This window comes from Sciurus carolinensis, chromosome 12 (assembly GCF_902686445.1).
Source record: "Sciurus carolinensis chromosome 12, mSciCar1.2, whole genome shotgun sequence".
In the NCBI taxonomy this organism is placed as follows: Eukaryota; Metazoa; Chordata; class Mammalia; order Rodentia; family Sciuridae; genus Sciurus; species Sciurus carolinensis.
Window position 1 is genome coordinate 73,614,715 of NC_062224.1, and position 72,089 is coordinate 73,686,803.

General features: G+C 34.5%; 1 protein-coding gene across 2 annotated transcripts; it reads right to left on the bottom strand.

The window, feature by feature from the left end:
- Positions 1-882: 882 nt before the first annotated feature.
- Positions 883-50,330, bottom strand: Kctd3 (potassium channel tetramerization domain containing 3). Of its 2 annotated transcripts, none has more exons than XM_047521118.1 (18): positions 49,852-50,330; positions 44,448-44,501; positions 44,166-44,211; positions 43,495-43,568; positions 41,909-41,967; positions 41,551-41,631; positions 40,527-40,667; positions 39,825-39,915; positions 35,222-35,412; positions 26,697-26,812; positions 18,241-18,328; positions 17,999-18,115; positions 16,084-16,254; positions 12,190-12,345; positions 7,904-8,000; positions 4,049-4,233; positions 3,623-3,755; positions 883-2,603 (listed from the first exon to the last, which is right to left on the bottom strand). In XM_047521118.1, exons 1-18 carry the CDS (start codon positions 49,932-49,934, stop codon positions 2,042-2,044), a joined length of 2,445 nt encoding a protein of 814 aa, XP_047377074.1. In that variant the 5' UTR covers positions 49,935-50,330; the 3' UTR covers positions 883-2,041. The 2 variants fall into 2 exon arrangements, with proteins under 2 accessions (XP_047377074.1, XP_047377073.1); XM_047521117.1 differs by having other exon boundaries at positions 3,623-3,761; positions 49,852-50,328.
- Between the last annotated feature and the right edge of the window lie 21,759 nt (positions 50,331-72,089).

The following is a 72,089-nucleotide window of genomic DNA, read 5'->3' on the forward strand; positions in this document are numbered from 1 at the left end:
CTACAGTACTTTTTCAAAATATGAATTCCAACCACCAGATATTCACATTTAAAAGACTGGAGTAAGGCTTGGGCAACCTTAAGTGTCTAATCTCAGGTAATTATGATATAAGACTGAATGAGAAAAACAGGAATAAAACCATTGCCTTTTCAAACAGGAAGACGTGGATTCAAAAGTTGGCTCAATAGCTAAGTTATTTATCTTTTGTGGGTCACAGTGATCTCATCTGTGAAATGAGAATACTTAACAACTGGTATAATACTTGAAAATAACTACTTGAAAATAAGACAAAATTAACTGAAAAACTTTTAATCATGAGAATTCTAATTCTGTTCTCATTTTTCATCAATCACATAAAGTACATAGAGGCATTTCTTTTAGTTACAACAACCCAAATGATATTGGTATAATGAAAAATTCAGGCAAGTGGGAACACTTTTCTTAGGTTACAAAGGTGTCAGAGTAGACTCAAATCCATGCTCTGTAACCCTAAGGTTCAATCTCCTGTAAATACATGAGAAAAATAAAATGGACCTGTAATACAACACAATCCATGATATAGTCAGCTACCTTTTCATAGTATTTTGCTGTATAATAGCCCTCTTTATCTATTTTTTAAATTTTCTCTTAGTGGTAAATATTCCAATTCCCCACCCCCTTAATTTCCTTACTTGTCCATCCAACTTCCACACCACTGTGATTATCATGAAAAAGGCACAAGATGAATCCTTAGTGACTTTGAAATTATGCTTTGCCTAACATTTTTCCTTACTGACAATATGACTTAGTTTTTGTACATATTCTCACTCTCCATTTTCTTTTTATAGAAAGAAGTCAAAAAAAAAAAAAAAGATCCACTTCAAACATCTTAAACAACTGAAATCATTATGTCTAAATCTTTCTTATTTGATTCAATTGATAAATAAATACAAGAGAATTTTGTGAAGCCATTGGTAATATAGTAAAATTTAAAGAATTTTATTTGAACTTTACTCATTATATTTCTTGGAATGGGAATATATACATTATTCACCAATAAATGCTTAATGGTTTAAATTTACACTTACCCCATTTGCAGAAACTTGAAAATCATTCCAATTAAATGAAAAAAATTTTACAAAATTTTTTCCTCTAACAATTGAAAATATATTCAAAATAACATTTTTACAACAACCAAAAACCCAAATCTACAATCTCAGAAGTTTAACAAAATGGTCTACATTTAAGTTATTTTGATTATTAATACTAAAAGGTGGCTCCTAAAACAAGGTTAGATGAGCAACTGAGTTTTCCCTTCTGGGCACTCAAAACTTTGCCTAATTTATTATTTTTATCTCATCTTTTCCAAAACAGACAATTGCTCCAACTTGAAAGACAATTCACATGGACTTTTTGCATTGAATATTGGTGATGCATGCTAAGATTTAAGAACTCCCAACAGTGAGAATCAGAAAATGACCCACAATTAAAAAAAAAAAAAAAAAAATCCTAGAAGTCTTACTATACAGTGGAATCTTGTACTCAACATTAATAGTGTTTTTTAATTACATGATATTTTCTCACAAACGTAGCACCTCATCAAATATCTGGTAAACACACTGAAAACACAATTAAGTTTGGGAGACCAACTTTCAAAAAGAATTGTCATTCACTTAAGGTAACATTGCAAGACAAGTCTCAGGCACAATCAAGATTAGGAATGCAGTCTGTTGGTTCCCATGCTCCAGGGGATATTCATCCATATGGACACCATCCTATTAAGATGTGGTACTATGATAACAAAACCAATGGAGTAGCTAAACATTAAAACAAATACTGTTTTACAAATAATCTGTTAAATGTGTTTGTAAAACTAAAAAAACTTCCAAAATGTCAAGAGATATGATTACTTTATCTCCTTATTCCAGGTAATTCTGTTAAAAAGATAATAAATGATGTTCAATTTTATCTTGTAAAGTCTCACTGTAAAAACTAACTGAAATCCAGGAAAATTTAATTTTCATCTTAATTTAACAAAACTACCATTCATTTTGGTGAGTTTTCACAAGCTGTATTCTTGACCTGAAGAATCACTTTTTTTATGCCGAGGAGATGGAGTGGTCTTTGTAGGAGAAGGAGATGCAGTACCAGGCGAGTCAGTTCCTCCATCAGAAGTACTTGGTGATGATGCCAGATAGGGAACTTTCTTTCTTCCAAGGAATCCTCCCCCTTCAAATCCTCCTTTCTTCCGTAACTCCACTTTATTTTCATTTTCATCTTCTGATGCCCTCTTCTTGGATTCAGAAAAAACTTCAGCTGTTTTGTGCATTTCTAATCCACTATCCAATTCTTTCAAACTTTTTATTTCTGCTCCAGGAGACTTTCTCTCTAATATATTACATTCCCCTGTTGCCCCCTTCACTTCAGCTTGTATTGGACCCAAGTTACCATTTTCAGGAACAGCTCTTTCTACATTTCTGTTTAAATTAATAGTCTGGAAGTCTCTGTAACTATGAAAGCTCTCAGTCCTTCTTGCCCTTGCTAACAAAGGACTCTCTCTGTAAGGGCTCATGGAACCATAAGTAGCTGCTTCATGAATGGTTTCATGGTGCTGAAGCTGAAGGCTGAAAAAATTTTTTGAAATTATAGTTCAGATTTCACTTTGCAATTTCTCAGGAGCATATCTCATTAATTGAACTACTAGTAAAAATACATGTACAGTATATTATATCCACATTTTTCCCTGTAAACCTGTATTTATCAATAGGTACACGCCTGTAATCCCAGCAACTGGGGAGGCAAAGGCAGGAGGATCACAAGTTCAAGTGTAGCCTGGGCAACTTAGACCCTCTCTCAAAATAAAATGTAGTTCAGTGGTACAGTGCCCCCAGTACCACATTAAAATTTTTTTCTTTTACCAAATATATATATATGTAAATTACCAATGCAAATAATACCACACGTATATAGTTAAGTTAGACTTCTGAGTAGCTGGAGAAAACAAAAACAAAATAAAAACCTTCAAAATCACCAATCAATAAAATTCAGCACTTGGCCTTTGGTTCTTCAGATTTCAAAACATTTTGTCAATATGGGAAGAAAAAAGAAGGCATACTATATGGTTGTATTGAAATACATAATGTCTAAAATATAAGATTAACAAGATAGTATAATCACTTTTGATTAATATAGTCCCTGAAACAACAGGAACCAAACCTCTGTATACTAAGCAAAGTGACATAGGATTTCCCTATTTTCTCTGAGTGAAATCTTAATCACATAATGGGCCTTCAAATTGGCAGTAATTCACAAAGTAAGTTAAAAGGCAAAAAATGGTGGCTTGGGTTACAGCTCAATGGGAGAATGCATGCTTAATACTACGCATGAAGCCCTGGGTTCAATCCCCAGTCATAAAACAAACAAAACCCCCAAAAATAAAAGGAAAAAGAAAAAACTGGTTTCCTATGAAAAGAACTAGATATGCACAGTACATATAGATAAGAAATTTGCTAAATAAAAAAATAAATATTAACAAAATCTGCATTACTTTTAAAAATAAGGCTTTTAGAACAACTGTGATTATGTCAGTTCATTTTCCCAAAAGCTATCAATTCAACTTATAATACCCAGCTTTTTAACCTACCTAGAATTTGATTCTCGAAGGCGGCTATGCTGAACTACAGAAGTTACTGGACTAATGTTGGGTGTAGCACAGCGAGATGTGCTGAGATCACATTGATCTAGTAATTTGAGTAGCTCTTCTTCAGTTGGACCACCTACATCTTAGGAAAACAAACACTCATTATAATCATTGATGTCAAAAGCTTGCCTTGTGGGTGGGAGGGGCTAGCATTAGGTTTAGGGTTAGGTTTAGAGTTAGGCTAAGGACAGCAGCAAGAATGAAGGAAAGAAGGACTGTGTAGAGAGAAAAGAGGGGTGGGAGGGGTGGGGGGAGGGGAGAAATAAAATAAACATCATTACCCTATGTAAATGTAAAAAAAAAAAAAAAAAAAAAAAAAAAAAAAAAAAGCTTGCCTTGTGACAAACATCTTTCCATGTGGGAACCTACCCTTATCTTCACTTTTATTAACCATATCCATAGCAGTGGTCAGATCCCACATTTGAATGCTGCCATTTGTATGGCCTGTGAACAAGTAACGCCTTGGCCTTGAGCCCATCCTACTGGATCCCTCACATTCTCTCACTGTAAATGAGGATATTGTAGTACAGTCAACAGCTTGGATCTCACAGATTCTGCAAAAGATATTATACAGTTGTAAAGCATGGGAAGAAATAACATCTTAATCATTAAGATGTTCTGTTCATATTTGCAAAGATACAGTTGAGTACATCTAAAACAAATTTAAAGGGGTCAAGGCAAGTCAATAGGAAGAAAATTCAAGTCTTGTTTATTTGAGGTTAGAGAAAACAATATATAAGCTAACCAAAATAAGGCAATACCTTAAATAAAAAAAAAAAGAGCCTTGATGAGAATGAACAATTATTTAAAAAGAAACTGAAAAAAAGAAAGAAATCATGATAGAAAATATTTTTAAAAAGTCATTAAAATTTATGTGCAAATTTTTAAAAATCTGAAACCAGGAAAAATATATCACTCTACAGAGATGGCCAACATTGTATTCTACATTAGGATACTCTTTACTCTATCAAAGCAATGTTATAGCTACTTACTAATTTTCAAAAAGAATAAAAGTGAAACGAAACAATTATCATCTATCCTGACGAATGAGGAAACCAAAGACTAAAGTGAGCAGATGATTTTTCCCAAAGTCATAGGGTTAGCTGAATTGTACTTCAGTGAATTATTTATTTTGGCCTACTTCAAAATAGTGTTTGAGGAACTTATTTAAAAAAAAAAAATGAAAGAAAAAAAAGGAAAAATTAGTACCAAGCAAATGTTAAGGTCAAAAAATTAAGAAGGAAGAGAAAGTACCACCCAAATAAATATGAGAAACATAGTAGAAAATAGTAGGAACAGAATATGAAGCTTAGCTCGATTTCCTAGCAGGCAAGGCAAATGGGAGGAAAATGCTAATTCCTACATGCCCACATACAGTGTGAAAGGGGCTATGCTAGTCTCACTCCTGATCTCAAGGAAAATGCTTCCTTCATCACTGAGTCTGAGATTTGCAACAATTATTTCCTAGACATTATCAGATTAAGGAATTTCTTCTTTGTTTTAGTTACTAGAACTTTTTAAAATCATAAATGAGTGTATAATTGTCAAATTTTTTCTATTTATCAAGATGATAACTTTTCATAATATTGCTAACAGTGAATAACATTTATTTTTTAATATTTGTAAATTGATTTAAAATATATTTTTTAAAAAGCTAGATGTCTTATGTTTAAAATAAACATCAATATTTATATGTGCATGAAAACACAAATGATTTTGCTCTTTTTTTCCTATGAGATAGATTCCTTAGGATTACTTCTTCAAATTTTTCTACAAGTATTTTTTTTCCATGCAAACTTCAACAAATCCTTTCATTTCACTTTTTCCTATTTAGAATCTGAATTGTCTTTAAACAGCATGCTTTGGTTATAATAGCTTCATAAAGGGTTGGTCATCTATTTGATTCTACAAAAAAAAACTTCTGCTTGTTACTTTATAACTAGGATTTCCTCTGGAATGATACATTTAAAGTAATAAAATTCGTTTTATCATGCAGAAATTGTAGTTGATTACATACTGTCTGAAATAACAGAAGAGGGTTATGTGAAAAATTAATATAGATGAGATACTACACTGTTAAAGGGGAACAGTTTTTAACAAATATTTGGCAGCTTCTTCACTAAATATGCACTGAACAAACACTAAATCACAGTGATTTATACATGCTGAAGAAAGGCAACCAAGAAATTTTAAAAACATCAATAGTATCAGTAACATTAAAATGAAAACCAATAACGTGTGTAAGGACTCTGAATATGAATTTTAAACTTTTTTCACTTGACATGAAAAAAAATTTTTTAAGAGAAGAAATGCCAATCTGAGACTACAAATAATAATTTTAAAGGAACTGAAATTTCAGTCAATGCAAAAGTAAGAGAAAAACTAACTTCAATTAAACAACTATTATAGTCAGGGACTACGTGAGATATTTTACATTTTTTGACTCATTTTACCTTGTTATGTTATACCATCAAAATAGTTGAACCTTATTTTGTAAAGAAACCAAGGCTTACTTTTTCTTTTTTTTTTTTTTGTTTTGGGGATTGAACCCAGGGTCTTGCTGATCTTGGATAAGTGCTCCACCACTGAGCCACATCCCCACCCCAATTAGTATGTCTATTATCGGGCTGGGGAGATAGCTCAGCTGGTAGAGTGCTTGCCTTGCAAGCACAAGTCCCTGAGTTCGATCCCCAGTACTGCAAAAAAAAGAAAAGAAAAGAAAAACAATGTCTATTATCAAGAATACAAGCAACAATAGGTGTTAGCGAGGATGTGGGGAAAAAGGTACACTCATACATTGCGGGTGGAGCTGAAAATTGGTGCATCCACACTGGAAAGCAGTATGGAGATTCCTTAGAAAACCTGGAATGGAACCACCATTTGACCCAGCTACCCCACTCCTTGGCCTATATCCAAAGGACATAAAATCAGCATACTACAGTGACACAGCTACATCAATGTTTAGAGCAGCTCAATTCACAATAGCTAGATTGTGGAACCAACCTATATGCCCTTCAATAGATAAAGTAACCGTGGTATATATACACAATGGAATACGATTCAGCCATAAAGAAGGATAAAATTACGGCATCTGCAGGTAAATGGATGGAGTTGGAGAATCGTGCTAAGTGAAATAAGCTAATCCCAAAAAACCAAAGGCCAAATGATTTCTCTGTAGGTGGATGATGGTACATAATGGGGGCAGGGTGGGGGCGGGGGGAGCCAAGAATGGAGGAAGGATGGATTGTATACAGGAAAATGAGGGGTAGGGAGAAGGAAAGATAACAGAATGGGACAAACATCATTACCCTATGTACAAATATGATTATACAAACGATGTGACTTTACTTCCGCATACAACCAGAGAAATAAAGTTGTACCCCGTTTATGTACAATGAATCAAAAAAAAAAAAAAGAACGAAAGAAACCAAGGCTAAGAAAAACAAAGTAACTTAAGCTGAATTTACATAGCTAATGAAGAGTGCCAGAATTGGAATTTTGTTCATCTGTCTGCCATCAAATTCATTGTTCTTCACTTAATGTTTGAATAGAAATCATTTCTGAAGATGAAATCAGAAGAATACTGCCAGTGTCATATAATGGGAAGGGCAGCATTCTCACTGTGCAAGTCAGGAGGTAAATACATAAAGACAGCATTCTTGTTCTCACAGAGACAATTTCTTTCTATACTCAAGTAGACAGAAGGAGAAAAATGTGATAAAATATGAAAATGAAATATGGGTGCTAAATGGTAAGCTGTGCCAAGATTATGCAAATTGTAGTTATTATTAATCAAGGTTTAACTGCTTCATCATTTTTATTGTACAAAGGAACACTATCAGAAAATCTGTAATATATTTTATGAAATATAACACATACAATTTGTATGTGATAGGCTAGGAAATATTTACATTCTAAAGTGTTTTATTTTCTAAAGGAAGAAACAATATTTTTAAGAAAAAAGTTATGTTTGAACATGAAAGAAGTTCACTGTTTTTTATTATATCACTAGTTCTTCCTACTTGTCCACAACTATCTGTAAAAACCTTAAATGAATCTTAGAAAATAAGTGCTAAGTAAACTGTTTTAATGTTAATTTATAATAATAATAATGAGATAATGAATAGACAACTTTTTAAGTTGCAGTCTTCATCAATATAACAAATTATGCCACGTATTCTGTAAGATAGTAATTTCTGCATAGAAATATCGTTAAAGTGTTACCTTTTCCCAGTAGATGAGAGTCTTACAAATAGTTTGTTAGTGATGGGAACAACTTTCTGGATAAACACCTGTTGATCATCTCGCTCTCCAAAAGGCCCTTGGTCAGACAACAGAAAATGTCAAAAGAAGTTAATTAAAATTTAATTTGTTTAATTTTACAATAGGAACATTAATATTAATACCTCTCTACTAAAAAGAATTTCTCACGCCTATTAGTATAGCATTGAGTTTCAAGTCAAAATCAGACACAAAATGCAATGATTCAAGCACTTCAACTTGAATTAAAAATTTTAAAAGAAATACACAATAATTCAAACTTTTATTTTATGCAGTAAGGTTACAAAAGTTGAAGGCAACAGTCTGATTAAAGTACCACATTAACAGTACTAGAGGAGAGCTGTTAAAATATTTACTCTCTTTGGGGATGTGCTTAGATTCTCATAATTTAAAAAGGAGGCACAGAGGTATAAATCAGCAGTAGAATGAACACACTTTCAGCATGTGCAAGGCCCTGGGTTTGAGTCCTAACACTAAAACAACCACAATAAAAACCACCCCACCACCAAAAAAAGGGGGAGAGAATGTACAAATTAAGTTGCTTCAAGCATTTACTTCACTTTTCTGAAAAGACAACATGTAAAATCTTAAAATATAATTCTGTTTAACTTCATTAAACAGAAGAAGTTTCCATTAACCTTGATCTTTTTCCTTTTTTTTAAAGGAAATGACTTCATATAGAGTAACTGGTAAGCTAAAACAGACACACAGCAGCACGAAAGTGTAATATGAAATCTAATGCAGGTTGAGTATCCCTTATTCAAAATGCTTGGGACTACAAGTGTTGCAAATTTTGGACTTTTTCAGATTTTGGAAATTTGCAAATACACAATGAGATATTTTGGGGATCAAACCCAAGTCTAAACATGAAATTTATGCTCCACATACACTTTATACACTGACTAAAGGGAATGCTATACAATATTTTTAATAATTCTGTACAAGAAATAAAAGTTCATAGTGTAGGATTTTCTACTTTTCATGTTGGAAACATGAAAAAAACTCAAAAAGTTTAGGATACTGAAGCATTTGGGATTCAGATTTTTGGATTAAAAAGAAAGATTCAATTATTTTCACTTTAGTGTACTGGACAAGGCAAAAAGATTCTGAACAACAACATAAAGAAAAACTTACTATGCAAAACTTACAGATAAAATTTTAAGAACTCTTTTCCTATTATATTCATTAGCTAAAATATCAATTTATTCTCATATAAAGTGTATGATAGACAAAAAAATTTTAAAGACAATATATCCCAAGCTATCTCATGAATCATGCCTATTTAATAAATGAAACATCTTTATGAGTAGTACTTTATTTTGCTTACTATGTGCCATATAAATACTAATTCATCCTAATAATCATAACTACCATGTAAAGGAGGTCATATTATTATCATCATTTTACAGATGAGAAAACTAAAGCACTAAGAGACTAGTTAACCAGAGGTCTCAGAGATCCTCTGGGATGGAGTTGGAACTCCAAGGAGCCCAAATAGTTTGGTTCCAGACTGGCTCTTCACTACACTATGCAGTTGCTCAATTACTGGAGAACTTTCTAAAGTTTAATTCTACTGGGAATGACAGTCCTCATTCAATAACCTATACACAAAGTCAAAATATTGATGATGAATAAAATACCTAGGGCTGAGCAGAACTATGGAACTGTTCTTCACTCCCCTTAAACTCTAATAATTCACATGAAATGCTCCCATAACCTAACTCTGATGACCTCGCCCAATTTATAGATTCTCCAAACTCTCCCAAATTCACATCTTTCCTTGGAACACAAAATATACTCAGATCCTTTCTGTTTTTGGGTGGGGAGATGGGAGGAGGAATCAAAATAAGCTCTGAACTCCCTTCCTTGCTTTTTAACTTTTTTGGTCACTGCCAGTACCTACTACTCCATTACCCACTGCAATCTAGATTTCACCCACAGCATTCTTGATGGTGTTTCACTGCTCTGTATGTCTATTTACTTATTTTTAAGTATAAAGAAGAAAGAAAAATCTCTCTGTTTCCTTTATTTTAGTGGGTTTTAAAGTTAATTCACGGGATTGTCTCTTACTATTTATTCACATTACACATGCTCTCCCTGAACAACTCCTACCAGGGCTTTCACTACTTTTTAAATGCTACTGATTCATAAACAAAATTTCCAGTTAAGGTCTTTGTTACCAGAGCCTAACCCTCATCCCTTCATACCATGGAATATCCACAGACAATACTACTCAAATATATATATTCGACTTCACATTCTTTTCCAAAATAAGCCCCTCTTTTCTATGTTTCTTTATTTCAGTTAATGGCACTCAGTTACTTCATTTCCCAAGTAAGACTCCTGAGTCAGCCTATGCCTTTACTGTTCTCTAAGCCTTCTTGGACATGCATATGAAGAATGAACTGTAAACACTGATCAGGTATCATTGTCAAAATTCTTAAAAAGCTCCCCGTTACTTACAATATAAAATCTAAACTCATCAGTTTATTGTAGAGAAAGGTTTTCAATTATGTGGTCCTTGCTTATCAACCCAGTCTTATCCCTAAATCCCTATAATCCAGCACTCAATGACCTTTTTGACATTTTCCAAACTTGCCAGGTTCTCTGGGTTTCTGTTCTTTTAGCATGCTCTTTTTGTTCTAGCAGTAAAGTCCCAACTCTAGAACATTTCAAATTGAACAAAAACATACTCATGCTTCCTATGTCAGTTCAAACACTATGACCTTGCTAAAGTGTTCTCTTTCTGAATGTTAGTTTCCATCAATATTAAGTAGGGCAAATATCTACTTCATATAATTGTTAAGAAGATTAAATGTAAGGGTATGATACCTAGCCTAGATACTGGTGCTATCTCCACTGAGTGCTTTTAGCTCTATGCCCTTAAGCACAGTGTACAAAATACAATTGTTTTCTTTTTATTCCCACTGCAAGTACTGTAAGTTAATGTTCACCACCCTGTATTTTTTTTAGATTCCTAATGTATGGAGCAAAACTACTAAATAACCATTTGTTGAAGAAATAAAAATACAAACTTCCAGTTCCTAGCAACATGTAGGAAACCATCATCACAAGTAATTATTAAAACTGATGGCAATGAACATTTCTTTTACTAAATATACTAAGTAGTGCAATTGTTTTAAAGTATTTTGAAACTTTTACTAAGTGAGCATATTCTAGATGGATGCAAATTTCCAGTATATTTAAAATTCATAGAAAATCAATTCTATTAGATTCTTTCAAATGAGTCCTAGGGAGAAATAATCTGTCTCCATGATGAACTCTGTATATGTATTTCTGTGTGTATATGAGTTCTCATTCATACATGTATGTATGGCATACAGAGACAAATTAATTTAACTTCACATGCCTTTTACTGAATTCAGAGCATCAATGAAGATATCACACATTATTTCCTAATGAATATTATGCCATCAAAATAATTTGATTTTTCAAAAACACCAGTCTTTTTCTAGCTTCAAATTTATTTTCAGATTACTAATCAAATAAAAATATTAAATTTTTTTAAAATACCCAGAATGGAACCTCAAAGAAAAATATTGTTTCAAATGTGCAGATATTATAGTTTTAGTTATAAACAAAAGTTGCTAGCATTTGCAGATGACATTAAATGAAGAAACATTAATAAGGTAAAAAATATCTTCTTACAACTTTTTTTTTTTTAATTTTAGTTATAGATGGACATAATAACTTTATTTTTTTTATGTGGTGCTGAGAATCAAACCCAATGCTTCACATGTGCCAGGCAAGCTACTCTACCACTGAGCCATAACCCCAACCCATCTTGTAACTTGTTTCTTTTGGTACTAAGGATTGAGCCCAGGGGTGCTTAACCACCTAGCCACATCCTCAGCCCTTTATTTATGTTTTATTTACAGACAGGGTCACAATGAGTTGCTAAGTGCCTCACTAAGTTGCTGAGGCTGGTCTGAACTCACTGTTCCTCCTGTCTCAGCCCCCCAAGCCTCTGGGATTACAGGCATGTGCCAGGCCCATCTTGTAACTTTTTAAACAATGAAAAATACTTCAATAATATAACTGAATTTATAGAATCTAATGAGAAAAATGCACTCAAATTGTTTTGAGTTTCAACTTTGAAATAAAAAATTAATATTTAAAACTCATTTTTAGACTTCTACTCTAGTTGATACATTTCTTTTGAACTATCCACATAATATCTGAAAATTACCCCAAATAATCTAGCTTACCTATGTCATTTCCAGAGGAATAGCTACCATGACTTTCTGTCTCCTCCAGAGATAGTATCTTGAATGATGCTAAAGGAGTGGAACCTGGCTGAGTAGAGATCATTCCTCTGAACCGTGTTACTGTCCATGTGCGCACATGATTATTATCTGCACAGACTAGAAGAGAAAGAGAACACAAAAGGTTACTAAATACAGATTATAAGGACAGTACCAAAATCCCTTTAAACACATTTGAACTTTTTCACTATAATCTACATTAAACAGATCATGGTACATTTAAGTAGCAAATGATGTATTTATCTAAAAGTTATACTCAAGTTATACCTACCTAAAAAAGAGGGGGGCTAAATATGTTTTATCTTGCTACAAATATGAGGTACACCACTAAATTCATGGATTCTTGTAAAAATAGACTGTAAGGTTTAAATATAGAAAAGGTTAAAAATGTGTATGTAAGAGAAGATACTGATTAACCTAGTCTTTGGCCAAACTACATAGTTAACAGTTGCTTAGTTTATTTTTTTTAAACTGAGAAACTGTTTCTGCTAATATTACTCAAATGTTAAACAGTCTAGATCAACAGTCATACAAAAATGATTATTACAAATGACATTTGTCAAATATCTTATAGGAATAAGAGCTATTTATTGTCTACTCATAATTAGTTATATTAAGGAACATTAGCGTCTGTACTAGAACTGAGCATTATTTTTAAGAGAATCTGCTTTAAGAAATCTGTTCCAATTAATTTGTTTTTTGAATTGAAATACTATTCAATGGATATGTAATGAGAAATCTCCTATCTCCTTATTTTTGTCTGAATAGGTACTTTATTAAAAAATAAACATCAAAAATGATATCACTATTGCATACATTTTTGACACGTCTTTGTAAAAAAAATACAATAATGTTCCATTTATAATGATTTTGGAAAATTTATTAGTATTACCAATGAATTACAAACTCATCAGTAAACACTAATAAAGAATCCCAAATTTCTTCCATGCACATATACCATTTCCTACTGGATTCTTATAAATAACATTTCTTATGAAGTATCAGTTTTGTATTTAAACCACACTTTAGAAAACAATATATTTTTGGCAAACAGCAACAAGTAACTTCTGGTTACTTTTTATTCTGATGTAACAAAATTCTCAATTCTCAGAATAACAGTTTTCTGATTTAAAAAAAAAGGAACATTTAGTTTTGGACTGTTTAATTAGTTACATGGAAAAATTCTGATTTTCACTATTAAGTTTAGAGGGATTCAGAAAAATAAATATCTTTAGGTGACTCAATTGAGTAATAAGGACAATTTTTTTTAATATTAATTATGCAAAAATTTTATTTCAGAAACAAAGTGATTACATTATGCTGATATTCATCAGGTGGCACAAAAACATAAATAGAATACATAAGAACTCAAGATTTTTGGGCTGGGGCTGTAGATCAGTGGCAGAGGGCTTGCCTAGCACATATGAGGCACTGGGTTTGATCCTTAGCATTGTGTAAAAATAAAAATAAAAAAAATAAGATGAAGGCAGTCTGTCTATCTATGACTACAAAAAAATAAAAAAAAAAAACTCGAGATTTTTTATTAAACAAGGTATTTTTCTTGACTAATTTTTCTTTATTTAAATTCCAAACCTACATGAAATGTTTCATGTTAAAATACAAATTTATGAAGTAGTTCTTTGACATCACATCCTACAATAACATTATAACCACCAAAATAACAGCCATTATTACTATCTTAAGCACTGTCATTTAAATATCACAACTACTGGCAAAATAGTCTATATTCTTATATAGGATTAAACTGCCTTATTTCATGCATATGTTTTGTGCAAAGGACTATGATGAGAACAGGATGGAGAACAAAATGACCTGCAGTAGGAACTCCCTCTCTAGAAAAGGGAGACAGATGTTAAATGAACAAATAAATCACCAAATGATTAGTTTACAAAGAAAACAAACTGAGATACTATTAAAGAAAGTTACTGTTGGATAGAGGTATACCTAATTTGTACTTGTGGCCAAGGAGGCCTCGCCAAGGAGGTATTTGAAATGAGACCGGAATAACAAGAAGGCAGCCAAACTATTATCCAGAAGCAAAACCTTTCAAATAAAGCAGACAAGAGCAAAAGTTCTAAAGCATCTTTAGAAACAGAAAAGTCAACAGTTAGAGGGTCTTGAACAAGAGAAACATGGGTAGGGAATAAGGAAGCAATCTGAAAGGTAAATAGGATCTAGAATAGGAAAAGCTACATAAGCCATGGTAGAAACTTTTATTTATTTTTAAATACAATAGGAAGCCATTGGGAATCAGATCTGGATTACATTTCTAAGAGATATTTCTATCTGCTGTGTGGAATATGTACCACAGAAAGGCGGCAAGATAAAAACATTTTAAGAGTTGAGAAGCTACTGTAGTAATCTAAGGAGAAATGATGATGGTGTGAATCACTAGGCTGGCAGCAACAAAAAACAATCAGACTGGTGACACATGATGCAGCAAAAACAATAAAATTTACTGGTGAATTGCATGTACACAGTGGAAAGCATGAAAGAAAAATCAAGAGCAGTTTCTAGATTTTTAAAATAAATGGTGACAATGTGTACTAAGATGGTTTTTGAATGATCAATTAATCAATTATTAAAATGTTGTTTTGTCTAATTTCAATTTGAGATAACTATTCAACATCCTATTAAATGTAATCCAGAAATAGACACTGGGTATATAAGTTTCCAATTCCCTGGATGATCACAAGTGAAAGAAGTCTGGGGTAACTGTTATATAGATAATAATTAGTACTCAAATCACCAAGGAAAATAAAGAAAACAGAAATCCTCCAGGGTAATCCAACATTTAGCAATTGGACCATAGAGGAACCAATCACAGAGAGTGAGAAAGGCTGATCCTCAGTGAGGCAGGTGAGTATCAGGTAAGTACTACTTTAAGAAAGCCTAAAGTAGAGAATGTTTCAGGAAGGCCCAGTGAAACCCCAAGCAATCAGATACTTAATAAAAAGCATGTTCATTTATTCACCCAAGGACAAGATTTTTGCTCCACTTGGTGTTTAATTAGAGAAGAGTGAAAAATGTATTATCTTTTAGGCATTCTTATATAAACAAACACATTATGTGAAAATGTTTATAAAAATTTCAAGTTGGACAGGAATTGCTGTACAAAAGAGGTAAATGTTAAGACTCTTCTAAAAGAGCAAACTCCATTGATACACCTAACTTACATTTTTCACAAAATCTTTTAGAAAAAATCTATTGTATACAATGAATTTCTTAATGGAATTTTACTTTGTGATCAAAAAGTAGTACTTATTAGACCACAAAATTAGTATTCGATTTTTATATATCTAGTTAGGATCCAAATTTATGACTATATAAAATAATTTAAAAATTTTACAGTTATAAGGAACTGCAAACCTCCCAAAATATTATTTTCTTTAAATAATATTTTTATACAGAACTAATTCTCAATATTTTTATGATGATCAAACATCAAAATACACATCTAAATCTACTTTAGCATTACACTGGTTGCTAAGATAAGCAAATTTATAATAAAAATGAAACAAAATTTCTAGGAAAAAAATCAACAGGGTTATAAGTGTTTTGAAATAAAATGTCAGAAGAACAAAATATTAGAATGGAGAATAAATAAGAGATCAGACAGCTCCTAAATCTGTATATACTACAACCAGGCAAAGTGAAAGAAATCTTTAAAAAACAATCATAACATTTCTCATTATTAAACTTTTCTATCATTTCTTTTACTATATTTTCCTTACATAAAACTGTATAGAAAATAATGCACAGGGCAAAGTTTCACAAGGGGGGAACTGCTTATCAGTATTAACAGTATCACTATACCTGATACAAGATGCTTCTCTGACAGCATGATTTTTGTAACAGGGCTTCGGTGAACTGTGAAAGTTTGAAAAAGCTGAGGGCCTGATCCAACTGTCTCTGGGTGCTGTACAATCACACGTACTGCTCCAGAACTTGTACCATAGGCAATCTCAATCCAGTTACCACTGACACCTACACAAAATCAAAAGTCAAAAGGTGGAATATTATGCAAAAATAAAAAGAAAGCTGCCCTTGCAAAGCTTCTTGATGATAACAGAAACAGAACAGGATTCGGAACTTATATCCAAAATTCACTCAGCAAAGAAATCTTAAGACTTCTCTGCCATCTTAAAATCAGTATTTCCTTTATAAATCTTTTCCTAACCCTTGCTACAAGATAAAATTGCTCACCTCCTCCCTAGTACTATGTATAAGGTTCTATCATGGTAACAACACACTAATCTTGAACTTGTTTCCTTATATACCTGCCTCTATTCCTTATTGTTAGAGACTAAATCATAATCATAGCTTTCTCTGTCACCTTAAAGAGTGCATGAAACACAGAAGATACTCAATACATGTTTAAAGAATTAGCAAGTCTGCCATGGAACAATATTCCATATAACTTCTCACCTAGAATAACTATCACTTTTACTTGCCACAATACTGAATCATTCTTTAATAATAAAGTATTAAATATACTACTTAACATTTTTAAAACACTGGACTATGGAATAAATACACTCATTAAATTGCTTACATCATACCTACACTGCGTTTTCTATTCATGTAAGGTTCAGCTGTGGTCTTTTTTTTTAAACAAGTGCCAAATCCCATCACAAATTTAAAGACAGGATGGAGCTTGGTGACCTATATTTTTAAAAAGCAACAGAGAGAGACAACCAACTAGCTATACCAGCAATTCTTTCTGCATTATCTGAAAATACATGGGAAATACTTCACTTGATCCGAAAGATGACTCCATCTTCATGTGTTAAAAATACTCCTGCTACCACAAAAAAAGTGCTTTGATTTGTAAAAATTTCCTAGTTTTATCTCCACTTCTAAATTAGATTGAAAAAAAAAAAATACCTAAAACCCCTCCCCATTCTATTCCTTCTAGAGCAAGGGAAGGCAAACTTTTCTACAAAGGGACAAATAGCAAATGTTTTAAACTCTGCATGCATACTGATTCTGTCACAACCTCTCAACTTCCATCGTGGCATAAAAGCAACCAAAGAATACATAAAACTTTTAACAAAAACATCTGGCTTGGGCAGCATTCCATATGCTGACCTCCCTATCATCTGTATACATTAGACTATTTCTTTTACAATAAAGGTTATTCCTTTAACAATAAAAGGATGATAATGTATAAGTAACATACTCAAGTATACTACTATTTGACATGTTAATATTTCCAGAATTCCTTTCATTACATGTTTTAAATTTCCCATTGATGTTTATCTTTCATTCTAGGATAAAAAAATTCTTAGTACTTACCCAAAGCAGTCTGCTCTACTAATTTTTATTACAATGGTCTTTGGAAGGCAATGGAAGTTATACACATTGAAAAAATGTCTTTTTCATAACTTAAATTTAAAAATTGCCAAGGTGGGCTGGGAGTGTAGCTCAATGGTAGAGTGCCCACTTAGAAGGCACAAATCCCTAGGTTAAAATAAAAATAAAAATAAAATCCCAAGGAAATAAGCTTAGATTCATACTCTTAAAAGGTTGCTTTGCTACTACTGATGTTAAAAAAATAAATAAAACCTCCAATTTCAAAGCAAAATCAGTTATTTTAATAAGAACATAAATGCAAAAGAATAATAGGAAAGCACCAAGATAGTTTTACCCAGTTTCATAGTAAACTAAGGTAGAAACACACATTCTCAAAAGAACTTTACAAATTTACAATAAATGGTCATGTACTAACTTGTTTTGGGTGTGAGGTAAACACTCAGAGCAGTAATAGCATCATTTGAAGGATCATGATAGAGTTCAGTAACAAGAAGATCATTATCCTTCATTCGCAAAGGGAACTTCTGCATATCTAAAATATAAAAATTATAAATAGCAATAAATAATACATATATTTAAAACTAAAAAAGTAATGTTTTCCTGTTTTCACTTAAATAATAACTGAAATAGGAGCATTTTAAGTGTCGGTATACTTACCTATGTAATATATTGATCCATTGTTACATCCCAATAGAAGGAATGACCCAGCAGTGTCATAACTGGTTATAGGAACAACATCTTGAACCTGATGCAGTGAGATTATTAGATGTTAGAAAGTAATTATAATTTCTATTTTCTGTTCAATTTCCTAAAAACTTTGATTCTTTTGATAAAAAGCAATATAATTTTTGTAAGGCTCAGAAAATCAACCTTCTATACGCACACATGCATACACATAAGCCACAGGGACCTCTGGAAGTCATCAATTAGTTTCTTTTAAATTTTTCTAAAAGTTATTTTTCCAACACCAGCATTTTGCTTTCTGAAGTTTGATGTATTATCTCCTTTTGCTGCATGTGGTTGCTAGATCACAGCCCTTTGGAAATGGAAGGCCAAGTCTCACAAGAACCTCTCCCTTCTCTTTCTGAGATTAAATGATCTGCCAAAAGTCATACAGTAAGGATAGAATTTGAACAGTAAACAAAGGAAGTGATTGCTAGATGGTATTAGATCCCTCAACAATTGATTCTAATTTCTTTGAAAAGGTAGCATTCACTATTTTTATTCTCTTTACGAAAGCTTTTCATCCATTTTCTAGGAAATGACAGGGCATACAAAATCTATATATGTTTTTATAAGTACTGGAGTAAAAATATAGTTCTTTCAAACAAATCAACCTAGTTTGCAAACTAACTGCCTATATACGCTATAAGAGAAAAAGCAAATGAGTTTTATTACAAATAAAAATAAAAATCAAACAGAACATAAAAAAGTGGCAACAAATGAGATTAAAATGAATCTTTCCTTATAGTCCAGCGAAGAATATGAACTTCATACTTGACATTTAAAGAAATATTAGATACCAAAGTTTTATACAAAAGTCAAAATGAGATTTTTAAAAATTGTTTAATATTCAAAAAGGTTAAAGAACTTTTATTTGTCACATTTGGTTTTCAGTTGAAAGGGTAATGCCTAACATTATCTGTTTAATGAGTGTACTTTTATGTACCAAATATTATCCAAGAAAACAAATGAAGTACTGAAGTAGAGGTAAGGGATGTGAGATATCATTTCTGTTCTCTAGGACCCTGTAACTTGTGAGAGAGAGAAAGAAACAATCATAATGAAAGAGGCCCTAAAATATAATGTGTAATACAGTCACAGAGGAAAGAAGGACTGTCATCTCAATATTGATGAGAAAAGGCCAACAGAGTGCTCACAGAGCAAGTGAGGTTGGAAAATTGAAGTCAACCAAGAGTGAGGTAGAGAAAAGGGAAGGGAATGTTTGACAGGACAAGTAAAAAAGCACAGAATCTATTTTAATTAAAAAAAAATAAACAAAAAAAGAGAGAAAACTTGAAAATAATGATTCCTGTAAGCCATTCAAATACAGAACCTACTTTATGTATGTACCTTCTCAGTGTCATGCAGTTATGAGTTGTTACAGTAGCATTATCTCTGCAAAGTACCCCGTCACCATACCCTAACTCCAGGTCAGAATTCTCAAACGGCCAATGCCAGCATGTTCTGTAGCAGGTGAACACTGTAAATCTTTCAATGATGGGACTAAATGATAGGCTTTTATGCCACTGAACAATTTTCTCACCCCATACAGCTGGAATTCTTTTAGCTCCAGCAGCACTACAGGAAGAATTTCAACTCCTACCCTAAAAGTGGAAGACAGGGGCAGACAGGGCCATGAGATTCCTCTCCCATTACATCCATATTTCAATGAAAAGACTGGAAGCAGCCTGGAGCTTGCCAAGGCTCATCCAAGAAAAATATTTTTATCGTGTGTTCTTGGAAGAATGGGCTCTAGGATTAGCATATTTCTACCTCCTTTACTGCAATCCTTAATCACATCCTGCTTTTTCCCCCACGTCTACACCTTAGTACAGGTAGAAGAGAGAAAGAGGATGAATAGGATTACAGAGGAGTTGGTACTGCTGAATACACAAGTAAGGAGGCAGCTATTATGGGGTCTCCTCTTCCTTATTCTGCCAAGTCAGGTGGGGAACCAGAAAAATCGCACAGAGTACTTTGGGTTCAGTCATAGTCAAGGATATAAGGTGGGAGTGGATTTTTCTCTGCTCAAGTAACACAGAGATCACCATTAATTTATCTGTATAAATTTAAGTGATTTAAAAATTTTAAATAATCAATCTATCTTTCCAAACAATATAAGGCCCCCTACAACCTTTTTGCCCACAATCTCTATACCTATAAAATCATTTTTATAGTACGTTTTTACCTTCATTTATTACTTTTTAAATAATCATTTATCTAAATTTATCAACACACTAACTTCTTTCCTAACCATTGCTTAATGAGTCCCACTTCTTCCCCTTCAAATATAAATAATAATTTTTATCAAAAAGTATTTCTTTAGCCCTTTTGTTGAGGATTATGCATGATAAAATTCATAGGTATTATGTGCAAACATCTTTGTCATTCACACTTGAATCAAAGTTTTGCTGTGTTTAAATTCCTAGACTCACACCTACTTTTCCTACCATCTTGAGGATGGCCCAGTCTTCTGCTTTCTACTGCTGCTGGGAAGATCTAATCACAAGGAGTCTGTGAGTTACACCCTGGATGCTTTCATCATATTCTGATCTTTCATTACAACACAATGCTTATAAACATTTAACTTATCAATATTTTGAACATTTCTTTAATCAACAGATTCATACCTTTTTTCTTTTCTCCAAAACTGTTTGTAGTTATCTTTTCCAAAATTGCCACTCTCATTGAGATAAAAATTTATCATTTTTTCTTTTTCTATTTTCCATCTCGTTCTCTTGATCCATTGTGAATAATTTTCTCAGATGTATCTTTCAATTCACTGTAATCTTTTACTGCTCTATTTAACTCACTACAGTTTTGTTTGTTTTTGTTAAATTTTTGATGGCCTTTTAATTTTTAGGATTCCATTTTCTTCCATTTCCTTTATTATAGTCTGTTTCTTCTTCACTTTAAAAACTTAGAAAATCGATAGCAATTCTCTTAACAGTTTGAATTTTTTTTCCAGTTTGAGGGTACAAATACAACTTTTGTTACATTTGATAACTTCCCTCTTTTGCTTCTAAGTCCATAAAAACTGAGCTCGATTTCAGTAGGAATCAGTTCTATGGATGTCCTATGTGCTCTCTCTTGTGGAAGTGTCCCATTGGTTTCATGTTTTCATCTAGGAATATAACTAGTCCTAGGTGAGTTTCTCAAATTGGAGTTTTCATACCACAAAGGCAGAGTTTTGTGCTTTAATTCACATACTTGTACTCCTAATTTGAATATTTTGGTTTTGCTTTCTCATGGAAGGTCTTCCCAATCCAACCAAACACATGTAAAACTTTCTTCTTCTAAAATACTGAATAACATTTTCTCAGTCTTCTTTTCAGGAATTGAACTTTAAAACAATTCATATTTTTGCAAGATGCTCAATTTCTACTTTCCCATAAAGTGATGCCTGTTTTCGCTAAAATCCCACACCCTAGAGCTTTTATCTTGATACATGGTATGCAAGTGTGCATAAACAAAAACAACTTAAAATTTAGTATAAATACTATAGTTTTAATATTTGTATCCAGTATTTTTATATGCAGGAAGGGGAAAAACAAGCTTGTGTCAGCTAATTCAATTATCTTACTGTTAATTATAAGTAAATATAACATACTTAGGACAGTAGTCAGTATATAATAATAGATGCCTAAAAGTCAATCCTCTCCCCCACTGAATTGTGGGCTCAGAATTCCAATGTTCACCTTATTCCTATTCCTAACATGCAAGGGTTTGTAAACCTATTATCAACATTTAACAACACAACACTTCTTACATCAGTGCTGCAGATGCCTCATATTATGAGAGAAGCTAATCAAATGAGCCTTCCCAATTTTTGTCCAGTCTAACCCATCAGACTACAGAAATTCAATTCTTCAGACCCAATATTTCCTCCACAAACTCAGTCTCTACTGTTTGTTTAAAGGGTAGTCTATCAGCGAAATGACAAATTTAACTGAAGATCTCTAGTTCTCAAAATGGACACAGAGAGAGTTCTAATCCTTTATACTGGTTTTCTAGGATTAACTTCCCAAACTGTTTCGATATGAGAAAAAATATGCATAATTGATGTTTCTAAAACATGTCTAAACTCAAATGACTTGGTACATGATATCTAAAAGTTACTAAACTGCCATGTAATTTAGCATAGACTTAGATCTGACATCACTAGTGACTTTATTATTAATCTTTAGGTTAATTGTGTGAGTTCCTGTGTGTATATCATGTGAGTGAAGGGGGAATTAAAAAGGGAACAAGAAGATGAAATTTTTAATGTTTTTTCTTACCTAAATTAGATATAATGCTCAAAGTTTCATTAATAGTCTATTGAAATTATCTTCATAAGACATTGTTATAAAAACAAAAGTTTCACAACAGCTTTCAAGCTTAAGTACACAAACACACACACACACCCAGTTAAGTGGTTTATCTGACTCATATACTTCAAATCAATCTGGATTATACATCTAGAATAAAGAATGCAAGGCTTGTCTTGAGTACTCTCTGTGTTACTCACAGGCAGAATTACTGCTAAAGGTCAAATCAGAACCTATTCAGCTAGTGTTACAGCAGGCATGGGAGTCAGCCTGTGGTCACAATTGTCTGTTGAGATCTGTGTATCAGAAGCTGATATTTTATTACATTCCATCTCTGCAACGCACTATAAAGAAATTCAGTTAACTGGGTCATAAGGCTTGTTTGCTGCATGAATGCTCAACTTTCCCAAGGTCTTCCTGAAATATGTTAACAAATCTCCTTTGTCATATACAGTTTTTAATTCATGCATACACCAAGTAAGAAGCATCAGGTTATACATGGGATCAAAAAGTTTAAGGCTACATATTCACTTTGAGGACACTAGAACAGTTTTTTGGATTTCAGATACTAAAACCCTAATATGTAGCTTCAAAATGTTAGTAAAAAATAAAAAAGGCAATAAAGACGCATGCTCCTTCAGGAACCAAAAATATACTTTAACACTTTCATGGCAGATAATGTAATTTTTTTACCCAAGCCACTACAAACTCAAACTTGGCATAATTAGCAAACTAACCCACCTGAGAGAACTTCCATAAATCAGTAAAACTCACATTCCACTATAAAGAAATACCACCAGCTAAAGAATCCTTTTGATTAACTTCTCTCTACCATCTAGATTAGTCCCTTGGCTCATTATTTTTATGCTGACAACCATTATAATGCTGTGTCAATATGGAAGGTTCATTCTAGCTAATATTTTTTTTCCACAAATATGACTTCTATATCTTCACTGAAAATGAAACCTAATTTCCCCAGACTGTAATTCCTTTAATTGGAAATCAGTCATTCTCTCACCATCTCTCCAGTATCTCAGAGTTGTAAGTTCTCAAGAATGTTCCTTCATACCCTCAACTTTGATGGCACAACCCTGTTCAAAATGTGCCTTTCAGATCCACCTATTATCTTTACTAAGAATCTTGGTGCCTGTATTTGTTTACTTTTCTCCCATTCTCTAGTACTGTATATCCTGGCACTTAAATGTCCATACTTAAGCCCCTTATAGCTCCTTGACCCCAAATGCAATTATGGACATTCATCAGCATCCAGAGGGAACTGTTCCAAGACTCTAAGAATACCAACATTCTTGGATGCTCAAATATAAAATGTCTCAGTATTTACATATAGCTTACAAATATGCTCCCATATACTTTAATTCATCTCTAGGTTATATATTAAATAGCTGTTAAACTGTATCTTTTAGGAAAATGACAAGGAGAATCTCTGTACGTGTTTAATGCAGATGCAATTTTTCTTTTTTCAAAACTTTTAATCCATAGATGGTTGAATTTGTAGATGAAAAATCCATGGATGTTGAGGGTTGACTGTACTTCCATCTCTAATTCAGTTCAACAAGTTATTTAAATGGGCTCTATCACTGAGAACTACACCAACTCTAAAACTGTAAATTATTTCATTGACAATAACTTATCTCTCCAACCATTCTCATTTCTTTAAGAAAGTTATCAATCTGCTTATCTTTCCTTTAGTTCTTTACATCCCTGCATCCTTTTCTGCCTACCAAGCACTTCCTTATTACCATTTTTGATCTTACAATTTTAGTTACCTTGACATTTTCACATTTTGTCATTCCCTGGTGTGTGGAATTCATATTATTACAACTGTTATGATTTAGATATGAGGTGTTCCCCAAAACTTTGCATGTGAGACAAGACAAAAATCTTCAGAGGTGAAATAAGAGTTATAACTTAATCAGTTGATTAATCCACTTCAATGGATTAACTGGGTGGCAACTACAGGCAGGCAGAGTGTGGCTGAAGGAGACAGATCAATGGGGGCGAGCCTTTGGAATTTCTATTTTGTACCTGGTGAGCTTCCATGTTGTCTCTACTTCTGTGTTGCAATGCCCTTTCACCATTATGTTCTGCCTCATCTTAGGCCCAGAGCCATGGACTCAGCCATCTATGGACTGAGACCTCTAAAACCATGGCCCAGATTAATTTTCCCTCCTCTGTTGCTCATCAGGTATTTTGCTCACAGAAATGCAAAAGCCAACTAAGACAAACTCCAATCCTGAATCAAGTAAATACTGTTATTGTTGTTTTTTTCTCTTGCTTCTGTTCTCAGTTCTGAACACTAATGGAGAAAGTCTTATCACCCAAATCCACTGCAGATATACAATTTATTATCTATGTTCTCCTTGATAAATACATTTCTAACATGTTTCTTTTTATTCTTTTCTCATAAACTGTCACAGAGAAAGATGTGTCTCTACTCTCTACTGGGACAATCTCTCTGGCTACATTCCACACATTCCTGACTTTTGTGGAACCAGAAATCATCTCCATTCTTTCAATCTTCAGGAGTTTTCTCTGCAACTTCCCTCTCTGGCTATAAGCATGTGTAAGCTTCTCCAAGCCAAGAGAAAAAAATAAAATATAGCACTGAGCTGTTGCTGCTGCTTTTTTTCAATCTAGCCTTAATTATTGTCATTTTTGTTTTCTGTTTTTCTTTATCACGAAACTTCTTAAAAGATAATTCTGAATTTTCTGTCTCTAATCTTTTAGTTTTTCAGTTTTTGCAATCTGGCTCTTTCTCACCAAAACCTAATTAGCACATATTTTCAAATGATATCCTACTGCCCAAATGAATTTCCTTTCTCAACTGTTCCATGTGTTCCCCTTTGGGCCTTGGTCTTCTGTCCCTTTAAATACTAATGTTCCTCTAGAGTTTTAATTTTGACTTTTCTGCCCTTTTATATACCTTTCTCAGTGGAAAATGTTACCAATTCTTATCTTTTAAATTATCAAGGAGGTACTATGGATTTGACATATTTATTTCTAGCCCTTTCTTCTTTCTAAATTCCAAAGGAATATTCCCCACTATCCCCTGAACACCTGCACTTGGATGCCCCTAAGAATCACAAAGCAAACATATTTAATCCCTTTTTTTTATTTCTCACATTACTCACCAGCATGTTTCTCTTCCTATGTTCTCTATCAATTTAAAATATTACTAGCTACTCAATTGTCAAAACTGAAAAAACCAAACTAGAAATAACACCTTTCTTTTTCCACATGAACCATATTTTGGTCCTGTCATTTTGGGAAGGTCTATGAAATGTTTTTCAAACAGACTCATCTTTGCATCTCTGTGACCACTGTCATTAGCTGGGGCTCTGAATCTTTTGCAGTATTCCTGTAGTAGATTCCCCCTGGTTTCCAGTTCATCTTCCATTTTAGCTACGAGTGTTGTCTTTCTAAAACATGGATTCCTCTGGAGAACCCATAAGTTTTTCTTTTTTCTTCAGAGTTATGTAGAAACCATTTTTTTAGTCTTATCTCCTAACTCCTCTAAGTACTTCAGAATATTTAGCCTACTATTTTCTCTGAACAGGTCATATATTTTCTTTCTTTTTTTTTGGTACTGGGAACTGAACCTAGAGGTGCTCCACCACTGAGCTACATCCCTAGTCATTTTTATTTTTTGTTTTGAGACAGGGTGTCACTAAATTGCTGAGGCTGGCCTCAAACTTGCCACTCTTCTGCCTCAGTCATGAACCTCTGGGATTATAGGCATGCATCACCATGCCTGGCAGATCATGTGCTTTCATGTAGATCTGTGCTTCCACACAAAAAATGATGTTTGTCTGGACTACCATGTCTACAGCACAAAATGTAAAAAGATTTCAAGGAAAAGAAGAAATGCCAAGCTACAGTTAAAAACTATTCATTTTACAAATTAACATATTCCTTAAAAAAGTTAAATTGGTATCTAGAAACATCTAAATATGTTCAATATTACGTATAATAAAAAACAGTATTTATTCTAAAAGGAAAAACCAGATGCATGACTCAGAAATATTTTCATTTCTGTAATGAGCTTCAATTAAAACTAACCTGCCAGTGCTGAGTGACAGCATTCCACACTCCTACTTTCCCTGTGTGACTTGTGGCCACCAACTGGTTACCAATAAAGAAGAGGGCATCTACAGGAACACCAAGGCTGAACACTCCTTAAATGACAGAATAAATAAAAGAGGTTAACCAGTGACCATGTTGACAATTAGCCAAAACCTAGATTTAAAACATCTTAAATGAGACTAATTTAAACCTATTCTCCTTTATATAAATTATGTGCTAGAATCAGAGATCAGAAACATAAACCTGATAAGCTCTTAAGAAGTTTACAGAACTCCTAAAGCAAAGTATGTTCCAAGGCATCTCACACTGATACAACGTCTTGTTATGTGAATCTGTGGTTCTAGTTTCTAGCTGATCATCAAAATATTTTGGCACAGTTAAAGTGAACAAAATAAAAAGGATCTTGAGATCCATGCTGGACCCAATAAATCAGAAACCCCACAGCATTTTTATATCTACAGGAAATTTAAATACAGCTTGCTCATGGATCTGATATTTGGGAACCAATGATCTGAACAAAATCCTGGCAATCTCAATATCCAGAATTTATCCGAAAATCTGGAAATAATAAAAAGAAAAAAAAAAAAAAAAAAACTCTCATAAGTCACACTATACTCAAACATTCAGGCCTTTCACACTCAACACTTATTTTAAACCCTATTTCCCAGCATTTCAATCTCAATTTAATTAGTTTTAAGGACATTATATTAGGCCTTGGGATTAAAAAAATACAAGACTAGATATTATTAGGAACTTAGAGTGTAGTGGAGAGAAAACTGCAAATAACCAATTACAATTCAAAAATAATAGACAGATACAGAGGGTGCAGTAAAATCCAGAAGATTAAAAGAGGGTAGGTAAAGGGTTTGAGAATATATCTTAGAAAAGAAGCCATGAGGTTGGTTTGTAAAAAGGTTTATAGAAGTTCAACAAATGAGGTGACTGGGAATGGATGTAAGTCCAAGAAATATGAGGGAAGGGAAGAGGGAGTATAGGTGAGGGAAGCTGTAAGGAGTAAATATTCCACATTAATATCAAAAGAGAAGAGAATGCCTAAGCAAAGAATTCTAAGCTCACTTTGGAATTGCATTTATGGCCCTATACAGTGTCTGTGTTTAGTAAAGCACTACACTAGTGTCAGGAGAATCTGGGTTAGAATCCTGGCTCTGAAAGTACCTATGTGAGCCACCTTTCTGATTCGTTCTTACTTCACCTACAAAACAGAGTCTAAGCTAAATGTCTCAATACCATTTCACCTTGAAAATGCTCCTAATCCAATTCTAGTGCTTAAAAATTATTACCTTATCTGAAAGGCAGTTATGAGAAATATCTTTTTATTTAATAATGCTTGAAAACAAGTCTCACCTACAAAATATTATTTTATGTCTTTAAGCTATTTTAAATAGTATCAGTTTATTTTAAAAAGTGTGTCAATATGAATAATTTTCTTAGCATTTAGCTGAGGAAAACAAAGATACAGAAGGCCCTCCAATGGTCAGGCCAGCAGATCAGTGGTAGCATGCAAAAGGCCCTCAGGTGCTGTTACCAGTACTGCAAAAATTAATTTTTAAAAAAGGTCTTAAAGAAATCACTAGAAAAAAATTTAAATACGACTGCAATGCACTTTAAAAGACTAAGCTAGAAAAGATTACTGCCTTCTTTCAAATCTTACTTCAGTGCTAGGTAGTCTCTTTTTTGTTCAAGACTGCACTATATACAAGTGGCAATCAAAATCTTGAAAATTCTTAATTTTTGAAAAAGCAATCTAGCAGGAAGAAAGATAACATACTAGACAAAAAGGAAAACAAAACAATAGACTGGAAAGTACTAGGAATATTTTCTACATATTTTTAAATTGTATGTATAAAGACATATTTACATAAACATACACACGAATATATCACCTCAGTCCAACCAGACAACCTAAAGACAGAACAAAATAAAACTCACACACAAAAAAAACTAATTGGCCCTCTGATCAGAATTGGTTAAAAAATAAACAAAGGCTAATTGGCCCTCTGATCAGAATTGGTTAAAAAATAAACCTCCAAAGCAGAAAGTAATTATCTTACATTATATACAGTTTTAGGGATTATCACATAATGGGACTTTAATTTTGATGCCAAACAATTTTTCAAAACAAGTGAAGCTAACTATATTCAGTCCTATGATCTATGTAAAAGGCAAAAAAAAAAAAAACCAAAAAAAAAAAAAAAAACCACCAACTAACACTACTTTAGAGACGGATGAGGTTCTGGGAAATCAAGGAAGATATTCTTAATGGTCTCATGAAATTTAAAGTGTCACTCCTACTTAGACTCAACAATCCTGATCACTTCCATAGGTAAGAGACAGAAGCATAAATAATGACAAGTTCCTGTCTTAAGGGGTCTGCTCAGTAAAACATTGCTTACAGCAGCAATCCAGAAGTGCTGTTATAATGAAGGGAGTTCAGCCTCTGGGAGAGCTCTATTGTGGATCCACCAGCCCTGCTTTTTTTTTTTTTTTTTTTTTGAGTGGTGTTGTCAAGTAACAACAAATGGCTTCTTTTATAAGGCATGAACAAATTACTATTATACTATCTCACAACATTGTTACCTATCACAATATCCTTTGAAAATAAAGCTGAAATAAAATCTCCTCACTATTGCTATGTTAGAAATTACAATTTGAAAAATAAAAAATAAAATTATAACTGTTCTCCTCTCTGTATAATTACAAGGGCATTATAATTTCAAAAGTTTAATATTAAAATTTATTTTCTGAGGTTGACAGGTAGGATTTATGCCATCAATCATGATAGAATAAATTGTACCCAATCATTCCCCACTTGGAAGCACACAATCAAAACTGGACAATATACATTAGCCACTGTTTTTAGGCACTGGACAACAGGTACTTGAGAGATGGGAAACCCAAGAAAAGCACAGGAAACTGTGCCAGGAAAGAAGGCTGCATAGGGGTTTCCCTAAGGTCCTGGCTCCCTATTACCACCAAACTGCAACAGGTCAGGGTGAGAATGCCAACAACAAAAGAAAAGGGCTGCTACAGAAAGGACTGAGAACTACAGGAGATCTCAGAGGTCATATGTGAGTATATGAAGTAGTTACAGCTCAATGAAAGTGGTTAACCTTTGCTGAACACCTCACTCAGTTAACACTGCAGAAAGGTAACTTTTTTAAAAATTAAGAATAAAGATTAAAGAATCTACCTACCCCAAAGCACCAAAAAACAAAAACAAAACAAGCAAATAAACAAAGTCTAACAGGATCAAGACAATCCTACCACAATGTAACTGCTTGCCAGAACAAAACCCACATCTCTTAAAGGCAGCATAATCCATAACCCCTACATAATATATCAGGCACATGTCCAACACATATTCAAAATATCCTAAACATGTGAAGAGTCAAGAAAACGTGACCCCCCCAAAAAAAAACCACAAGATGACTTGGATATTGGAATTAGCAGACAAAAGCTTTAATCAAGTCAGTATATGAGTGTTAGATTTAACAAAGATCGAACATAATGAGCAAAAAAGATGAATCTTAGCAGAAAAACAAACTATAAAATGGAATTTAAGGAGTAATTCTACAACTAAAAAGTCTACTCTTTCAAATATATACTCACTAGAAGGGATTAATTACAAATTGATTACTGCAGAAAAGGGGCAAAAGACACTAAAAGCAGATAAATACAGTGTATCTAGACTGAGAATGGAGAAAGATGACACTAGCGGTGGGGCTGGGAGCTTCACTGACCTGTAGGCCAATATGAAATGTTCTAACATCAGTTTCCAAAGGAGGAGGCTGGAAGAAGGAAGATAAATGGGGAAGAATACAGAACTCCTTCAGTTTTGTCAACCAAAAATGTCTCCAGATATTTCAAAATGTCCTCTTGTGGACACCATTATCACTAGTTGAGAACCACTAATCTAGAATATATAAATAATGCTTGGAAATCAATAGTAGGATAACAACTTCACAGAAAAGGAGGTCAATATTTTATAAGACATTTCTCAGAAAACACAAATGGTCATAAGTACATGAAAAGGTGCTGAGTATCATTGGTTATCAGGAAAATGTAATTAAAACTACCATTAAAATCAGAATTAGAGCATGACTGTATGCTGATGAAAATGATTCAACCAAGTTGGAAGTTTTTATGTGATAGAAGAGACAGTGGGGATAACTACTAGAACAATGTCCTTGAGTAGATGAGAGGAGTTAGAACCTAGTGTGCAGTGGGAGAAGCTGGTCTTAGATAAGAGCAAAGACAATTTAACCACAGTAACAAATGGCACAATGGAGACTGTAAGCACAAATACACATAGATGAGCAGACATAATACTAAGAACTTATAAGCAAAATCTTTTTTGATTTTCTCAGTATGAAAAGAGAAGCTGTTGACAAAGGAAGAAAGCGAACAGTATAAAATTGTTATCTACGAGAGTAACAGAGAATTGACAAGAATAATACAAGATTCCTGGGTAGTTTTAAAGGCCCACTGACACTACTGCTTTGTGTGTCCCACATGCCCCTTTCTTTTTCCCAGTTATATTTAGCCATGGAGATGGAAAGGTACATCTGGCCAGGGTTGGGTTTTTTGGGTTAAGTAAAGTAAAAAGAAAGAGGCAAGAAATCTGAGGCTCTATGCTAGACAGTAACTATAATGACAGATTGCAGACTAATTAAAAGGGAAGTGATGATTGAAGAGATCCCACTGGAGTTAAAGGATTTTTACAATGGAGAACCAGAGCTAATAACTTTAGTATTTTGTGTGTGTGTGTGGTACTGGGGATTGAACCCAAGCACTCTGCCAACTGAGCTATATCCCCAAAGAGCTAATAACTTCAAAGGAGGGAAGGACAGTGAAGCAAAGGGCAGGTGGAGACTACACTAAGCGTAGCTACAGATAGTATGAAACTCAAAACCAGGAAACCGGGAAAGAAAGTTAGAGAGAATGGTCTAGAACAGTGATTTTCAAAATGTGGTCTGAGAAATATTGTTCCCTGAAACCCTTTCCAGAAATGTGAGAAGTCAAGACTTTTTTTCATGGTAATATTAAATAATTATTTGTCTTGTCTTACTCTTATTTTCTAAGAATGTATGGAATTTCCCAGAGGCCACATGACATGTGACAAGGTCACCATTACAACATCTAACAGAATCTATACATGTATTTTTATTTTTTCTAGAATTATCTATGAAAGCACATTTAGAATGTAACTTTGTTCTAAATACTTCTCCTGTGCTTTTACTATCTATCTTTAGTTTTACCTGTCAATCTCTGCAACCTCATTATCATCTAATGCATTGTTATTTTGAAATCCAAGTTTCCTTGCACCCACAAAGAAACGCAAGAAATAAGCACAGTCGTAGCTGCATAATTTGATACATTTCTCAGAATAAATCCTCACTGTTCAGTGATTCATGAGGTATATAATGATATTGTGATCTTTAATATTAGTATAAAAATGTTCTGAAACTTTTCTAAATTTTTACCTAAAACTGTTTAAAATATTTTGTCTTTTAAAACCTAGTTTTAATATATATTCTTAAATTATTGCTTAAAATAGGAAAATCAGAATATTCACCTGCTTGACCCATAGCTGCACAATTTTAATCTAAAGACTTAACAAAGAAATAAACATGACATATCAGAATAGATTCAGAGAAGGAAGGACTCTAAAAAACTGGGCAAGCTGGGCGTGGTGTCACACTCCTGTAATCTCAGTAGCTTGAGAGGTTGAGGCAGGAAGACTGCAAGTTCCAAGTCAGCCTCAGCAATTTAGTGAGACACTGTCTCAAAATAAAAAATGAAAATAAAAAGGGCTGAGGATATGGTTCAGTGGTTAAGCACCCCTGTGGTCAATCCCTGGTACAAATAAAACAAAAACTGAGCAAAATTATATATAAAAGTTTTAAATATAAAAACTATCTTTCTTTCAACTTTACAGATAGTAATACCTTAGTCTTATTGTATCTTATGCAACGGAACACCTGAATAGCTTGTGTAAGTTATAGGTTCACTGAGGCCACACATTTAGAGTTTAGGGAAAGAAACTAAGCATTTTAAGTGAACACATCAAAAACTTTAAAATCCAGAAAATTATTTGCTATAGACTTTCAAATTAGAATTGGAAAAGCCAGTGAAATATCTTACAGTGTAAGTTATGGCATGACCCTGGCTGGAGAAACGTCACCCACCTATTACTGGGAGACTAGTAAAATCTTGAACAAATGACAATGTTCCATGACAAAGCTCAAGACGAAAAGTCAGTCTAAGAAATCACAGCACTGCCACTTTTCAATGATACCAAATACCTCAAAAAAAATCCTGGAAGAGGCAATATCTCATCTGCAGAATTTTATCTGTGTCTTACAAACAGAAGCATATAGACCTTATGTTTTGTTTGTATTCACCTGGTATCAGTGTCAACTAATCATTAAAGATCTTTTATATGAACACAAAATACAAGCGGTGCTGAAATATTCAAAGTGTTGAAAACTTATGAATCTCATGGTTTATTCTAAAACATCTGTTTAAAATTTAATATTTTGTCTTTAAAAACCTAGTTGATGTTTTCACTGATGATGCAAAGTAATGCTGGGTTAAAAACAACAGGCACCCTAGAATAAATGAAGGCAGTGGCACTGAACTGTACTAGCGGTCATTAAAATCTCTGCCACAAACTTTCATGGAAAGAAAAAAAGTCCAGTTTAACTCATGAATGTCCTTTCTAAAGCAGTGAAAACTTGTACTGATTAAATCTCAATTTTAAATATATGACTTTTCAACATTCTGTAGAACTAAGAACTATATCTGCATCAAGGAAAAACTTCATAATTATGGAACTGAGAGTGATACTACCTGCTTTTTTACACTGAATACAATTTTTATTTGAAATAATTAATAACTATAGCTATTCAGATATGGGTATTAGCACATTCCTCAAAAATAAACAAAGTAAGCCTATTATTTCAAGGAAAAGAAATGACATTTGTTAGCAATGATAAAAATTCCAAAGTATCAAGTAAATGTTAGTACTTCTCTGAACTTTACCATACAATGTGTGACAACTTCCCAGAGTTCAGGTATGTGATCATTGATGACCTTAAGGACTGCATATTTTTGACACTGTACAGTGACAGATATCAACATATGGAAGGTCTACATAAATCAAACATTTTCCAAGTGACCAAGAAACAATGTATAAAATCAGGTATGATTAAAAGATTCAAAGTATGAAACAGACTGATGGGCTTTAATTTAATAGAATATGGAAAGTGAGGTGATTATGATTTCAGAATTTTGGAATAGGATCTAAGAATATTCAAAATTGTCTGAAAAGATAATAAAAATGTGTTTTTTCTAACTATATGTATGTAAGGCCTATCTTTATACACTTCAATCAAAACAATGTATTGGCAGGTGCAGTGGTATACTCCTGTAATGCCAGCAACTCAGAAAGCTGAGGCAGGAGGAGTACAGGTATGAAGCCAGCAAGTAACTTAGCAAGAAATTAGCAACTTAGTGAAATTCTGTCTCAAAATTAATAATTTAAAAAATGGACTGGGGATATAAACTCAGTGGTAAAACACCCCTTCATTCCATATCCAGTGCCAAAAAAAAAAAAAAAAAAAAAAAAGTTAACATGGCATATTCAATGCAGAAATATGTATCAAAATTTAAAGACATTACAGAGGTTGATAAGGTTATAAACCAAGCTAGACACAGTGGTACACAACTAAAATCCCAGCACTCAAGAAGCCAAGGCAAGTCTAAAGACAAGCAAGGTAGCTAAACAATATCCTCTCAAAATAAAGGGGATAGGGAATGTAATTCAGTGATAGAACATACCTGAAATCCATCCCCAATATACCAAAATAAACACACAAACCAAAGCCATTCTCCTCACAAAATTTTGTTTTTGGAAAAGTTATTTTTCATTAAAAATGTTACATATATTATCACACTGGGATATACTACTGTTATTTTAATATTTATAAATTCTTAGTTTTAATTTCTAATATATTAAATATTGATAAATGATATTCTATACAAAGACTTTTTGTGGTCCTGAACAACTTTCTAAGAGCTTGATAGGATTCTGAGAACATAAAAATTCAGAATTTCTGGTCTACAAGTAGCAATGATGAGTAAGAAAGTAATTTACTTCATCTTCAAGACCAGTGGCATGACAAGGTAGGAAAAAAACAGCTACAATGGAGTGGAACTCAGGAAAAACAACATTCTCATAATGCAGCCAGGTTTCAGTTAGAGCAAAAAGATGCTCCCCTCTTTTCTAAAACATCAAATTTTTCTCCCTCTTTACCAGATCACACTGAGTAGTCCTTTTACTACTGGACCCTGGAAAAATGGTGAAGCAGTTCTAGCTAACAAAGAGTATAGATAAGTTTTCATATCTAGGGTCAATACCTCCTCTAATTCAAAATATTACATACATCAGTAAAATGCAACATGAACAAGTCTCCTACCAATTTCACTTCCACTTCCCCCATCCTGAACACTCCACAGGATGATGCTGCTCTCCGAGGCAACAGCAACCATTTTGTCTTTGTCTCCATGTGGACCTCCAACTACTTTTGCATTTAGAGCCACTCGTTCAATAGTCCAGTCTAAATACGGGCTTGTAAACACTTGTTGCCATCCTGAAGATTCTTTGATTCTGTTACGAGACAACAGACTCATAAGGTAGAATCAATAGCAGTGAAACAAACAAATGGACCAATCAATGTACCAAAAAAGGAGATATTAACCACAGCCACAATCCCATCTTTATATTTGTAAAATAAAAAAATGTTTCTGAAATACCAGACTATTATCCCTAATGGATCTCATATCTATATATTTAGGACATATAACCACTTAAAAAGAGATTAGAGGTCTATATTTCACTAAAGAAAAATTTAAGGAAGTCCTCCAAATCACTCTGAAAACATTTTTTTTAAAAGTTGTTTTATCTTTTCTTTTTTCCCCACAAAAAAGAACTATTATCATTTTCTATGAGTAGAAATGGTCAACAAAAATCAAAACTTTAAAACTACTATCATCCCTTTGAGTTAATCAGGCTTTTTTTTTTTTTTGCTGCCATTACTAACTGAAATGTCATGAACTGAAGCTATATTGTTCTTTCTACTTCAGATGACAGTCTGATAAAGCAAACTAAGACAAGAAAGTGTACCACACACATTCTAATACCCCAAGATTTAAATGAACCAAGAGGGAGGCTTTGAAAACACCTGCTAACTGGTTCTTGATGGTCTACTTTTATAGGACTATTGATTCCCCCAGATGTAAACTAATGTATTCTTTAACATTTAATTTCTCCCTGATAAACACCTAGTAACTTTTAATATTTTTTCCCTGTCCTATCTGAATTTGTCTTTCCAACATATATTCTATGTGATTATATAGCAAGCCTTCACACATTTAGAGCCTAAAATTAGTTACGTGATCATGATAATGACTTGAATAATTAAATACCTATTTTTAAATTAAATACCTATTTTTTAAAGTAACACTAAAAAATAATGCAAACACAACTGCCATCTTCTTTTTGTCCTACTTAAAGAAACTAAACAGAAGATGGAGGGGAAAAAAGTTCCCTTACATACCACCTGACATATTTGTGAAAATCAAAAAGGAGTTTGGGGACACAGCTTAATGCCAGAGTACTTAGTACGCACAAAGCCCATGGGTTGAATCCTTAGCTAAAAACAACAAATAAATAAAACTTAGATATTCATAAACAATGGTCACTGAAGGACCTAAATAAAAACACCTGTTCTACTGTCATTTAAATTTGTATACTAAAGTAATACCATTATAATTCATAAAGGTACATATTCAGTCTTAATTTGAAAAGTAATCTCCTTCCTTAAACTTCAAAGCAATATTGAAAAGAATTCATCAAATTTTCCTAAGCATTTTAAAGACTGTAATTACCCTCTTCAGCCACCAGATGGGAATCATGCTCAGACAAACAAATGAAAATAATTACCTAATATTTTTTAGAAATTGACAAAACATTGAGGAATAAAATACAGATGCTATTAGAGACTGTTAGAATGGGCACAAAACAGGAATTGCTAGCACTTCAAGAAGAAAGACAACATGCTGTATTGTGGATGTGGATACTGTATGCTACATTCCTACGAGTGTTTGGTAGAAACACTGAATTGATTTAATGAGGTGAATAATGTGATTCTGAGAACATTAATTTAGGAATATAAATAATAAAAGTTATATGCAATTTTATCTTTTACAGAGAACATATATCTAAGCTGTTTTACTCTATAACAAGGTATTACAAAATAAAGACATGACAAAAAAGGGTAAAGGAATCAAGATAACACTTAAAAGTGACTAAAAGAACTACAGAATTTAACTTAGATATGTACCTCTACTTTTATTTTCAAACTAAAATTAAGTACAAAGAAGAAATGCATTCACTACGTAATTTTGCATATTAGAATTTGAGGTTTAAAATACATAAAATAAGAAAGAATGAGCTCTGCTATTTCAGTATTCTAACTCCTTACTGGTGACTTCGGAGTCAGGACATTTATACAAAAAATATGGTTAAGCTCTCTCGTTAAACACTCAAGGAAATTTAAAATCCTGTAAGATTTTAAAACTTAACTGTAAATATACTTTACCTCAAATGGTATGGGAACAGACAAAGATGTCATAAGAATATAAGAGTCCAAAACACCTAAAGTACTGTGTGTATGTGCAAACATAAAGTAAATAAAGGGAGCTTTCAAATTCAGTGAAAGGATAATTTATTTAATAAATGATCGGAAACTAATTAACAACCTACTTGTAAGAAAAAAATTTCTTAAATCTCACAGCAAATACAAAAATGTAAATTTAAATTCCTCATGGATTTAGGATTTAAAACAGGATATAAATGGCAAGAGAGGAGTAATTTACACAATTACTCTTCATTAACACAAGTAACACTGTCAAAGACTCAACAAGAAAAAGGGATAAAAAAATAAAGCCTGGGGCTGGGGTTGTAGCTCAGTGGTAGAACACTTGCCTATTGCGTGTGAGGCACTGGGTTAGATTCTCAGCACCACATAAAAATAAATAAAATAAAGGTATTATGCCTATCTACAACTAAAAAAAAGTATTAAAAAAAGAGAAAACCTAATTGGAAAAAATTAGTGAATCTATGAGAAAAACATAGGTAGGTATTTACTGTACTCGTCTTTAAAGTTTTTAACTTATTAGAATAAAAACTTGAGGAAAAACAATTCAAAGAAGAGATTACACTCTTAAAATAGACTAAGACTGCTTTCATTTTAAATCTTCTTATTGCCATTGTGTGGGATGATTTAACTATACATTAAGAAATTTAGTATGCCCTGAACTATTTCTCTTCCTCACTTTGTATGGGCGCACTGCTGTTAACACTGACGGTCAGTGAAAGCAAAGAAAAATCCTAGTCAAAAGCGTAAGGAATGGAAAATGCAATGGCATCATTTTTTATGCACTTGTGTTAAACTTTGTGCAATACTGTGAGTCTCCGGAAAGTAGCAGTATTCAGCATTGCTGTGCAATAATAAAAGCTATGATAGTTGTTATACATGGTAAGTAATCATAATCATCTCACAACTTTCTGGAATTTTTTATCAATAAAAATATGTACATAATATTTAAACAATGAAAAAAAAAAAACTGTCTAAGTCTTCTCAACTTAGAGGTAAGTTCAAAATGACTCTTAAAACAGCTTCACCAAATTAGGCTTACTTCATAAAAAAACTGTCTCTCAGGGCTGGGGATCTAGCTCAGGTGGTAGACTGCCTGCACTGCATGCACAAGGCACTGGGTTCAATCTCCAGCACCAGAAAAAAAAAAAAAATCCAAATATTATTATTTTTATACTATTCAATAATTTAATTTAAAAATCCACAAAACACTATCAAAATGAAAAGTTTGCATCTGATTACTGCTACAATAAAAATATGAACCTGAGATAACAAATACAAAGGACCTTTACCAAATGTGACAAACCTTTCATAAACTGAGCGTTTTTTAATATATCTGAGATTCTTTAAAACAGATCTATAAACTTTAGAGGACATTTGTAACTTTTTAAACCTACTGTGGCTATTTTTTCTTAAACTCAATAGTGACAAAAATTTATATATTCCTTAATTTTTAAGCAATTAAATTATATGGGATCATAATCTAAGCTAGTATATTCCAACCATTTTTGTGCTTCTATTCCATTTTTTATCATTGGCACTTCTCAATGCAGTAGTGGTTAGTGATTTGAACTGAGTGCTGCCCTTTTCCCACTTAAAAAAAAAAATCAATAGTCTATACTATTTTTCATTCTCTTTTAGTGTTTAAGAATGCAAAAATTAGTAAAATCAAAATACTGTGTAAATCTCTCACATAATAGATAGCAAACCCCACTACTGCCCACAACTGTCCTGTTTCACTACCTCACCCCCAACAACATAGTAATTATGACCAGTAGAGTCTTAGTCTTCTATAAAATACAAATGACTAAAATATTATAATTTTTGAATCTACAATGGCTACTTTTTCTCAACCCAAAGTCAATAATCATCATCTAATGACTGAAACATTAAAGTTAAAAAGTTATGGTATGTACATTAATAATTCTAACTAAAAATTATTTAAGTTGCATGACTCAGAAGCTAGACAACCAAGAAATAATAACATCAAGACATCTCAGTTACATTACAGTTGACACTGCCTGGAAATACAATAAAACTATCAGCAATATTTACAAATTTACTATCAAAATAAAAGCAAACTAAATCTTAAACGGGATAAAGCAGAAGTGGGTGAAATATCAAAAAAAAAAAAATTGTTTTTTACACATTCCACCCTCAGTCGTTTTAATTGGCAATACTGGGGACTGAACTCAGGACTTTGCACATCTAGACAAGTGCTCTACCCCATACATCCCCAGCCCTGCAGAGGAAAATTTTGATGGATAAAAGAAAGAGAGCTCTTCGATATAACAATATAAAATCACACATATTAGAAACTACCATCTAAAATAAAATGCAAATCATTATTATTACATAATACCTGTAACACACAGCAAAATGAGCATATGCAGCTACAATCCAGTTGTGATGGCCAGCAACAATTAGCACCTTTCGTGGATCCACAGGAAATCCTGTTGATTTTGAAAAAAGAAATATATTCTAAAATGAGCTGACAAATTATGGCCCACAGTCCAATTCCAATCTTCTGCCTGTTTTGGTTAATAGCTTGGTTGGAACACAGTCATATGCCCTTGTTTACCTATTGTCCATTGTGCCCTTAAGCCACAAAGGCAAAGTTGAGTAACCCTGACAAACACTGTATAGCCCACAAAGCCTAAAGCTTTAATTTACTATCTGGTCCTTAACAGATAGTTTATAAATTCTTGTTCTAAAGATTTAGAGAAAACAGATCACACAAACAGATCTGTGATCTGTGAAAACAGATCACAGAACATTTATGTTAAATGAGGCATTTTAATATTGTAAATGATAAATCTGGATTTAAAAAAGAAATGAGGTAAAAATTGCGTATTTAAAAATAATTACTCAAGGAGCTGGGGATATAGCTCAGTTGGTAGAGGGCTTGCCTTGCAAGCACAAGGCCCTGGGTTCAGTTCCCAGCACCAACAAAAAAACAAAACAAATGACAAAAAAAAAAAAAAAAAAAAAAAAAGTTACTCAAGTATTTTCAAGAACTGAAATAAATGCATTTTATTTTTTTATTCACATAATCTTTGCTTACCCAGTCTAACAGTCTCTTCTCCAGTTCCAGAAAGAACAGGCTGAGTACCATTTCCTCGGGCTTCACCTTCTGCAGAATTTAGTCCATTCCGAGAATCAACAGAAGATCTAGCTGTGTTGTTTATTTTACGACTAGGAATGCCTATAAAAGGGAAAGGCAAATTTATATGGGTTAACCTTCCAAAAATTAAAAATATCATATTGTAACAGAAAAACATAAAAATGTCAACTTTACTGTACCTGAAATAGATATTTTAAAATTAGCGATTTATTTGCTAATTACAATTTTAAAAAGAATATTAAAAAATTTTCACAGATCTCTGGTATTTGCCGTATTATTTGTAATAAACAAGATTACTACTTATCATTATGTTCTACTTTCACCTAGCTCCAGGTTACTGAATCAATGGTTCATTCAGTCAATCTTTCTACCAGTCTTTACATTTATGTTACAGTTACTACATGTCAGGTACTTTGTACTAATTTAAGTGCTTTGGAACTGAATTTCCCCATATCATTTATTTGGCAGGGAAGTTTTTTTACAACGTAAGTCTTTTTACCTTGCTCACATAGGTAAAGGCTGAACTCTTCTAATTACCTGAAGTGGGACAGAGGTAATACTGATGTACCTCTGAAAAGCTCCTGGGTTAAACAAAAAGAAGACTGACAACCTGAGCTATGACTAAGATGTTAGCAAACTATGGCCTAAGGGAAATTAAAAGAACTCTAAATAAAGTTGTAAAGGACATAGTAACATCCAATCCCTCATGTAATATGTGCAGCAGAGTCCAGTAGTTGCCACAGAAACCTTCTGGCTCATAAAGCCTAAATGGCCTTTACAGAAAAAGATCACCAAAGTCTTGCTCTGTAACACGTAGTATGACTTAGCTTCTAAAAATATTAATGTTCTAATTCTAGATTTATATAAAAGAAACTCACTAATCAACGAGTATTTTTTCCTATTTATAATTATTTAATGACAAGAAGAACTTTTTAAAAGAGAAATTAAAATAAAGCAGAAATACCTGGTGGAGGCAAGTAACCATGAAAAAGGACACTGCCACAAGATGAACGCTCCAATTCTTCACATAGGAGAAGCCTTCTTACTAAAAATATTTCAAAGCAAACTCTTGTCAAGACTACATGCACACAGAAAAACAGTACTCCATTTTTATTTTCTCCAGTTAAAGAGGATAAGGAAAGAAAAGAAAATGTTCAAGTTAAATCAGAGTTGACAACCTCTTTTTACTATGAAAATCCACAAAAACTAAGTGCTGAACTATTTTATCAAAAATTAGGACCTAAATATAAAACAATGTTATTTGGACAAATTTAATGCATAAAAGTCAAATGATAAACACAAAATACTGAAAGAATACATACCTAATGGAGTGATTCCATAAAATTCTGCTTCATGCCTAAGAACATTAATACTTACTCCCCTATAAAGAAACAAATGAATTAAGTGAATTCTTTAACATTGGTAACTCTGATTACACCAAAGCAAAAGGAGAAAGTATTGAGTTCTTAATGTGAAAAAGTCATAAGGCTTTAAACTTACTCTTTTCCTAATATTCTTTCTTTTTAATATCCTTAATCATTTCAAAATGAGACGGGTGAAAATAATCTTTCTCAAGAAGTAGTATTCCACTTCTCACATCCAACCAACCACAGGCCAAAAAACAGATAAACAAGAAGGCCCAACAAACTTTTTTATAAATACCTATTTTTTGTATATTACATGTGCTATTTTAATAATGGGAATATGGCAAGAAACACACCAGACCAGAAAAGATCTATATCCTTGAGGAGTTTACATTCTAGTGAATATAAGCCAAAAATAAAATATTATAAATAAGTAGTTAAAATGAACAACTAAATTTCTAAAGACTGTATCTAAAAAAATATTAAGGAATCCTTATTGAAAGCTTATTAGGAATATGTGAAATAAAAACAATAAATGCAAATTTTCATTCCCTGATAGGAAATTAAACTGTACTTGAAGATGGCAATGTCAAAGAAATAGTTCAAACAATCATTTATTCATAAAGAAAATAATGTAATGAGCTCTTATCATGCTTCAATCACAGAGTTAGATTCTAGGAATATATAACAAACTGTGGCTGCTCTTTGGAATTTAAATCTAATGAAAGATAAGATTACTAAAAAGAATGAAATATAACAAGTGCTATGACAATGACAGAATAGGAAACTATGAACACTTATATTAGGTAGACAAAAGCAAAGATCACCAAAGTAGTCAGGTTTAGACAAGACAGGAAGGGGTGAAAGTGCTGCAAGAGAATTAACTTGGGGCCAGACTATGGACAAAGATCATCAAGCCCCAAATCCTAAGCCAATATATCAATAGTTTTAAGCAGAGTAGCAACCTGATCAGAAGACACAAAGCAGGTAAACTGCTCAGGATGCTATTGGAAGTATTTTAAAGGGAAGAGATGACGGTGGCCTGTATCCATGAGAGTTTAAGCCTGAGGAAACTTTTAATCAAAAATAGTCTTGGCAAATACTGCATATTCTCACTTAAAAAGTTGATCACACAGAAGAAGAGATAGAAAAGAGGTCTTCAGAGGAAAGGAAGTGAATTGGGAAAGAACAGTGAAAAGGTAAGATAATAGATATCCAAGACACAGAGGGGGCAAGTAGTTCTAATGTTCTATAGCATGATAGGGTAACTATAGTTTACAGCAATTAATCACACATCTCAAAATAGAAGGGATTGAACATAGGTTCCCAACACATAAAAATGATAATATACAAGGAGAGATAAATGCAAATTACCCTGATTTGATCATTATACATTGCATGTATCATCAAGCTACACACCATAAATAAGTATAAATATTATAGGTCAAGTGAAAAAAAAAAAAATCAAAGAAGTAAACAATGTTTACTTCATAAAATATCAAAAACAGCCATCAGCAAGAATTTATAAAGGATGCATTTCTTACCTTAAGTCTAGTTCTTTTGTCCGAAGAAAATTTAAAATGGGTGCAAATGCTGCTGGATCTCTATCAATAAATATCTATAAATGAAGAATTGTTTTATTTTCAAACTTAAAATATTGTATTTTCTTAATTTCATTCTTAATTTTAATGTTTAAAAAATAAAAATGCTGTTATAACTATGAATTTGTATGATTGTGCCTTTTTTTCCCTCAAAAAGCTATTAAGTTGATGAGATTTTACTGTGTATTGTGCTTATTATTTAATAAACCAGTTTTCTCATTTTATTTATTGATATTTTGGGCAATAAAAATTGAGGGACTCTTATCTGCAACCTCTTACCATTCTAATATTAAAATATTTGATATTTACATCTACTTACTTAATAAGTTTCATTTAATAAAGAACTATTTCCTCTATTGCCTATGTAACCTCATATCCTACAATCTTTCTAATAATGAACACAAAAATTGCTACATGGAGTATTTCCTGTTTAGAAATACTCTATATGACAAGAAATTAAAAAAAAAAAAAAAAAAAAAAAAAAACCTAAGTCACTTTCATTTAGTGGTTATTAAAAGATTAGTTTTCCTACCTCTGAGTCACCAAATACTAAGGACCAAAAATTATAAACATTAATTTAATTTAGAAATATATGTTAACATTATTTTACTCACAGCACCAGTTTCATCTCGAAGTGTTGAAATTCTTCCACTCAATAAACTAGAAGCCATTAACAATAAGCTAGAGTTAGTTTTTAAAATCTGAGTATGAAAAAATGACCTAATCATCAAATTTCAAAGGCCAACAAGGTAAGTCGCTGTCTCTAACTTAAAAAGTTCTATTTTAAGAATAAGCACTTTTTTTACTTTAAAAATAACCTCTTACATTAACTGACAAGGAAATTATTATTTTGGCAAATAATCAAATGTATAATAACAAAGAATTATATGAATTACCTGGAAAAAAAAGAATCTGGAATCCACATAAGAGTTTGTCTTGAGGTACTAAATCTGCAATTGAAAATTATCAGCTATTATAAATGAGAAAGTGATTTGAAATCTCAATATTAGATAACTTACTTTAATGGGCTTACTGATAATTTATAAGCTGTTACATAATTATAGCTATATCAATTATATTTATTACACATATTTTAAAATTGTACTACTTTCAATTCAGATTTAATATTATTCAAAGAGTTCTCAACAAAGTCAAACAATTAATTCTCTACCATACAATGGTTCCTAAAACACTATTTTCCAGCATGTCAATGTGCTAAAGAATCAATAATGCTATTGCGCCAGACTGCCACTTCTCGGCATAACGTTAAAGTTATCTTCAGCTTCCATTTCATTTCTCCAAACTTTTTGTTCTCCTCCTCTAATAAGATAGTACTTCTGAAAAATCCTAAACAATTCATGTTCACTATCATTTTAGTATCTCTGTTGGCTAGATCACCCCCTTTATGTCCCATAATCCAAATCCCATCAATCTTTTCTTGACATCACTGAAAGTTACCATCTCTGTAATAATTTTTCCAAATATTCTATCCTATACTGCCTCTTTTTGAGATCAAAGTAATTTTAGTGTAAATTATGCATTCAACATTGTTATTTATGTAATAGTTGTATGTTATTTGTAGATGATACATTCATTCATTTAAAAAATTAGCAGAGATATCACTTTTTGAAATTAACTGCCATTTGATCAAGCCTGCTTATTATCATCAGTTTGTAAGAGGATCTTAACCAAAGACTTGGACCATAAATCAAAAAGTATGTAAACCAACAAGACAAAGAAAGGAATATGGTGGGCATTCAGTCCAGTTCTTGTCTGAATATTTTCACTTTTACGTCATCATAAGTTACCTCACATGGAAGAGCAAGACCTCTACTTTCACTCCACATTCACTTTCTGGTATTACATGAAATCTGTAAACTTAGTTTATCTTTCAGACTTAAACTAAATAAGGTGATTAGATAGTGGCACTGGTTGCATATGATATCACCAGGCAACACAGGCAACTCACCTAAATCAGCAACCTGGAATTAACCAGAAAAATGGATACTGTTTACTCTGCTCATCTCAGTCTATCAAACCTCAAAATTCATTCCATTTCTCTTTTGTCTTCTTTTCCACGTAGCATAGCAAACAACAGTGGATTGAAAGCTAGGTCTCAGTAGCAAACACCAAGTCCACTTATCTCTCAACTTGGCAAGTCTACCTCCACCTGAGGCAACAGTGACTCATATTTTGTATCAACTGGATGAATGGACTGTTTTTTAAACAAGTATATATTTATGTCTTTCAACCTTATGTTGAGAAATTCATTTAGTATACAATAGTATATATTTTTAATAAGGAGGGTAGGTGGAGAACAACCTGTAACTCCATAAGGCTTGGCAGGTAGCACATAATAAATATTTGTTGAAATTGAGTCGTGCTAACCAAAACCACACTCTATATCCAGTTACATGTTTTATACAAAACCAAGACAGTGATTTGTTTCTATAATCTGTGAACCTTTCATGGTTGCAACAAAGCGCTTCCAAAGTGTTGACAAACAGATGTCACTAGACTGCCCACTTGAGAATCCATTTAGCACCATCAATCTTAGTGTCAGGAACAACATACACAGTGCATGTACTGTTCCATAAAAAGTGTCTGTTACAGTTTTATTCTCAGCCTCCGTGATTTTCTATTATTATCAAAACATGCTTTCCAATCACAAAAAAAATATCGCCTCTTCCTACCACCCACAACCTTACACCCTGTGAGGAAAAGGATTCTCTCATTGACTGACTAAAGAAAATACAGTAAAATAATTCATTTATTAAAGATAATTATATGTAAACCACAGTAAAATACTTTAGAGAACATGAGAAATTAACTACCAACTATTTCAAAAGTATTTTTAAGTAGTTACTATAACCACTAATCTGATTATGAAATATTTATTCAACAAAACATGGTAAAATATATTTCTTCCTAGCAAACTCTTAAATGAAAACTAGAGTACCACTAGTTACAGAAAACTGATTCAGTCAATTAAATAAAAGCAAATCAGTCAGTGGTAAACTGAAGGATCAAAGGATTCATAGCAAGAAAGATTCACTGTTTTGGAAGCCATCAAATTAATTCCAAATAAGGATAACTTACAACTTTTGACTTTGCATATTCATGGCTTATTCAGCAAACTGTTTTCCAAATAATTCAAATTATATATCACTTAGGAAATTACACAGATTTGCTTAAAGTCACATTATCAGTTTCAGTCAGTATTTTGGGGTGAGTTTAATAGTCTGGAATTTTGGAACAAAGGGATCAGGATCCTCAACACCACCAATTTTTTTTCCCCACAAGAGAAAATGAAAACAGCAGCAAAAAATAACAAAAGAGCCCCCAAAGGGGTTCCAAATATAAACTGTAAAAGCCAAAACATTTAAAATTACATATGATAAGCATATTTCTTACAATGTATATGAAAGTTTTTTCTGGTTTTTGTCTCAGCGTGCCAAGAAAAGGGTCATGAATAATCTGATCTCAGCTAAAGGATGACTAAGACTGGAAAATCCATAGTTATACTCCTTGCTTCTTGCCTCCTTCTAAATTAGCTTGAAAGAAATATAATTAAATTACTTATTCTTCAACAGATTGTTGATGCCACTCACCTGTGCATTTCATATTTATGAATTCAATTTCTATATTAATTCTGTAAGATCAATACTATTAATGTCATTTTACATTTTAGAAAACTCAAAAAATAATTTGCCCATAGTTGCTAAACTAGCTAAAGATAAAGCTTGAGAAATATACCATGTTCCTGACTCCCACAGTTCCCACTGGCTGGTCCTGGCCCTCTCTCAGGAAGCCTAAAATTATACTCATTTGTAACAGAATTCATCACAAACTGAATACTGGATTTATTTCATTTCACTATCTTCATTTTGTAAATAATATTTTTAAAATTATTTATATATATACTTTTAGTTGTTGATGGACTTTTATTTTATTCATTTATATGCAGTGCTGAGAATTGAATCCAGTGCCTCACACAATCTAAGGCAAGTGCTCCACAACTGAGCCACAACGCCAGCCCCAATAATACTTACAATTCTAAATGAAACCTCATATTCTCTAATTTCTGAATCACCCACAAAGTTATAAAAATTGATCATTTCTACAATTTCTCTAAGGATGTCCATTTCACATCTCTTGTCTCAGAGGAACGAAATATTACCTACAGCAGGTGCTTTGCTGATTCTAATAAACTCATCCTTTGAGTTTTACTGTACAATCTCAGAGCTTTAGTTCTACGCCACAGGTGGTTCTCCAAGGGACAATTCCTCAGGATTTTTTTCTCTAACAATGACTTAAATGATTTTGTGTTAATCTGGTGTTTTGTACAAGAATAGATGGCTTCTACATCTCTTCTATCTCTGAAATGCTGCAATATGAATCAAAGCAAAGCTAGAAAATATTCTTGGAATACACTTGGAATCACACATTCTGTTTTATACAGTCCATGTCATTATTTATTTTATGAAGAATTTATCCTAACAATTCTAGTTTTAAATTTTTATTTTTCATTCCTAACAACTTTTAACTTTCTTCTAAACTGTTTAATCCTGTAAATTATCTCATCTTGTATTCCTATCAATTAGAAAAATTCAGAATGTGATAAAAATCAAAATCCACAATTAATGTAAACAAAAAGTAAAAATGTTACAGTAACTCACAATTAAAATTTTTAATCTGATTTCCATACTTTTTTTTAAACTTTTTTTTTAATTTGTTCTTTTTAGTTATCCATGACAGTAGAGTCTATTTTGACAAATTTATACAAATACGGAATAGATCTTATTCTAATTAGGATCCCAGTCTGGTGGATGTCCACGATGTTAAGATTCCCTGTAGTGTATTCATATATGTACGCAGAAAAGATGTCAGATTCATTGATTTCTGCATTCTTGAAGAAATATACACTTTAATATACAATAAATAATAATCTTTGTTAAATACTGTTAAGTCCTTTTGAGAACCTGAAAACAAATACTATCCACAATTGACAGCAATTACAAACCAATGTAGAGATTTTAAATAATTACAATGCTACTCTGGTCTTCACACATACTGAAGGACTACTCTTGCCATATGTTTCATTTTTGCATCCACGGTTACCTTCAATATTTTCTTATGATTTTAGAGAAATTTGTTACCATAGGAGATATATATTTTCTCCATACAATTGGTATCTCTATAACAGCAATAAAGTTGTAACTTCTTACTTATTAAAGCTTTGCTTTGGAGGAAGGAAAAAAATGAAATAAGAATGAAGTATTATTGTTTTTTGTGCTGAATTCTATAGCACACTCAAAAAGCTCTTAAATGCTGAGGATTAAAGCACTACCCATTTTTTATTACTGTGGTTCACACTTGTCATTTTGTATTTAAAAAATTATTAAGCCTTAGATATTGAAAACCTGTCATATTTCAAGCAAAGCAAAATACACAGTACTTCACTGTTTATACCTAAAACTCAACTACCCCTTCTTTCAAAAAGAGCTGGCAAACTCCCTTTTCTAAGAAGAGTGACTCATAAGTCATGGCAAATTCACAAAAACTCGTTTTTTCCCCCCCAACAAGCTTAATAAAAGGCAGAGAAAGGGAGTGGAAGGCCACAGAGGCACAGAAGAGCTTTCAGTCTGTTTATTCAGTGCCAATATCCAAAGCTTCCTAGAACCAACTGTTCCAGCGGCAGTCTGGACACAGTGCTCTACGAATTGAATAGAGCCTTCAAACTCATGCACCCAGAAACTCTGAAAACAACCATGTACTGAAAACCTCCTGCACATCTTGCACCGAAATTCTCCTAATTACAAACAGCCCCTAATTACGCGTGGAGAAGAACGCTGTACTTTTCTGGACATGGCTAACCCAAGCCCATGTTAATCCCGAGGGGGTGGGGGGAGGCAGGAAGGCAGGTTCATCTGCAGCAGTCCAACCCCAAGGTCAGGCTTCCACAAATTAAATTCCTCAAATACACTCCAAGGTGAGGGAAGGCAGTTGTACAATGCCCCTTAGCCTGATACCTTAGAACCAGGGAGAAACAAAGGCTTGCATTCTAAGAAGGCATCCACTCGGCCACATGGCTCAGGCTCCGGGTGATTGCAGGAGGCCCTTCTGCCCCACCCTGCCAGGTGCGGAGGCTCCAGCAGCTCCAGATCCGCCCACCGTTCTCAACTACGGACCCCGGCGACCCCCACGCGGATAGGCTCCCCCTAGCCCGCGAACCCCTGGCAGCCTCTCTGGGGGCCGCCCAAGGCATACCGGGTCCCAACCCCCTCCCCGGCGACTCACCTGGTCCCCCCCACGTTCAGCTGGACGATCTCGCCGCTGCCAGCCGCCGCCGCAGCAAAGCTGCCGCAGTGTCCTCCCGCCATCTCCGGCGACTCCTGGCGCGCACGCCGCCCCGCCTCCCCGGCCGGGACCGCTGGACCCGGGGCTGGACCCGGGGCTGGAGCCCGAGGCGGCGGCAGCGGCGGCGGCTGCAGGGCCAGCAGGGCTGCCGGAGGGCGGGAGGTAAGCGGAGCCTCCCCCACCTTCCAAGCGGCCGGGCGGGGCTCGCTCGCGTCCGCCTCTTCCCCTCCGCTGGTGCGGCGCGCGAAGGCAGCCCGGCCTCCGCCTCTCGCGGCCTCCAGGCCGCCGGGCCGGCCCCGGCCTCTCCTCAACGCTGGGCCGCCACCGCTGCCGCCGCCACCGCCACGGCGGCCGCCGCAGCCGCAGCCTGCCTTGGAGGAGGGGTCACCGCTCGGGACAAAATACCGCAGCGCTCACCCTTCGCCCGCTGCTGCCGCGGAGAAAGGGGGAGGAGGAAGGAAAGGCCGGGGAGGAGCTTCCCAACCCTGCGGGGCTGGCGCGAAAGGAGGATAGGGGATCGTGCTCCTGGCCAGCCGCCTACCTAGACGGGATGTCTTCACTGCCCTCCTCCCGGCGCAATCCTAGCCCCTTTCCCTTCACCTCGAGGATTTCCTAGCACCAGCAGAGGGAGGGCAAGTCTGGGCAGTGTATCTTAAGCGTCTTTAGCGTCCACCTTCTCCACACGGACTTGGGAAAGGAAGAACAGAGTAGAACAGAGTAGAAGGTGACGCCTAAATCCAAACGTACAAATGCAGTGAAAATTCAAAATATTTAGTGCCCATAAAACTCCTTACCTCTTCAATTTCACCACTACCTTCCAAGCAATTTTATTTTGTCAAGCAGTGAAGGAAAAAGACAAAAACAAAAAGGCTGTGTAATGTCCAGCAACATTTCTGGACCATAGTAAGCACTCAACTAATGTAAGATGCACACGATTTTGTGTTTATTATTTTTGCTGTCAGTGGTATATACTGGAACCCAAAACCACAGCGACTACTAAAATATACTTTTTAAAACGTACTACTACAATACCTGATGCATACCAGCCAACAGGCTAACAAAAGCAGGGTATTATGTTTCAAGAGGTGTTATGGTGGTAAATTCTTAACACAAATTGTGTTTTATTATAGTTTTACCATAATAATTCAAACTGATGATGTGTAAGATGTTCTTATTCTCATCGTCATATAATATTTTTTAAATTACTGGCAAATATGCTAGTGATATAACATAGTTAGCCCGATTTGACTTAAAAGAGACTAACCGTAATTACAGATGTAAGGTAAATATCTTTTACACCAACTAATGATGATAAATTAGTAATAATAATAGCTAATTTGTGCTTATTAAGGTTTACTATGTGCTAGTGGTTTAGATATTTTCAGTCATATTTGTCTTCACAACTATCATCACTATTTTAGAAATAGAAAACTGGGGTTTAAAACCTTTAGAAAACCCACCCTTAAGCATTTAATTTCATCTCATACTTTCACTTTATATTGGAATGATAAGTAACAGTTCAGATTAAAGCAGGAACAAACTAAGAATCCTTTGTATTTTAAACAATGTAGTTGTGTTTGCTCTAATCCATGTTATCCAGTGCTATCAGGATCTGAAACTGCTTTCAAATTTGCAAGATAGAATTAGGTGGTAAAAATGCTATTTGCTTTTTTTTCCCTTAGGCCCATATCTTGGGAAAATGTCAAGGAACACTTATAGCAACTTTTTACCTCTAATGAATTCAAGAGGCATCTTGGAATTAGAATAATTGCTTAAAAAAAAAAGTTGTGTGGAAAGACTGTTTATCTTTCCTGAAATAAGTGAAACCATATTCATCTCATTGCACAAGAATTATTAGCTATTATTAACAGGATGTTTCATCTGAAGAAGAAAGGTTTCACTATTTCATAAAACACATGGCAACTTAAAGTTGGGGCATGACTTAATTTTTAAGAATAAATTAGAATACCATTGGAATACCTATCAGACATTTGATTTAAAACAGCTGATTGTATATCATTCTACAAATCAATCGAGAAACAAGAAAAATATAGAAAGAGTATCAACAGGCAAGTAATGGAATAATGAATTAAAATACTAAAATGTGTATTAAAGCAACAAAAAGTATAATATTCACTCACGAAGTTCATAAAAATTAAGAAGTTTGGTAAAATCCAGGGTCGAGAATTCAAAATGGTGTATATTGGAATTTGAGTGAGTAGAGAGTTTTTGGAGGGCACTAGAGAGTGTCAACATTTTAAATGTACAGACCCTGACCCAGCAACTCTCTTCTAGGAAGATATCCTATAGACACTTTGTACATATCAAGAAATGTGTATCTTTATCACAGTGTTATTATAGCAAAAACTTGGAATCAATCAAAATATTCAACAATAGGGAATGATTTTCACAATTATATTGCATGCTATGACTATTTTGAGGTTAAATTGCTATAAACTGTAAATAAAAATCTCCAAGTGTATAATTTAATGGGGGGAAAATCAGCCTATAGAATAATATATTATGATCTTAATTTAAAAAGACAAAAACTAAAATCATCTATATCCACTAATATTTTTATTTAAAAATATACAAATTAAACAATGAAAAGAGAATGATGTCAAGAAAGACTTTTAGAATTAGAGGAAGGCAGCAGTGAAGAACAGAGATAAAACATTTAATTCATGTGCTTTCACGTTGTATTTTTTTGTACCAGAATTGAACCTAGGGGCAATTAACCACTGAACCATATCCCCAACCTTTTTATTATTTTATTTTTTGAGATAGGGTCTTGCTGAGTTTCTTAGTGCCCCACTAAGTTGCTGAGGCTGGCTTTGAACTTGCAAGCCTCAGCCTTCTGAACTGCTGGGAACAGGTGTGTGCTACCACACTCAGCTCACATTAATTCTTTAAAATGAGTTTTCACTCACATGTTACTTGTATGTACACATGTATGTGTAAATAAATAGTGTGAATTTAAGTGACCCCCCATGGAAGCTTTTCAAAATTTATTTGTTGCTTAAATATTCATGCATGTAAAATAGAGTTATTTAAATAGTATTACTTTTAATTGAATATGTACAATTTGAGATGTCTACTTTCTTGGTTGGTTTTCTGTTACTATAACAAAATACCAGAGGCTGGGTACTTTGTAAGGAAAAAAATGCTTATTTAGATCACAGTTTTGGAAACAGAAAGCCCAAGACCAGGCAGCCCTATTTGTTCAACCTCTGGATAAGACCCCCTCAGCTACATCACAATATAGTAACTTTTCTATGAACATATGTGGCTATACCACAGTGAATCTCACTACCTTGTACCTCCACAAGAAATTAATTAAAAAAAAACTCTTGATAAACGACAGAAAGATCAATAGAGGGAAGGGAGCAGAGGGTTGGGAGAGGAAAGGGGAAGGAGAGGTACTGGAGTCTGAATTAGATCAAGAAATATTCCATGCTTTTATAATTATGTCACAATGGATCCTATTGTCATGTATAACTAAAAAGAACCAATAAAATATATGGTGAAAACATGGAAAAGGATATGATTACATGCAGAAAGGAGCAAGTACAGACTTTAACAACCTGACCTTGCCATAGCTCTCTGAGACCAGTATTAATTATTCCCTTTTGAGGGTGGTGATCCCATGACTTAATACATTCCACTAGACTCCACCTCTTAAAGGTTGTACCTCCTCAACACTACCACACTGATCCACAGATTAAGCTACCAGCACATGAGCCATAACGAAACAATAACAATACTAAACCAGTCCCTCTCAAACCATCTCATGTAAAGGAGTAGTTTTTAAATCTCAGACTTACAGAGAATCAATATCTGGTCCAATTGTACATGATTAGAATGCACTTCATGCCACATACAATTTTTCATGCAAGGATGACAAGATCTGAATTGACCCATGTTCAAAGATACAAAACTGATGATGTACCTGAATGAGCCAATATCAAATTGTTATAGAAGTTTCTGAACTCTTACTTTCATTTTTGCACTTATTTCTTTACAAATTGATGATGAATGAGTTGTGTATGGCCACACTTAAGACAGCACTGAATTAGACATTCAAGTGGGATATTGAGTAGGTAGTTGTATACAAGAGCTGAAGCTGGGCAGAGAGATTCAAGTTTAAAAAACTCATATCCCTCTGTGTGTGTGTGTGTGTGTGTGTGTGTGTGTGTGATGCACCCTAGGGATTGAATCCAGGGATGCTTAACCATTGAGTCATACCCCCAGTCCTTTTTTATATTTTATTTAGAGATAGGGTCTCACTAAGTTGCTTAGGGCCTCAATAAGTTGCTGAGGCTGGCTTGGAACTCATGATCCTTCTGTCTCAGCCTCCTAAAGTACTGGGATTACAGGTATGAGCTATCTTGCCCAGCAAAAAGAACTCGTATCTTTACTGAAATAAAACTTTTGGAATTAGCAGCACATACAAAGCTTTTGGAACTATAAGATCATAAAAAGGTCAATATAGAATGAAGCAAAAATAGGACTCAGAATGGAGTTCTTAACTCTCCAACATTAAGAGACTCAAGAAGGAGAAGATCCCATAAAGGAGACTAGGAAACAGCACCAGCCAGATGGAAAAAATCAAGGGAGTCCTTCAAGATCAAGTAAGATAAGGATTGAGAAGTGATTCTTTAGCAACGCAAAGGAAATTGGTGAGAGCCTAAGCAAGGAGAGTTTTAGTGCAATGGTAGAATAAATTGATTGGGGGCTTTTTCTGTAAAGAAGAGTAAAGAAATGGGCAATTGCAAACAGGGAAAGTATGATAAAGGCTTTATAAAGATGGTAAAAAATAATAATATTGCATTTTGGTGAAAACCATTTAGTAGAGACCAAAAGAAAAAATAAATAAATAAAACAAAACAAAAAAAGACCTGGTGATTGAAGAGAGGCAGATTAGCAGTAGGTTCATGTCTTTGGGCAATTGAGAGAAGACTAATGTGTATCCAAGTAAAGATACAAAAACTGATCCAAGAGGAAGATAGGTCACTTGCCAGTGTTTGCTGATGCCCCTGTTATTATTCTTATCTTCTAACCTACTCCAAGTTTAGACACACCCACTCTTTTGGGTATAACCCTAATAATGTACTCTACATATCATCAGCCTTTAAACTCACAGATTTGAGATTACAAACAAGAATAAGGAGAAACTTCCTTGCACAGACCTTTCAACATCCAAAGGCTAACGTTGCAAAGGGGGAAAGGAGTTGAAGTTTCACTGGTTCTCATTCATTAACCTGAACAAATACATACACATTCTTAGTCCCATGACATACTCATCAAAAAAGTTGTGAATTTGAGAGAAGAGAGAAGAATAATATTATGAGAGTAGTAGGGAAGATCCGCCACCTGGCTCAAGGCTTATGAGAAAGAAAACCGTATAACTGAGAGGGAAATGCGGAAATCAGTGAACACAGAGGGGAGAGACAGCTTTCACTCTATACCAGGAATATTAAGAAGAGAAGAAAGATAAAGGGGGTTACTAGACTTGGAAGATTATTTTAATAAATCTTAGACTAGTGATAACTAAAAGACTTTCATGCCCTTTAGTCTATGTATATTGAATTTTCACTAAAAGTCAACAAAGCATTATATAGAAGTGCTTTGGAAACTAAGTCCACATCCCATCATCAAAAGATCTGAGAAAAAGGGAAGGTATCAGAATAATTCTTCAAATGTTCAAGCAGTAACTTTGTGCTGCATTATCTAGTTTTTTCCCTACAAAAGCACTAAATACAGATTCAGTACCCTATAATTGATAAGATGCCCTACTTATCACTTAAGAAAGTGGTAATTTTGCTATCACTTTCTTGAAAGAAATATTAACAAATTTTCTTATTTCAAAAAGCTTTTGTTAAACGCCTTTTTGTAATGAGGGCTTCTTAAAAACAAACAAGAAAAACTTAACATTTTATTATACATAAATTTAACAGAAAGTATGTGAACGAAGCAATCTGTACAATTGGGCCTGAAATTCTGAGAAAGTACTTCCTAAGTCTATGGTTTAGATGGGAAATAATGTAACTGTGATTTGAAGCTGTGGTCACACAGCTTCTGCTAACATATTTTTCTTTAAGTCTCAGACTGAGTTCTTATGATGAACAAACAGAAAAAGTTAATAAGATAATTCAGATTTTTATTGACATGTCAACCAAAGTGTTAGCCTACTTGAAGAGATAAATATATCACTTCTAAATAGAATTTTAATATCAAAATTTTCCATGGATTCTTCCTTCAAATTTACTTAGAACCATCATTTTGTGAACCATGAGGTATAATTACTTCAACCTTTTCTTCGCTCACCACAACCTAACTTTGTTTGTTGTTATTTGGTTGGTTTTTGTTTTAGGTTGACAAAATTACTCAGTCTTAACATCACTTTATAAGAGCTCATTGCAGTACACTATCTGAAGTTACTTTTTTGAGGTTTCTAAAAACCATTGAGGAGCCATTTTGCTGAAAACTTTGAATGAAACTTTCCCTAAATTTGTTATGGGTAGTAGTTAGAAGTAGGTTTTAATCTACATGATATTTTCTCATCATGGGGCTCATTGTTGATGTGAGTTTTATATTCATTTAATTCTATCAAAGAAATAAAAATCCTTTGTTCAACACACAGGCATAACAGAAGCTAAAGTTAATAATTAACACACTCAACAGTTTAAATTGCAATATGGTTCTCTATTACTTCTCAACAGAAATGACCTTCCTTGTGTATCATCCATCCTAGTGACTCAGGTAGTAACTAGAAACCACAATGGTTGAGTGAATTCTGGATTACATCTGCTTTGTGGACAGAACTATATCCCAAATATTGTAGTAAAGGTTGTAGAGACATCACCTCTCAGGTGCCGTTACATAACACTGTCTTTCTACCTCCATGGGGTGACAGATTGTTTATCTGTTTGGGCCTAACACCTTACACCTTAGTGACAATAAATTCCCTTCTTTTCTCTGGCATGTGTGTTATTAGGGAACATTATGAAAGGTCTCACCGTCCATTAATGTCTTGCCCATTAATGTCTTGCCATCATTTCTCTTTATCATAGTTTACACATAATCCCATTTATTTATCTGGATTTCTGTTGACCGTTAAAGAGAGAAGATTCCATAATGATTAGAATACCCAGTGTTTTTTCCTGGGTGAGGGGATAATAAGCTCATTACCAGCTTTATTGAAGGGAATGGTGTACCATCAGAGTCATTATTCAGTTAACTATTCAATTAGAGATTTGTTGTCTTTCCAAGCTGATGTCTAGCTACAGCCAACTTCTGGCAGGTGGCCACAATCTGCTTTCCTTCACACCCAAACAGCTGTTTTAGCAACATATCATCTTGATTTATGGTCACACAGAGTACAAAAGCCCTGTCGTACCACATCAACTCCCCTGTCCCACTCATTGGTAATGATTTACTGACACCATCCAAAAAATAGCCACATGGTAAGTATGGTCCACCCACTGAGAACGAGTGATGTTTACACTCGATTCCCTGTAAATTGAATCATTAGGAGTGCTGTCTCTTCTTCCTCCAGATTATGCAGATTGAGTCTTTAGGTAATGTTTGTAAAACACAAGGAATTCAATTGATTTGTTAAAAATCAAGGAATTCCCTGGAGAAAACAAGCCCCAATGTTTCTTTCAAATTGGCTATTAGTCAGTCCCAAATCTCAGTCACAGGAAATATATCTAGATTGGCAAAATGATAGAGAGTTGATACAAATCTTTGACCATTTCTTTGAAATAGTGATGTTTAGTTACAGATATAAACATTTCCAGTTCTATGACTTTCCATACTTAGGAAGGTTAATTGTGAAAACTTTGCAATCATTTTATTGATTGAATTGTAGAATACTTTAGTGTATCCCAGTTCATATCTTTATTTTTATTTATTTATTTTTTTGTTATGGTGCTGGGGAGTGAAACCAGAACCTCACATTTGCTAGACTTTACCTTAGCCCTTTAAAAATTTTTATTTTATTTCAAGACAGGGTCTCCCTAGGTTGCCCATGCTGACCTCAAACTTACAATCCTCCTGCCTCAACCTCCTGAGTAACTGAATTATAGACATGCACCACCATGCCTCACTAAGTTCATATCTTTAAATTGACATGACTAAAGCATAAAATATTTAACCAATAAGAGAAAATCCAGTAGAAAACTGAAAAAATAAAAACAAAAACAAAAAAAAAAACTGAATAATTAATTTTAAAACGATTTGTTAGAAAACAACTAACAGGGTTGAATACAACCATGTCAATAATTATATAAGCCGTAAATGGCCTAAATATCTCAATTAAAAGGCAGAGATTGGGAATGTAGCTCAGTAGTGGAGTGCTTAGCACTGCAAAACAAAAAAGAAAAAAAAAGGGCAGGAATTGTCAGATTTTATATATATGCGTATGTATGCCTTTTTTCTGTATATATATTTATGTATAAATGTGTATATATATATATATATTCAAGATATATATATACATATATATTCAAGATCCAACTGTATGCAGTCTATAAGAAAACCTTCTTAAATAAAAACACATAAGATGAAGATTAAAATATAGAAAAAGATATATCATGCTTGCAAGTTATTAATTATTGTCTCTCAGCTCAAAATTTATACTTTATTGTCTCATAGGTGAAAATTGATTTGGGCCCTTGCTATGTTTTTTTCTTTGCCAATGGTTATAGTGTTAAGTTTCATCAATAAAGGACACTGGAAACACATTACAAGAGGAAGCAGCAGGTTCCTGGAGGGCTCAGGTTTTGTTCTGGTTTGGTTTCTGCCCTCCTGGCTCAGGCATATTCTCCAGTCAGCAGTACCTGTTGGGTTCAGTTTCCTCCAGCATTTGATCCTGCAGCTTTCCCTAGCTCTTGACATAGGCAGCAGAAGCATGGGCAGGAACCCCAAAGAGAGAGACCTGAAATGCCTGCAATTCCTGCATGTCAGGGTTCAAAGGAAGCCTTACCGATCCACCATGGACTCTTGTTTGTGGGTTCCTGGTAAAGTCAATAGATTTTCAGTTCTGCTGATTCAGCTTCAGTCTTTGGCTGGCCTTGTTCTCCTGAACTTTGAGGGTGGAGTTTTCTCAATATTTCTACCACTTCTCCTCCATGGCACCCAACTCTGTTTCTGTGTTTAGGAAAAACAAAGTGTGTGTTTCATCTGATCTCACCATAATCAATACAGAAGACTTCTGTGACTCCTTAAGATGTAGAGATTTCCTCCCACAAGCAAGTAAGCAATGAATTCTGCAGTGGAGAACACTGTCTCCTCTAATTTGATTCAATTCTGACACCATTTGCCCACATGTTGGACTCCATCCCCAAGACTGCCTCCCTCTACTTTGAAATCTAGGTTATTTTGCCTGTGTTTCAACTGACTGCTTATTAATCAGTGTTCTCAGAAACTCCTCCTTGGGTCCAAATAATTTACATGAGCAGTGCTATAGTTTAAATATTAAATATCCCCACCCCATCACCATGTGTTAAAAACTTGGTTCTCGACTTGGTGCTATTGGGAGGGGATGGAAACTTTTAAGAATTTGGGCCTAGTGGCAAGACTGTAGTTCATTGGGAGAGGTGCACTCAAAGACAATAGTGGGAACATAGCCTCTTTCTCTTTTGCTTCTTTGCTTCCTAGCCATAAGAAAAGATACTGCCAGGTGCTCTACAATGATGTGCTTGCTTGCCTAAGGCAATAGGACCAACCATTTATGCACTGAAACCTTTAAAACTGTGAGTTAAAATAAACCTTTTTTCTTTTAATTTAATTATCTTAAATATTTGTTATGGTAATAGAAAGCTTACTAAAACAAGCAGTTCACACAACTCAGGGAAATATGCTTACAAGGTTATAATAAAGAATATTACAAATGATACAGATGAAGAGATGCATAGGGCAAGGTATGGGGAAGGGCTATGGGCAGGAGACCTCTCATGTGAGGAGGGTCTATTATCTACTATCTGACAAGGTGAGTTTGAGAATTTCCTTATTACAAACTTCAAGATCAAAAGTGGGGTGCAGGGGTAGAAGATTAGAATTTCTGTTACCTACCTTGGGGAAGAGAAACTTTGTTTTCTATGGAGAAGTCTTAAATATCAATATCACAAGGCATGAGGTCATGAGCAACAGAGTTTCCTAACCTCCTCCCTCCTGCCAAATCTGCCAGTATTTGTAGGCTTTTGCTTTGTAATCGTGCAAGATCCTGAGGTTCAGGGAATTTTCTGACCCTCAAAGGGCAAAGAACTTTTGCTTTCTCCAGCATCAATGCAAGTTTTCCAGAGGTCTTGCAAGAAAAGGAAAGATTTCTCACTCTTCCCCTGGAACGTCAGCAAGAACTCTCCTTCGTCTTATCCTTTGACCCAATATTTTTTACAAACATCCACAGAGGCCTGTGGGAAAGAACCTGCGAATTGATGAGAACTCTTCCTATTTCTGCAGAACTCAGCAATTGTAAACTATCCCTTTCATCCACACTCAGCTTTTAAGGGTTTGTTTGCATTTCAGCTGCTTTCCTTCATACCTGCTTTCATGTCATCCTCTCCTGCTCTGCAAAAGGTGAAATGATTTTATGGTTACATTTTCTCTTATGAATTCAATGTACCTAGTTGCCTGGTGACCTCAGTTCTCTGATAGACTCATGGAAAAGCTATCCAGTGTTTGTTCCTGATTGTTAGACTGGAGGCAAAATTATTTTGTGGCTCTTTTCTTCCTAAGTACAAATGAAACTTAAATGTTACTCAAATTATAATTTCAAAATTTGTATTCTATGCTGCTAGGACACCTTTCTCTCTCTCTCTCTCTCTCTCTCTCTCTTTCTATTTTTCAGTACTGGGGATTGAACCTGGGGGCACCCTATCACTGAGCTACATTCACAGCTCTTTTTAGTTTTTATTTTGTGACAGGATCGCCACTAAATTGCTGAATCTGGCCTCAAACTTGGAATCCTTCTACCTCATCCTCCTGAGTTGCTGAGATTACAGGTGTGTGTTATTGTACCTGGCTCCCTGCTTTCTTTATTCATTAAATACCATTTTCAGAGCACAAGTCAGTGTCGGTCCATGATCAATGATGTAGGCAAGCCTGGTTAATCTGGGAATACTCTGAGAAATAAGAAATGAAGAAAATGAAATCTTCATACAATGAAGAAAAAAAGGTGTCATATATATACAGAGATAGAGATAGATAGATAGATAGATAGATAGATAGACAGATAGACCTTCCAAAGAGAAGACGAGGAACATTTTTTCCTGAAAATGATAAAATTAGTTATTTTTTTAAGATAATGAATAAAGATTTAGAATTCTTAGATTCAGAAAACTCAACCAAGTCTCTTTATGTTCCATTTAATATAATATTAACACATTTTTGTGGCCACATTTTTCTTATGCCTTCTGTTGATAAGACGTTTTTCCTTTAACTCTTTGCACAGTCAGGGCAGAAATGAAGAACAATCTCTGCCACCTTAAGCCAAAAGGAGATCACTCATGATCAAATTCTCTGGACACATCCTGGTCACTCTCTCTCCTTTCAAGGAAATCTGCCTCTCTTTCATAAACGAATCAGCTGATAGTGGTGTGTCCACTGGCATTTGTTTCATTCCTATCCAGAAACTGAGAGGTGGTTTCCTTTCTTGTCCTACAGTGGTAAACGAGCACACTGAAACTCCCATGACAGAGCAGGGATGTGAGAAGTGTATAGCTGTATATCCTTCCATTTACTCCATTTCATGTAACTTATCTAGATTATTCTATGAGGTTGGAATGACCCAAGTTGTTCTGTTCTATTCAGTTTATGTATTTGTGAAGCCAAAATTAGACAGGCAGTTAGGATAGATAGGTGATCAGGTCGAATTGAGAAAATGGAGACCAGTTTGGATCTGGGAAGTTGGCGACCACCCTTGGGGGATTGGAATATCCGGGTCTTCAGAGATCTTTGATCACCAAGGTCTCCCAAAAGACCTGCTATACTACCCCTCCCAAAAGACTGCAGACAGGGAATTGTTAATTAATGTCCCCTGGGCTGTTACTTGTCTGGATCACTCCATTTGACCCTTCCCCCTGTCCATCTGCTTCTCACCTTTTGGCCATCCCACCATCTCTGGGGCCTAGTCACAGGAAGGCGGGAAGGAGAGAGATAAGGGGGAGAGAGCAGGAGAACAAAGAAAACTTTAGACTATAAAAGAGGCAGGACACTTTCGCTTCTTGGGATACCAGAATACCAACCATGGCCCCCCTCTCCCTCCTGGAGAAGTCTGTTACTACCTTTAAATAAAACTTGTTTTATATGCTTGCCTCTGTGTGCTTTTCTAATGTTCAAACTTCAACATTTGAGGAAGCAGAACTCGTCACTGATAACCAAAGGTATCATTTGTAGGTGAAGGAAATTTTGTCTCATGGCACATACCAAGGAGTAGTTGACCTCTTGGGCAAGGTCATCAGAGTCTGTGAAATAGACACTCACAGAAATTGGAAGTCAAAGTAAATAGTAAGGCAATTTTAAGAAACCAGAAACCACTCCGGATGCAGGAACTCACATAAGAGAGTTTATTAAGCAAACAGGCAGAGTGTCTCCCTGCAGGGTAAGAAAGAAAATGAGAGGAACACACAAGACAGAGAGTGAAAGCCAGGAGGAGAGAGCATGAAAGCGAGGAGGAGAGAGAGAGAGAATGGCAGGTGAGCCATTCTTAAGTTGTGGAATTCCGCGGGCTAGCAATGATCAATAACAGAGAAGAATACTTACAGGTTGATTGATGAACCAATAGCTAGCTAGGATGTTCTCAGACTGACAAGCTAGGTTGTAAGTTGGGAGGCGGGGAAATGACTGCAGTGTAAAGGGCGAGGGAGCAGCTTTATATTATATTATAGCAATAACCCCCAAAAAGGACATCCGGGATTGCTAAATGTCAATAAAAGCAAATGTTGAAAAGTTCAGAATCAGTTAGTAAGAAAACCATCAAAAGAAAAGGATCAAGATGAGGGGTTAAGCATGCATGTGAAGTTATAACCAAGGAAAACTTGATTTTTGAGGTGAACACTTATTTCAGGCAGGAATTTCTTTCTTTAAGGGAGTTTCTGTTAAGTTAGAGGCCAATTCCAAGTCATACTAACATGGGGTACACAACATTGGATGTCACTGAATGTCAACCTCATTCATCAAGGGTTGACTGAGCTAGAGACATGTATTTAGGGGAAGATACTTCTTTTCCAGGGAATATAGTAATAGTGTCTGGGGAATTCTGCAGAGACATTGAAACTGATCTTTAAGGATGAATGAAGAGGACTTGCTTACCCAAAGAGGACTGCTCAAGGTATAGAATTAAATGCCCATAAAAGGCCATGGTGTGGTTAGAGAACTGAGAAAGCATGGTGACTGTCAAGGAAAGCTCTGGAAGAGAAAGGTAAGGAGTTGGAGAAAGTAGAAAGGCAAGTGAGAAATAGGAGGCATGTTATAAAGGGTCTCATATGTTAACCTATATAGTTTTGATTTGTACTGTAGACATTGACAATCATTAAAAACTATGGGGGTGGGAAACAGGGACTGAAATGGGGTAAATCAGATTCTATGCATATATAATTTTGTCACAATGAACTCAACTACTATGTTTAACTATAATGCTCTTTTAAATGGCTTTTCAAAGGTGGGAATAGCAAAACAAAGAGTGTATGCTAGAAAATGTAGCATGACAATACAGTTGAGAATAGACTAACTAAAGTGGGCGAGTAGCTCACCCTGTAGAATGCTTGCTGAGCGTGTGCACGGGCCTGTGTTCGAATCACCAGCTCCTTGGAAGAAAGCAAAAAGTGAAAAAGTGAGAATAGACTAACTAGAAGGAAGGTAAGCAGCAGGGAATCTTGCTGGGAGCCTATTACTTTGTTTCAAGTAAAAGATGACGGAGAAGGGGAATGAATGCCAGTGGATAAACTATAAAGAAATATTTCACCAGTATTTTAACTTGACTTCTCCTTAGAGACTTTAGGCCTCTATCCTTGTGCAGCATTTCAGCTGACACTTTTAAGACAATTTCAGTGAAGTTTAATCCTTATTGTAAGCAAAAATAAGCGAAAACAGAAACAGACCTCAAACAGATCAGCAAGCTGTCTTTATTAGGCGGTGGTGGGATGGCACATGGCACATTTTCAGAGAAGATGGCGACTGGTTATAAGATGGGTCTGTGTTTTACAAGTCTTAATAAGAGTTAACCATAGCAGAATGTTTAATGTGACTTAATCATTAGAGACTTGGGACTTGCTGGCTGGGCAGTCAGGAAACTAGTTGTGCAGGTTAAAAATCTAACTCAGAAAAACAGTTGTAAAAGCTTGAAACTCATTCTAATTCAGGGAAACAGTTATAAAAGCTTGAAACTCATTGTTACTGGGTAAAAAGCCAGAGCCCAGAGCCCATTTGTTTGCCTTCCCCTCCAGGACTCAGTGTTATGGGGAAAGGATGAAAGACCAGAGCTTAATGTATGTCTACCTTCTCTCTTTATTTATGAGGCAGAGCATGGTTCTTTCTGAATACATTTGATGAGTATTATAAACACTCCCTACTTAGCCAATACCCAGCTGCATAAAGGTATGTGGACAGAGGGTGTGGGTGTACGTACCTGCACTGTCCCCCTTTTCATATTGGTGTCTCTTTTTTCTGGCACAGCGCAGAATTTAGTATTTTTAGTTTGTTTGTTTGTTTGTTTGTTTGTACTAGGGCTTGAACCCAGGGTACTCAACCACTGAGCCACATCCCCAGCCCTTTTAAATATTTTATTTAGAGACAGAGTGTCACTAAGTTGCTTAGGGCCTCACTAAATTGCTGAGGTTGGCTTTGAATTCTCAATCCTGCCTCAGCCTCCCAAGCTGCTGGGATTACGGGTGTGCACCACTGCGCCTGGCTTAATAATCTTTTCTATAGTGCAACATAAACATCTAATCAAACTCTGGTGATAAGTAGGCGGCTCCCAAGTAAGGAAAAAGAAGACTTCCCACTTATGGAATGCTTTAAGAAGACCTACTTGATAGGGAGGCAAAGGAAAAATTTCCAAACTAAGCATTGTGAAGAGAGTTTTATAGCTACCACAATTCGAACTAAACCTTCTGAATTTTCTTTGTTTTTAGAAAAACATGATTTCTAAGTTGAGAGAATAAAAGCCCCAAATGGCTCTTAAATGCAGCTTGGGAGTTGGAATAGCTTTTATGAGACAATGTTTTGATGAATTAAGATTAAGCAAATCAGAAACATATGCCTCAAATTTTCATTGAAGTACACATGAATGCCATGATAGCATATTTTGTCATAAATCTGGAAACTGTTTATTGACTTCTTAGAACAAACACAATAAATAACATCACTATAAGCAACAGATGAGCAATTTAACCGCTTCATGAATATATCACTTACATGCACACATCCTCGCACACAGACACATCTGTACACAGAAATGGCCTCTTGAATCTATAATGCAAAGACATGGTATCATTCAGCCAAATATATTTATAAGAAATCCCCTTGGACACTAGGGATGTGTCACAACTTTAAATCAACAGTTTGGAAATAAATAAATTGAATATTTTAAGAAGTTTTAGAATTAAAAAAGGAACACTGGATTTTTACAATCTTAATTTTTTCTTCAAGGTGAAATATATGGAATTCAGAAAATGCGTCCTCATATGAATTTCTGTCTTAGAATTACATACTGTGTATTTGATCATATTAGCCAAGTCAGCAATGTATAATTACTTGCTGAAAGCAGAGTTCTTTCTTGCTTTTGCATTTGTCTATACACTATCTTTTTCAAAGATATATTGCTTTGCCAATACTATTTCATTAAATTTGGAATCATGACTACAGGAAAAGAACTCAAAATGATCTATTTAAGAAAAAGGAACAAAATTTACAAATATGATATCTGGGTCTAATCCCGGGTTCTAATTCTGACACTGTTATTTAGTAATTCTGTAACTTTATTTTCTTTGATTTTCTGACTCTTGATTTTCTCCTAAATAAAATAATATTAAAATATGTCACCCTATTTGCCAATGTGGTTGTAGGATAAAATTTATTCATTCAATACTATTTATAGGTTGTTTACTCTTTGTAGGGTACTGAGAAACTAATGAAAAACAAGAAGGACCCTGCTCTCAAAAGGTTTAAAGGCCTGCTGGGAGAATAAGCTAGTAGATAGGCAATCTTGTTAGCATAGACACCATAAGAATTCATGGTATTCTCTTAGGAACTGGTGTGAGAATTCCTCTGGGTAGTTTACAATATGTGCTTAGAAGAAATACTCTGTTAAATCCCTTGGTATGGAAGGGAAAACAAAAGACATGCCCAATTAGCGGAAAATAGTTGCAGACTGACTTCTAATCAGGTGGGTTCTATAAACTGCACAGTCTTTATTTTGCTGAGCTTGCAGGTAATGCTCCAGGCAGTTTGGAGCAGAGTGGAATTGCTCTGTGTAATACCTCCCAGGGTGCTGATGGAGACTGTTAGCTGAGAGGGGAGAGAGAAGAGAAAACTAGAGGTAATGGAGGTATGAGAGGACATTAACCACACGTCAAAGGGGATTTCTTTCATTGAGTTATTAATTGTGCCAGGTGTGAGGCCAAGTAATTTACAAATATCATCTCCTTTAGGTAAACAATAATCCTAGAAGCTAAGTCATATTATGTCTTAAATATCTCCCCAAAAACCCATATGCAGAAGACTTGGTCCCATATGTGGTAGTGTTCAGAGTGGGGGAGTTTGGGAAGTGAAACCTATAAGCAAAGGAACCGCCAATCATGGACCAAAACCTCCCAAACCATGAACCAAAATAAATCTTTCCTTCTTTAAGTTGATTTTCTCAGGTATTTTGTCATATAGAGGAAAAGTTGACCAAAACAAGATGTATTATTAAACTACAAGAAGTAGATTTCTCTAGAAAAGATCCAATTTCTTTTAAAAGATAATTATATATATGCAAACACATGTCACCTGTATCTAGAAAAAAATTTGTGTGGAGATACAGTATAGAATTATCAAAATTATTTTAGCAATGTCTGTATGAGGAGAAAAAGGGATTTGATCATTGAGAATTTCTTTTTTAAACAAATGTTTTATTTTTCATTAACACAGTAATTGTACATATTTATAGGGTACAGTATATGTGTGTATAATGCAAGCATGTAATACTGGTGGATCTGTCACCTCATACACATAATTTGTTTGTATTGGGAACATCCTAAATTCTGTCCTCCAGCTATTCTGATATATTCAGTTAATTGTTGTCAACCACAGTCATGCTACTGTGTTATAGAGCATTAGAAATTATCCCTCTTCCCCAACTGCTCCCTGTACCCATTGTCCTGGGGATGAATTTCTCTAAGTTACAACTTCTATATGTAAGTGCAAGTACTGCTTTTGTAATCAGAAAAAAAAAAAAAGATAACTATCAAAAAAGTACAAAATTAAAGTGACTAATTTAAAAAGTCACCATTCTCTCAGTTAAGTGTTTCCTTATTTTCTTCTTTGAAATGCTCTTCTCCATTCAGCCTTCAGGCCAAGATTATTCTCCTGTCTTTCCTGTCTTTTGGATTAGAACCCACTGCTGAAAAAATGACAATGGCTTCTCTTTGTACTTAAAAGGCCTAACACTCCTTTATCAGGGCTCACCTGGTCTTGCTCATGGGGCTCATATCTCAATTCTCAACAAATTTCTTACTCCTACTCTCTTGTGCCAGCCTGTAGCCTGGCACACTAGCTGTTTCTCACATCCCTGAGAGAATCAATGGTTTCTGGTTTTCACTCCTCACTCGTCTGGTGGACTTGATCTGCAGCTCTCTGAACCCCTCCCATCCTCTGATAGCAATATAAATAGCCCCTCCAAAATGTGTTACCTCCTCTTCTAACTCCCTAATCTAAATCTTGAATATACTTTTTTATATTTACCTTTATAAAATTTATTAAACTAGTTTTAGTTATCTTACATAATTCTTTTAGCTTAGTATCTCTCTTTTTAAAATTATTTTATTAGTGCATTATAGTTTTGCATAATAGTGGAGTTCATTTTGACATAATCATATATACATGGAATATAATTTGTTCCATTTCAGTCCCTAGTATTTCCTCTTTCCCCTGTCTCCTCCTTCTCCCAGACCCCTTCCTCTCCTCTACTCTTGTTCCTTCTATTTATTTTTTGTTTTTAAAATTGGTGTTATAGAGGTGCAGATGAAATTCACTGTGACATATTCATATGTATATAGCATAATTTGGTCAATTTCGTTCTAAAGTTTCTTCCTTTCTTGATGCTGACTCCCTCCCCCTCTATCCCTTTCCTCCCCTTCACTGATCTCCCTTTTATTTATGTGGGATTCCCACCCCCCATTTCCCCTCTTCTTTTGCTCTAGTTTTTGCATGTGAAAGAAAACATTTAACCCTTGACTTTCTGAGTTTGGTTTATTTCACTTATGATGTTTTTCAGTTCCATCCATTTACCAGCAAATGCCACATTTTCATTCTTTTTTATGACGGAGTAAAACTCTCTTGTGTACACATACCACATTGTATTTCTCCGTTCATTTGTTGATGGGCATCTGAGCTGGTTCTATAACTCAGCTATTATGAACTTGCTGCTATTAACATTGATGTGCCTATATCACTATAGTGTGCTGATTTTAGCTCTTTTGGATCAAAGAGTGAGATAGCAGGGTCATTTGGTGGTTCCATTCCTAGTCTTTGGTTGATATTTGTCCTTGAGTATCACTTGCTGAAGATGACCATTGGGTTTCCCTACATCAGCCAAGAGTCAGCCTCCTCCTTGCCACTCCAGCTGGCCTCCCTCCTAGAAGGGAGTCTGACATTCTGGGCCAGCAGTGATATCATCATGTAAATGCCTTCCCAATTGGGTCCCTGGAGAACTTTATTCCTATACCTACCCAGTGGACGCTTAAATGAATAAGGACATCTTCTGAGTATTCAGCCATGTAAATTTGTCTGAAAATCCTATATTCCTATGATGAAGTTTCTCCTTGACTTTCAGAAGAAAGAGCTGTCATGATTTCAGAGATTTTGGAATTTGCTCACAGCATTACAATGTAGGTCCCAGAGAACCACAGTTGAAGGGAGACAAGGATTTCTCCATCAGCTATGTACACATACCCAAATAAACACCAACTGTGTTTGTTACCAACTAGGGACTAAGGAACAGGAACCCTAGAAAGACCAGTAGAAGGGAACGTGAATCTTCTAGCCCTAATTCTATCCTTTGGATTTTTTTTTCCACCTCACATTGGTAGCCACTGGGCAACTAAGTTTATATTAAGAAAAATACACATAATATAAAATTCTCCATCTTAGCCAGTTTTAGTGGTGTAAATTATATTCACATTGTTGTGCAACCAATCACCAGACACCTTCCATCTTGCAAAACTAAAACTGTACATACCCATTCAACAACTTCCTATTCTTCCTTTGCAATCGCTGTCAAAGAAACAGTCTTGTCTCTATGAAGTTGACTACTCTAGATACCTCATGAAGAGGAATCATACAACACTTGTTCTTTTGTGATTGGTTTATTTCATGCAGCATAATGTCTCCTGGTTCATCCATAGTGTAGCATGTGATAAAATTCCCTTCCTTTTTCTTTTTCTTTCTTTTTTTTTTTTTTTTTTGCGGTACTGAGGATTGAACCCAGGGCTTTGTGCTTGCAAGGCAAGCACTCTACCAACCAAGCTATAACGCCTGGCCCCTTCATTTTTAAGGTAAAGAATGTTTCATTGAAGACATATGCTACATTTTGTTTTTTATTCACCTGTCCATTGACTCTTGGGCTGTTTCCACCTGTTGGATGTCATGAATATTAATACTATGAACATGGTTTTATAAACACCTCTTTGAGACTCTGCTTTCAATTTGGAGGGCATATACACAAAAGTGGAATTGCTGGATCACATGATAATTTTATTAGGAATCTCTTTAGAAACCATACTATTATTTTCCACAGCAGTTTTACCATATTACATCCTACTAACAAGCACAAGGATTCCAATTTCTCTACACCCTCCACGACACTTTTTATTTATTTTTTAAATCATAGTCATCCCAATGGATGTAAGATGGTGTGTCATTGTGATTTTGATTTGCATTGACCTAATGATTAGAGATGTTCAAAGGTTAACATTTGTAAAAAGCAACCACACTATATGTCTCATCTGGTGACCACTTGCTCAGGAAATTGCATTTTTAGAGATGGGCACACTACTTCCATAAATGTTACAGTTGACACACTATATTGTTGGTGGGGGGATAGTGAATAGATAATTAATGAAATAAATTAGTATTTGTAGTATATGAAAGAAAAGACCTCGTTCATTAAGGAATTTGTGATATGGGTGTAGAGTGAAAAAAGGAACAGAAATGACATCCTCTCATAATTTCTGGAATATATACTAGGGTGAATTTAGGGATAGATTTGTGGATGAGAGCAAAGTTTGAAGGAGAGTCTAAGTCACAGTATCTGTGTGAACAGAGATACAGAGATGAAAGTAAGGTTCAGTAATTTGGGAGCCATGAGGTAATTTACCCTGGTCAACAGAAAGATTATTAATCCTTTTGGCTAGCTGTTTATTGGTACAAATTATTTACACATAGCACTATACTAGATACTGGGGAAAAAAGACACTCTATGTATGGCATGTGTTCTTACCTATCTTCGGGAGGAAGCAAGACATAACTCAGAGCACCAGAATGATGAGGCAGCATAGCTCAGGTTTGAAGCATTGACACAGGGCTTGAGTACACCAGGCTAGCTCCATCACTCCAGATGGATGACCTTCAGGAAGAAGATACTGGTTGAGCATTCCTAACCCGAAAATCCAAAATCCAAAATGCTACAAAATATTAAACAGACCCAAAAGTCTGCTTCCAAATCTTCAATCTGAAATATTTTTGTCCCAAGCATTTTTTTTCTTGCAGTGCTAGGGGTTAAACCCAGGGCCTTATGCTTACAAGGCAGGTACTCTACCAACTGAGCCATAAACCCAGCCCAGTGTCCCAAGCATTTTGGATAAGTGATATTCAACTTGTAATCCTGTAATTCACTTCCCTTAGCTTGATTTCTGTAGCTGTTTGCACATTTTGGGTTAATCTCCACTGGTGTGGATTGATCATTGGCCAATGCAATGGGACCTATTAACTGAAAATAATTGCTATTCTATATGAGTCTGGGAGTTGTTTTGGTGCACAATACATCACCTTGTCAACATTGTTTATTAAAAGCAATAGGATTTATGATTTTTGTATCTGTTTTCAGTGAGGTTGGGGTCTGGACTTGATGTTTCAATTGTCAGAACTGGTCACATAACTGAGATGTGCCTAGTGACCATGGTAAGTGATTCCTTACCAAGAAGAGAAGTTGGGATGCTGGTGTTTAACATAAGTGCTGATGCTGGTTTGAGACCTAGAGATAAAGTGAATCCTGTGCATCTCCACCCAGTCACGAGGGGAAAAGGAAGTTGGTGCCTAAGACGTAGCATATCCTTCATTTCCTGTTGCTGTGGGTGTCTTTTGCCTGAGGATAAACTGAGTCTTGTGAATGATCAAACAATTAAGATGGTGAATATGTTATTAATACACTGAAAAACAGTGATGATAATGAACTAAATGTATATTGTTGCATCAGAATGAAATGAAATGATCTGTGCACAGTCCTTGGGTCCATGCCTGTCACATTGTAGGTGATTAATGAATGACAGTTATAACATTACCAAAACACTGTTAGTAATAAAATACATCTTGAACATTCAAAGGCAAGAAAGAGTCCTGCAAATTACAGTGGTAATGAAAATTTTAGACTCTGGTCTTGTATACTGTGTAGAATTAGGTATGCAGAAAGAAATGCAGAGGCACACTGGCAGGGGATAGGATGAGCCAGGCAGAAAGTCAGGAAAGGAATGATATTTTTAAGATGCCAGCAAAGTTGTAAATTTGGCCAGAAAGGAAGAATTACTGGGAGAGGAAGCCCCATAGGTACATGGGGAACTTGCCTGACATTGTTACCATAGCAAAAAATGGGGAAAATCTCAGATGCACATCCCCAAGGAAGAGGATGTCATAGTCACATAAAAAGGCTATGATGTGACAAACAGTCAGTGAATTACAGTGACATGAAGCAATATAGATGA

Coding starts and splice junctions, on each gene's coding strand:
- Kctd3 (XM_047521117.1), bottom strand. CDS start 49,934: ATGGCGGGAGGACACTGCGGCAGCTTTGCTGCGGCGGCGGCTGGCAGC. Junction 43,569..44,165: donor TTCGAGATGAAACTGGTGCT/GTGAGTAAAATA, acceptor CTTCATTTATAG/ATATTTATTGATAGAGATCC. Junction 26,813..35,221: donor GGGAAGTGGAAGTGAAATTG/GTAGGAGACTTG, acceptor CTGTCATTTAAG/GAGTGTTCAGCCTTGGTGTT.